General features: G+C 41.9%; 1 protein-coding gene across 1 annotated transcript; it reads right to left on the bottom strand.

Moving 5' to 3' along the window:
* Positions 1 to 12,196: 12,196 nt before the first annotated feature.
* INHBA (inhibin subunit beta A) lies at positions 12,197 to 24,368 on the bottom strand. Its single transcript, XM_083706377.1, has 2 exons — positions 23,519 to 24,368; positions 12,197 to 13,135 (listed from the first exon to the last, which is right to left on the bottom strand). The coding sequence occupies exons 1-2, from the start codon at positions 23,904 to 23,906 to the stop codon at positions 12,258 to 12,260; spliced, it is 1,266 nt and encodes a 421-aa protein (XP_083562503.1). The 5' UTR covers positions 23,907 to 24,368; the 3' UTR covers positions 12,197 to 12,257.
* Between the last annotated feature and the right edge of the window lie 47,721 nt (positions 24,369 to 72,089).

Genomic DNA, 72,089 nt, shown 5'->3' on the forward strand with positions numbered 1-72,089 from the left:
ACAAGTACTGTTGTTTCATTTTTGTTTGTTTTGTTTATATGATTGACTGGATTATTGACTGATTAGTTGCCTTATTCAAAAATACCCCACTAATCTAGGGACTGGAGAAACAGAATTAAATTCAGAATAAGATTAGCATAAAGGTAAAGGTAAAGGTACCCCTGCCCGTACGGGCCAGTCGTGTCCGACTCTAGGGTTGCGTGCTCATCTCGCTCTAGAGGCCGTGAGCCAGCGCCGTCTGAAGACACTTCCGGGTCACGTGGCCAGCGTGACGAAGCTGCAGCTGGCGAGCCAGCACCAGCGCAGCACACGGAAACGCCGTTTACCTTCCCGCTATAAAGCGGTCCCTATTTATCTACTTGCACTTAAGAGTGCTTTCGAACTGCTAGGTGGGCAGGAGCTGGGACTGAACGACGGGAGCTCACCCCGCCACGGGGATCAAAGATTAGCATAAAAGGTAAAGGTACCCCTGCCCGTACGGGCCAGTCTTGACAGACTCTGGGGTTGTGCGCCCATCTCACTCAAGAGGCCAGGGGCCAGCGCTGTCCGGAGACACTTCCGGGTCACGTGGCCAGCGTGACATCGCTGCTCTGGCGAGCCAGAGCCGCACACGGAAACGCCGTTTACCTTCCCGCTGGTAAGCGGTCCCTATTTATCTACTTGCACCCGGAGGTGCTTTCGAACTGCTAGGTTGGCAGGCGCTGGGACCGAGCAGCGGGAGCGCACCCCGCCGCAGGGATTCGAACCGCCGACCTTTCGATCGGCAAGTCCTAGGCGCTGAGGCTTTAACCCACAGCGCCACCTGCGTCCCGAAGATTAGCATAGCAATAGTTAATTATGCCATCAATGTACATGGCATTTTACAAAGTAACATAAAACAAGAAGACAAGATGTTACAACCTAAAGCTCCAAGTAGATTTGATAGTGAATGAGCCTTTGCATTTAACATGCATTCTTTTAAAAAGCAAATAGTGGCTGCTGTGGGGTCTGATAAGCATCAGGACTGCAGCAGGTAGAGAAGAGGCATATTTTCTCTGCTAGGATGGGCTTTATGAATTCACACTTCTGCAGTTGCTATTTGTACTGAGAACTCCTCACCATGCAAATGACAGCTTCAGAGAAAGAATCTTTATCAGTGCCACAGCAGAGGAGGTATGTTTAAACTTCCCTCTTTGACTGCTGCAGTCTCAATTATTACCAGCACCCTTTCCACACACAGCAGCTGCTACTTTTTTTAAAGTGCGCACTGAAAATGAAAAGACAAATGTATTCTGGTCCTCCATTTTCTACACAATGCAGTCACCAGAGAGGAAGAAGAAAGGGAAGAAAGAATGGCCAGAACTGTGCTTGGGTATGTATGTTTCTTCCTGCAGATGAAGCAGTAAACATCCATCTTTCTTTCTTTCTTTCTTTCTTTCTTTCTTTCTTTCTTTCTTTCTCTCTCTCTCTCTCTCTCTCTCTCTCTCTCTCTCTCTCTCTCTCTCTCCTTTCTTCCTTTCTCTGTGTTTTGAATGGCCATGGACCATGTACAGATCAAAGCAGACAGCTGTGTGTCCCCAGATCTACATACTTTTTAGGATGCTCCAAGTTTCATAAACCAAAATACCATGCAAAATGGAAGACAGCCCTGGGGTTGGGAAGAGCTGTGGTCAGTTTTCCATTTAGCAGTTCTCCTTTTATCTTTACTCAAAAGCAAAATAAAGTCTATTATGTTATTGCCAAGGTTAGTCTAGAAAGAGAAAATTAGTTGACCCTTTCACTATCTCATGTTGACAGAGTGTTCTTTCTTGACCATCCATTTAATGGACACTCATTTAGATCCTCTTCAGATGGCTTTTCAAACTCTGTCTGCATTTGCCGTATAAATGATGCAATCTCTGAATATTCTCTCTTTCTCACTTGCACTGAAGTCAGAGATGAAAATTCAAACTCTACTTTTGCCTACTAGATGACTCAGTGTCCTTGGTATAATATCAACATGTGGGGAGTTTCTTTTAGTACTGAATCAAAATTGAAATTGAGGCCCCAATCTGCACTGTACATTTAAAACAGTATCATACCAACTTGAACAACTTTCCCCAAAGAATCCTGGGAAGTGTTAAAGGTGTGGAAGGCTGTTTGAAGATCCCTATTTTCCGCAGAGAGAAACAATTCCTAGAGTTCCCTACAAGAAGGGTTTGATTGTTGAACCACTCTGGAGATTACAGTTCTGTGAGAGAAACCCATCTTTCCAATAATACATGTGGTGAAAGTTTCAACACACGTAGAAGCCAAGCACCATGCCTTCTCCCAATCCTCCCCATTCACAAAAAATAACTGCAAATGATTAAGCAAAAAATAGATAGTATGCAAAGAGAATCACACTATCTCTCCGCCACTGCTGTGTTTAACAAATATAAATGAAACAAAAGGCAAGCTTCTTAAACTAGCAACCACACCCTTCACCTGACTAGCTGCAAGGAATGTGCTCTGAAGTGTGGGCATGGCCTTAGGAAACATCTCTGAGCATCTCCAGACCACTCTTCAGGCAGCCCAACTAGGCTTATAGTGTGGCTGTTGGTTAATCGAAACAGCAAGAGATGGAACTGAAACCTTCCACATAAGGCTGAATTTCAGGCAGTCTGAACAAGCACATGCTTTTTCTGCTTTGAGACACATGGGAGGCAACTGTTTGCCATAGCTATGCTTTTGGCTGAGTGCTGCAGAGACATGAGCAGTAGATTGACAGACATGGTGCAGTGCTTCTCTGAGTTCAAATAGAGGTATAAAACATGGGGGAGGGCAGGGTAGAGTGAATGGCTTTGAGATTTGGTGGGGTTTATATTTTTAATTGCTTGACATTCTCCTTGGAAGAACTGTGCCCCAGTATCCCTAGAGGGCAAGCCTCCACTGTAGAAAAAATAAAATGCTACGGCTGTTGGGAGAAGGCAGTTTAGCTGCCCACCCAAAGCCCTCCTGCTCTTGCACTGGGATAGGAATGAGTTCAGAGGAGTGCTCTTGCAGGCCTTCATTCTTCTAATGCTCCTCCCTTTTAACAGATTATTTCCTATTTGTGAACCCTGGGAGGCAAATTGAAGAGTTTTAGATCAGCCCCATAGCCCTACCAGCATTGGAGTTCTTTGCAGTTGGGCGAAGTCATTAGATGTTTCCATAGCGGCAAGGAGTGAGGACACAACATCAGGACTCTTAATTCCAGAGCCCTGTCTTTCCTGGTATTGGAGGAGATTAGATATATCCTGTACCCCCTGGGACACAGGAGCTGAAGGATTGCACCCCTGGCTATATTTGTATGATTAACTTCAGGCTACATTTTAACATCAATTAATTGAGACTAATAGTCTCTTCAGGAAGAGGTTGAATGGCAATAGAGACTGGGCTACATTCTAATAATAAACAGATGTTCTTATCATCAAACAATCAACCAACCAACCGTCTTCCATTTATTTCTAGAAACATTGTAATATTAATTGGCATAAAAATACTTCGTTTTTTTCAGTATTTGTTTCCTTTAAGAACTCTGGGATCTTGTTTTATTTTAAAATGTTCTTGAGAATGCTGTGATGGGAATTCTTAGTGGATCTAAATTTAAACACTGTGTTCCCTTACTCTGCATTTCTTTATAATAGTTAAGACTACCCTATATTGCTGGGTGGGAGGAATATGTGATATACTGTATTGTGTTTTTAATATTTGATTGAGAGCCGTCCAGAGTGGTGGGGTATAAATAATTTATTATTATTATTATTATTCATTCTAAATTGTTATTACCCCTCTGAAGCGCTTCTTTCGTCACCCAACTATCGTTTTCTCCTTAAGCAGCCAAGGCTTAATCTATCTGCATTGTGCAAAGGAGTTAGACAAATATTTTGAGCATTAGACTTTTCCCTCTTCTTTCTTTTTTAATAAGAATGATGGATGCCTAACTCTTACACCTCTGTAATTTTCTGGGGAGCAATAAAGGAAGGTGAATGGACACCCCAGGTCTACGTGCAGCACCAGGGCATACCCGGAGGCAGACCTGGGGTCCCTTCTACCCTTGTATCCATGCCTCCCCCCAGTCACTTTGCCACAGTAGCCCCCAGCCAAGCAAGTCCCTCATGGGAGTGGTAAGCAGGGAGGGAGAGAAGCAGGGAGGGCCTAGCTGGGTCCCGCAGGGGTGGGGCCTTGGAGGGCCATGAATACACAGAGAAGCTGGGGAAAGTCCCTGCCTGTAGGGGTGTGAAGAAGGCAGCAACAGTGTCACCAGCCATCCCATCCCATCCCATTCCATCCCCCCACCCCCACCCCCCAATCTCAATTTCTTCTGAGGTGATTGTCATCCAAGCAATCTGCCTCTTGTGCCTCTTGCACCACACAACTAACTCTCTTTACTCAGTCAGAGCAATCTGGGTTTGTCTTTGTGCCCCCAACCCAGGGCCTTTGCCCCCACTGGGGATTTGTTTCGCCACCCCCTACATTGGCTGCACCATTAGGCAGAGTGTGGTGGCTGCCTCAGGCAGCAGCTGCTGGGATTGTGGAAAGTGGCAGCCAATTGCTGGGCGGGCGGGCAGCCTGCCCTTTGTGCCATGGGCCAGCCTTCTGACCTCAGGAAGACACTACTCTATTGCTAGTGTCAAAATAGGATTAAATATCCATGACTGGTTTGGACAAGAGCTAAGCAAAACTAAAAACAGCATGTTTACATACTTATTATTTATACACAATGTAAATGTGTGATGGGTCCTTGGGTTCTTAGGATTGAACAGAAAACCAACCAACCAATAACCATGGAATGAGCTGTGGGGCAGGGATGGCTGTGTGAATCCTGCCCAAATGTACTTATGGGTTGGTGGATAATTGTAAAGGAGAAGGCTCATGTTCTGATCTGTTTCGTAGATGTTCTAGTTCATACTCTCCCCAGTCTCTGCGGCAGAGATATACATGAAGGGACCATTACACAATGCTAGGTGGAACTCCCTTTATTAAATCCACTTGTGGGTTTTTTGATGTTGTTGCTTAGGAAGGAGCAATGTTTTTTTAAAAAAATGAAAAGAACAAGAACAAAGTTCAATCTTTGCTGGTCCAAACATATTGAACATATCAAATTTACTCAAAATGCAAAATGTATTATCATGGAGAAAACCCATCTCTGGTGTAGCTTTGCTTGGAAGGACAGCTATTTTGAACCAGATAGAAATTTGGTCTTTTTACTCATACAATACAACATGACTTTATCGGTCTGACAATAAGTGCATGGAGTTACTCCTGCCAAACCAATACAAAAACTAAAAATAAATAAAGTTTAAAAAACCTCTTTTTTCCAAACATGTCTTTTATTTATTTAAGAAACTACTGGGAGTTGATGAAAATGTCTTGCTAACTGTACAAAGTATAGATTGCATGCCTTCCAGGTATAAAATATCAGACGGAATGCTATGAAAATAAATAACTTCTAACACAAACAAGAAGGAGAACATATCAAACTGTTACTTCTTAAAACATACTGTAAATAATAAAAAAAATTACCAGTCCTTCTACACAATAAATATTAAGAAAACAATGACATAGTTGAAATGTACTCATATAAATTAACAACTTTAATTACATTAGCCAAATGGACATTGGTTAAAGCACTGCATGTAGTATGCCAGGGGCGGGGGAATGTAACCCAATAATAACAGCAACAAAACACTTTTTTAAAATCCCCAACAAAATGTAATAACATCTTGGTTTTCAATATATATATATCGTGGAATGATATATATATCTTGAATGATGTGTGCATGTGCTTCTCTGTATATACACATAGGCGTAAACCAATATAATAATTTCCTCGATTCAGAGGTCCCCGTGTGCAGAACTGCATATTTGGCTCCATGCCTCCTGTTAGTTGTGAGGGTTCCCCTTTGCCACCAAGCACATCATCACGTGATCACCTGTTTACGGGAGGGGAAGAGAAAAGCAGTAGTTTGACTCAGCCTGTATACACTGAGAGATCTGGGCTGGGCATGGCTGCTGCCATTCTCTACAGCACATCAAGGTATAGATTGAGAGGGGAAACCCCTGCAAGAGAAACCCATTCTCTCACACAGATAGCTTTCGATGGATCAGGGCAAATGTACACCTGTGTGTATATTTATGCACATGCGCACACAACATATATATCTTTATCATCAAAGTTTCGCCTTCAAAGAGTTTAAATACAAAACTAAATTGTTGCAAATAAACAAAAAAAAAAACCACTGAATCAAAAAAATAAATAATGAGATATGCTAGAAATGTAGATTGCTTCTGCTTAAGGAAATATGATGTTCACAAGGGCTTCTGGCCTCCCCCCTCTCATACTGATAGCGCATTAAAGAGATTGGCAATTTGTAGGCTGCAGATATTCAGTATACGTGAAGGTATCAGAATCTGGCTTGTGATCTAGGTGATAGACTTGCTGTAAAAGGTAACTCTGTTAAGCTGACTTCAGTGAAACAAGGGTCAAAATAAAATTATGGCTAATGGAGAGAGGGGAGGTAGCTCTCCCTCACTGATAAAATGTTCATTTTGTACAAAGATTTGGCAAGTATCATCAGCAACAATCTCCTATTAGTTCTGAAATTACATGTTTTTAATAATACAGTGAGGGAAATTTAGTTAGTATTTGCGTCTCAATACAATTAATATTGTGTTTCAATGCTGTAATGAGAGAATGCTATAGGACCATTCCTACTGAAGTCAAGAGCTAGGCATCCTTTCATTTGGAAAGGTTTAGGACTGAACCGCCCATTGAGCTAAGGTCGCAGACATTTTTTTCTGGGCATCTGCAGGGTTTTGACTTGGCTCCCTTTCGACTTGGCATAGGTGTAATGCTACCTAATCTCTAAACCATGATTTAGAGTTCAGGAGCACCCTACAGTTTCATGAAGGCGTTTGTCCCTCCCATTTTGCTACTATAACTAACCATGGTGTTTGCTCCAAAAACTGAAAGGGAGCGGGGAATGTCCACAAAGGAGCTGTAGTCTAAAACATTTGGGAGGTACTAGGTTAGAGAAGGCTGCTTTAGAAGATTCGACACCAAGCCTTTGTAATTCTTACAAACAGACGCATTCTTTCTTCCTAATCCAAAGGCCACTGACACACTTCTCATGCTATCAAGTTCTTAAGAAGTGTTATTATATCATATGTTCTCAACAGGTGGGGACGTGGTATTTATAATGACCTGCAGAAAACTTGAGCAAGGCTAACAATGGATAGCAAACAAATGCATTACTTTTTTATTCTAAAAAAATCAAAACCCTTCAAACTTTGTCTTATTGCTACCTAAAAAACGCTATTGTTGCCAAGGCTGTTTGGCCTTTAAGAACATGTCAAATGTGGTAGCAATTTAAAACTCTGAAGACATACCAATTTAATTAAAACAAATTATCTTCTTTTTGTTGTTGTTGTACTGGAACTACAGTCACTCTTGATTAATGTACCAATTTCATATTTTCTTTATCCTTGTACTTTTTCACCTCCCTCTGCTTTGAATAACTAAAAATCAAAAGCCTATGACTGACTGTAGCAAATGAAGGAGAGAGGAAGCCCTCAAAAGTTGGAAACGGGGTATGCATATGTATGAATGCTACTGGAAAGGGATGAGAAACAGTCGCTTGTTAATTTATATACCTCCCACTCTTTTCAATATGCTTACCATAAAACCATCCACCACATCTAAACTTTTATTTTCCTCCATCCATTAACAATCATGCATAAATAAATTAGACTGAAGAGCATAGAGAGATGTATCTCTGGTTTCCAAAGCCAGCTAATAATATCTATGGGAGATGGATGGAGGGATGCATTCATTTGGAGCAGAATTGGATTTTTTCCAAATACCTTTTAAACAAAATTAACATAAATACGGTTTTTGCTAGCATGAAATTGTCAATGCTGTTGTCCATGACAATGAGACAGTGAGAAACATGGGATTAACTAGTAAAGGTGTGGGCTGTTAGTACTAGGTGTGGCTTTATGGATGTTATTGATAATTACTTCTGTAACAACCATGGGTATGTCTTATTTCATTTGCAGCACAATCACATACATGTCTAATCAGAAATATGCCCCATTGAATTCAGTGGGATTTACTCCCATGTAAGTATGCATAAGACTGCAGCCTTAACCCCACAAGGATGTTGTGAGGTAGGTTAGTATTTGCCCGTGACAAGCTAGGGAGAGATCTGAACACTAGCTATTGCAAGCTGTACTACACTGACCAACTTCTTTCCCTCTGACCTGGGCTTCTTCCCATTCCAGATTTCCCTTATGTGAGAACCCACAAAACTGTATTTTAAAGATGCAATCCTGCAGCCAGGCACTTATTTTTGAGTTGATATGTACTGTTAGCCATATCTTTGGAGCTGCTCACATGAGTAAATAAAGGGAATGCTAAGGATGATGCAGTTAGTCCCTAAGAGGACTTATCTATGTGTTGAGCTTTGCTGAAGGAAAAATTCCACCAAATGCGTCTGCTTGAAGAGGAAAATATCTGATGGAATTTAACCTTCAGTGAAAATCTTGTAGCTATTCAACTTCACTCGGGGGGTTTAATTTCTGGCAACCTTGGATAATACACATACAACTAAAAGGCCAAATACAAATCTAGGGAAGACAATAGAGGGTTCCCAATTTGATTTACATTTATATCAGCTCAGTCACCTCATTTTCAATCTTCCTTTGCCTTCCAAAATAATTAGTAAATACTCTCACAGCAACATTCAAGAGCAAGCACTTCTTAAATTTCAGAGCACTCTTTGTGAACATTCCCCATTAATACTTTTTTTATCTACTTAATTATTTCTTTTAAAAAACATTCTGTGAATAATGTAAATTTTAAAGCCTTTTTATTTTACGGAATACATTTTTATGTAGTCTAATTAGATTAAAATTCTAATTCTTCTTTGCAAATTTTGAAAAGGGGAAAGAAAATGCTTTTTAATTTGTTTTTGTTTTTTAAACCTACATAATTGTGCAACCCGCTAGCTGAACTATGCAGGCTAAATATTGTGGAATAAATTAGACTTAACTATAAGCAAGTGCTTTGATATTTACTGGACAACGGAAAACTTTTCTTTTTCTTTTTCCCCTTTATTTTGCATCTCATTTGATACATGCAAGCACACAAATGTGCTTGCATGCACCCATGAACATACCACATTATGACCCTGTATGAAGGAACCTCAAATGCTTCTTAAAGCTGCACACTTGTTGCTGTATCCCTTCCTCACCCTCCATGATGGAAATACAGGTTCCTTACTAGTTCTATGAGGTTCAAAATGTGTATCATTTCTCACCCTCTCTTCCTCACTGTCCAACAGGCGATTCACAATGTTACGAGTGCTGGTGTCTATTGCATCTTAGGAAATGAGCACTACCTGTGATTGCCACATGCAGAATGCAGCATTCCAGCCCACTCTTTCTCCCACCCCCACTGGCAATGCAGTCAATTCATGTGCAGAAAAAGGCTCACACACTGCCTTCTTTGGATCATGGTAGCTCGAGTTTTGGCTGACAAAAAGGGTAGGGATGGGGGTGGGACTGCGACTGATTTATTGTCCTGCTTTTCTTGCCCTCAAGGTGCTAACATGCCACCCCTATCAATATAGACAGGGCCTAACTGTGCTAGAAAATTAATTAATTTGACTAGTGCCAGAAGTAGAAGAAACATTATAGCGCTTTGCTAGCCTAACGGCTCCCTTAAGATAATCTCAACAAAAACTGAAAGTGTGGCGGACGGCAGTGGCAAAGATTTATCTGCAGAAGCTAAATTTGCCGGCACAGAATTATTTCAAAGCAATGAGGTTTTACTTGCAGTGTTGCTTGTGAAAGAAAAGCTTTGTGGCCTTTGGCCCTTAGAGTAAAATCTTAACTACCACTGAAGTCAATTTGAGATCTGCCCTTGATGTCACTATGTTAGAGATTCCACAATGTCTCCTCAGACACATTCAGCACTGACCAAGGCTTTTGCTCTAAGAATTCTTTTAAATGTGACCATTTTTAAAATGTCATATGCTGGGGCTAGTATGAGTTGATTGGTGAATATGCATAAACACTAGTGATTATTCAACATTTATCAGAAGCCATGAAGAATATGCACACATTGAAAACACATGGAGATTTCACACACTGCCCAGTTAATCTGCGCAATCAACAACGGATTTTGGAAAATGTGTGTTGAACAGACACATTTTGCATATTGCCCAGTTAATATTCACAGCCACCATATATATAAATCTTGTACACTGCCTGTTCACTGTTTCCAAGTGGAGAACGTATCCATTGATAGGACAATGTGTACATTACCCAATTAACTTTGTCTCTTTGTGCACACCCATCTCTCGGAAACAAAGCATGTTGATCGGACAATGTGCAAAATTTCCGGTTCATGCTATCAGTTTGTGCGCATTCTTCACACCCTCAAATGAATGTGCCCAGTCCACAGTCGTCGTGCACAATCTCTATTCAGCTCCCTTTAGGTATAATGTGCATATGTTGGGAAGTTATCCAAGAGCTACTAGATACAGCAGTGATAAGGGCAGGAGAAAGGTGCAAAGGTGGAACCAAATTAGACCTTTCTATGTTTATACTGAGATCATATTCCTTTCATATAGAGTAGTGTGGTTTTAAATAAGTTTCCTCCACTGGGAAAAAGACATTTAATATACTGTGCTTGGCACACAAACATTCATTGTTTTTAAGAACATTAAAAGTGTAGCCTGAAGTGCTTAAACTGTATATATACATACATATACAAATATAGATTCCCCCTTACAGGACGTTGTTTTCCAACAGTGTACAGCTGCTGTACATACGAAGGATTCACAACTGAGCTATTGTTGGGCCTGAAATAGAACATGGATTCAAAGCACCCTGGATAGTTTAGGGGTGCTTGAATAGCACAGCCAAATCTAGCCTTCAGGTTTGTGTTCAGGGCACTGAACCGGCTCACCTAGAAACCATCTACACCCTTCCAAATGCAACCAGCCTTGCTGACGACCCTTGAAGCCAGATCCTAACCTATGAATGACACTAGCTAAGAACAGGCTGCTTAGAGACTCACATAAATGTCTTTGGTGTACACATCTATTCTCTTAAAGGTATAAAATAATAATAATTATAATAAAAATAACTATTTTGTGTGCTGTAGCAGTTCTTGTATAGCTCACAATAAGTGCAGCTCTTGACTCCCTTCCACCCCTAACCACATTCCCACCCCACCACCCACCCCATCCCAAAATTACTTGTTAAATAAGGATTAGACAGGTTGAACATTGTTTGTAGTGCAAATAGTAAACATTTTTTTAAAAAAAAACAAAACCTCTTTTTTTCTCTTTTTTACAAAATATAGAAATGTTTGGCTCCAGTAGCTGGACAAACATGTTCCTTTCAAGTATCTCTCATTGAAGAAAAAAAATATTAAACATGTTACTTCCATTTTTTTTTTAAAGTCTGGGTATTTTTTTCTTTCTTTCTTTCTCTCTCTCTCTCAGGTAAACAGTTTCAAACCAACTTGGTTGCATAGTTCTAATGTCATAAGCACCTTTACGAAATGTAACTTTGTATTTTCTTTCTTTCTTTCTTTATAATTTTTTTAAACTTTTTTTTGCAAAAATAGTGCAGAAGATAAAGGTGAGTACACCTGCGCATTATTGTCCCCTTTTACCAAAATATATACACAAGTGTGCTCTGTGCATGCATATGCCAGAAGAAACCTGCACACACACACGCACACACACACAAACGCACACTCACTGCGTCCTTGGTAAACGGATGGGAGCAAAAAGTGCCAGTGAATGTAGTGTTCATACACATGGCTTTTCTGGGCATTTTAATACCATTTTGGACTTAGCATCCAAATTGCTGCGTTTTTTAGGCGAGCTGCTGTCAGGGCTTGAATGCATAGGTAATATAGGGAAGGGAAACATACCTCCCCTTGTTGTTGATAAAGTGTGAAAATACTACGTAATAAAATATGGAGCATATAAGATAGGAAATGCCCTTGCCCGCACCATTTGAATGTTCCTCATCCAAGCCCTGGAGAACGACGCCATTCTTCTTTCCTTTGTCTGTCTCTCCTGTTGTTTTTTGAACACTGAATGCTTCTGTTTTAGAAATGTGATTGTTTTGTTTGGAAAGGCTAGGTCCACTTGGTCGTCCCTCGTACGTTTTTTAATGGTCTTCTTCAAAGTGGTAGAAAGGCAGTCCCAAACATGTATGTGAGCATGGGTGTGCCACTTGCGCACACACACCTATGAACACCCACACTCTTCCACAATCATGTTCTGGATGTCCTTTTTTATTATATTCTGCCCATCATCATAGTAGAGCATAGACATGGGCCGCAGCTTGGTGGGTACACAACAGGACTTGAGGTTGGAGAAAGGACTGTGTCCTCTCATGCGGTAGTGGTTGATAACAGTGGAGTGGAAAGAGAGCGTCGAACCAGAGGTTCCTGCAATATGACTGGGGCAGTCTCCTTCACAGTAGTTGGCGTGGTAGCCTGGTGGGGCGATGATCCAGTCATTCCAGCCAATGTCTTTGAAGCTAACAAAGAAGTGCTTCTTGCAGCAGATGTTGACTTTGCCATCGCACTCAAGACCCCGCCTCCGCCGTCTGTGCTGGCGATCCTCTGAATGTCTGGCAAGCATCATCAGGAAAGGCCTGTGTGATTGTTCCTTCTCCTCTTCTCCCGTGCTTTCACTACCTTCCCTCGCTTCTACATCTTCTTCCTTTTTTTTCCTCTTCCCCAACAGCACCAGGCTGGCTCCAGTTTCTTGGCACTGATCACAAGCGATCCGCACATCCAGGGAATTCTTTCCTTGATCCAGGAGGTGCTGGACGCTGCTGGAGACTGGGAAAATGTGCCAGGTACTTTTGCGAGTGTCCACTGCTTTTTCAGAGATGAGGATTTCACCTTTTTCTCCCTTCAAACCTCCATCCTCGTCCACCCCTTGGGAGTTGCGTTTTAGCAGCAGTCTCTGCTGCTGATATAGGCGGATGGTCACTTTTGTCCTGCTTCGATTTGCTTTAGAGACTTTGAGAAACAGCCACACATCAGCTTGAGCCACTACTGATAGCTCACTGCCTTCCTTGGAAATTTCAAAGTGCAGCATTTTCTTGGCAGGACCTACAATGGGAAAGATACAGAGATGGGAAAAACTAATTAGCAATGACAGAATAATTTCTATTCTGAAATTTAAATGACACTGTGATGCTCTAACATTGCCTAAGCTAAAACAGTAGGTTTGATTTTTCTGCCCACCCCCCCTTGATGTCATTGGTATTGGGTATATATATAGGGGGCCAGTAAGACACGACACTGAGCTTGGGAAAAGCACCTAGCTATGCATAATTCAACACACCATTTGCAAGCCCTTACATGTACAACATTGTATTTCACCCTTCCTTCTGGGTCATAGATTGATGTCATGCAGATCTTGGCCTAGGCCAAGGAAATCCTTAAATATGTAAGTGGATTTTTTCGCACACCTAGTACCTAAATCACGCAGTGACCAGCATTCTAAGAGTGCTTTCAGGTAAGAAGTGCACAGCTGAATGCACAGGAATTTTCATGTTCAGCTAAAACAATAGGATCATCACATTTAACTATATATTTATCAGTTTGCATGCACGGTTCCAGTTCCACTCGTAAATCTTTGCTTCACAAATTTATTTATGGGTGTGACAATCTTATATCATATGCATTTCTTTAACTGTTTGGTAATCTCACAAGTACTAAGTACAGTACTAAGATAAAAATTCAAGAGTAATGGAGCTAGAGGACACCATTGTTTCAACCTTCAGTTCATTGCAACTGTGTCACCTAGAGAACTGGAAATCCCCACTCTTATTCTGGAAGGCATGTTATTATGGACTTCTTGGGGCAAGCATAAAACACTCCTGACAATATTAGTATTGACTAATTTATGCCAAAACCAGTTTTGTCAACTGACTCAAAAGCTCCAGCCAAGTCAATAAAAGCAATATATAAATGTTTAGTAGTAGGCTTTCTAATGCAGCAGTGGGCAAGCTAATATGTTGGTCAGTTTACTTGGGGCAGAGAGCATGATTAAGACCTTGCCATTTCCCCAACTGTCTGTAGTCCAAAGGATCAGATACTGTACAGCCAAAGCCACAAATGTCATCATGCTGTAATGTGTGTCCCACACATTATATTTTGTATGAATCAGATCACTGCACACAAAATTCCCTACAACCCCTGACGCTAGTAGAAAATTTTATTGTTATTCATAATTTATTTATAGTTTTTATAGCCTGGTCTCCTCCCGCCCCCGCCCCCCATATACCTCTGAAATAGATCCAAGAGATATGCAGTTGGGTGGTAAAAAGAACAAGATAGAATCTAGAATCACAAGTACCAAATCAATGGCTTGAAAACATTGAAACAAATGAGTCTTCAAGGCATTTTTGAAGGCCTGCACTGACGGGGGGTTTTCATAGTTTCATAGGATGGGAGTTCCACAGCCATGGGGCCACCCCCACCCCCACCCTATCCATTGTGTGCACCAACCTCATAAACCAAACTTGTGGGCACTTGAGGAGGGTCTCGGTAGTTAATCTTAAAAAACAAACAGGAAGATGGCCCTTGAGATAAGCCAGCTACAAACCATTTAGGCTTTCCAAGTTTACACAAGCACCTAGACTTAAGCTCAGAAATACACTAGTAACCAGTGCAACTGGTGCAAATTGGTATCATGTGCTTGGAATTCCTGGCCCTCATTCATGCAGCTTCATTTTGCACCAACTGAGGTATCCAAACCATCTTCAAAGTCAATCCCATGCAGAGTAGTCAAGTTTAGGTGTAACTAGTCCATGGGTAACCACAACTAGGTTTGACTGATATAAGGTCACAGGTTCTATTCTAGGTTCAGGTGGTATAAAACTCTCCTTGGCATCAGCTCCACCTGCAATTCCCCATTAGTATCAGGTCCAGCAGACTACAAACTTGGTCTTTACTGGAGGAATGCAATCCAAGCCACAGTTGGCAATGTATTTCCAGCCCCATCAGAAGGCTTCCTAATTTGCAGCACCTCCATCTTATCAGGATTCAGTTTAAGCTTATTCAGCTGCATCCATCCCAAAACTGCTCCAACTCCCAGACACCTGTCCAGGATTTCCACTGCCTGCCTGGGAAGGCTGTTTGCCGGAGGAAAGAAATGACAGACCTGTGTTTTTTTATGTGCATATTAATGACAATGGAGCCCATATCTCCTGGTGACTTTTCTCGGCCACTTAAATGTAGAAGTATGAATTTACCTTCTCAGTTTGGTCTCAGTTGTTTAGAAAAATGAGGATGGAAATTATAAGGCAAAAAAATAGCATCTAATACACTTAAAAACAGTTCAAGGTTTCAAATTGTAACAGTCTTTTTTCCAAATAGAAGTAATTCTGTTTTCTACTGTGATGGTAGAGTTTTATGTATGTTTCTTAAATTTGCCAATGGAAAAACTATTCAGTGTAAAAACGCCTTGCTACTTAAATTTTGTAATTATTCACGTCTGTTTTAAGTTGTTCCATTTTGCACTGTAAGCAAATACCCCCCCCCCCAATGAGGTAAGCTGTTGGTTTTACAGTAGCTTGCTTTGGGGCTGTGTTTACAGGCGTTTTCTATCTTTGTGGGGAACCTTTGGCCTGCCAGATGTGTCTTAACTGCAGCTCCCACAAGGCCCAACAAGCATGGCCCATCGTTAGGACGATGTAAGTTTTAGTTCAGCAACATCTGGAGGGCCAAAGGTTCCCCACACTTGAACTATCTATATTTGTTTCTGAAATCTTTTTTTGTTTTAATCTATTATTGGATTATCTTGGTTTGCTTTTCTTAGTTGTATTGTAATGGACAATAATGGCAAACATTAAACATCAAACTGACTGGTTAATAAATACACACACACCTGCATGTGCATGCACTATGTAAATAGTGCAAATGCATTCAAAGGCACCCTCCTCTTCGCTCCTTATCTCATCCCGCAGGTGACAATGAAATGTGTGTGATTTATAATATAGTTTATATTATAGTGGGAGAAATTGCTTGCATTAATGTGTATATTAGCAAAAAAATGCATATAAAATGTATATATTTGCAGACATATGCACTAACATAATGATATTTTTGTGAAAATAATATAATGTAATAATGTCAGATTGATGTGATAATGGAGCAAACTGAACTTAAGAGTGGAAAAATGAGAAGCTGCAAGAAACTGAAATGGACAGTTGCCCACTTCTCATAAGTAAACCTTCCTCCTGCCCCGGATGACTCTGATTTTATTAGGGAATAAATTTTCACTTTCCCAACACTGTTGTCAACCGCAACCCATGGATCCCATTGGATTCAATGGGAGCAACTGATAGGCAGGTCCCATTCTCCATGTACAAGATCCCACTCTGAGTGGCATTCCTATTCATGCTAGAGTTTGACAAAGAAAAAAATAACATTGGAAACCCACTATGCACACTCGGTTTCCATGCCACAGGCTGCTCGATAATGCAAATAGGCCAGTGTTTGGTGTGACATAAACATTTCTGATCTTACACAGACATTTGACTTATCTCATAGTCCTGGGAGCTAAACTCCACTAGCATGCATGGTTCTGAAGATGCATGATATAAAAGTATGTATGGTAGATTCAAACAACTTCTAGGGATGATCAGTTAGTTAATATGTATAATTTCTTGTACGGGGTTATAGGAGTTATTATACACCCCAAAACATGAATGATTCTACCAACATTTAAACATCCTCTGCCCTAAAACTGATTAAACTATTAAGCAACAGCTCGCCAACGGGGAAGCTAAAAGCACAATGGCACAAAGTAAACCCGAGAAGAGGCTTCTGGATTAGGCCAAGGCCCATCTAGGCCAGCATCCTGTTCCCACGGTGGCCAACCAGATGCCTGTGAGAAAGCAGGGAGCAGAACATGAACACATGACCATCTCTCCCCTTAGTTGGGGTTCCAGCAGCTGATACAATGGTACCTCGGGTTACAGACGCTTCAGGTTACAGACTCCGCTAACCCAGAAATAGTACCTCGGGTTAAGAACTTTGCTTCAGGATGAGAACAGAAATTGCATGGCGGCGGCAGCAGGAGGCCCCATTAGCTAAAGTGGTACCTCAGGTTAAGAACAGTTTCAGGTTAAGAACGGACCTCCGGAACGAATTAAGTACTTAAGCCGAGGTACCACTGTATTTGGAAGGCAGAGCAGAGCCATCATTAAAGAACTTGAAACTAGGGCTGAAAGATAGTTTGTGCTTTTCGCGGTTTCTCATTAACCATAAATTCTGTCTTCAGAAAGCAGCTGCATAACAAAACTCCTCTTGCGGCCCATTCTCCCCATCTTGTCCTATCCTGAAGTGCCTAAGAGTTCTCTCATCCTTCCAGACAAGCTACCTAAATATTGTTCTTGTTCCTTCTTTTATCTTGCAAAAGAAAGGCAAACGCTTAAGTCTTGGTTGTGGTTCATTTTACAGGAGACAGGAGACTGCAGCAGGGAAGTGGAATGAGCATGCCACATAATTGCATCACAGCAGCAACAACAAAAGCTGTCGGCTGTGACCTTTTACGCTGCTTACACAAGAGATTCACATGACACTTCCATCACTACCAGAGATGGTTTTGGGGCCCAAGCTAAAAAAGTTCCTCTTATTTAAGTCTGTCTGGGATCTAGAGCAGTCCTTCTGCAAATGAAAGCATTATTTTCATTTGCAGGCAGACTAGTGAGTCAATGAAGGCTCTCACTCGTGGAAGCAGAAGGGGAGGGATTTTTGTCAATTTTCTCCTTCCTCCTGCAGCTTCCTGCACCCACCTTCCATAGTGTTCCTGGATGGGGGTCCTTCAACTGTCCACTGGCAAAACTCCACTCAACAAATCTCTAGTTCCAACCCACTGAAGTTAATGAGACTAACAGCACAGCTCTCTGCATGTTCACTTGGAAGCAAGGTTCCACTGGTCCCAGACTGTGAGTGCCCAGCGGCACTCGCGCAACGCTGGGCTCCAGGTTTGGCCTCCACCTGCTGCCTTGCCTCCATTGGTTCGCTGCCACCACCATGGCAACTGAGGTTTCCAGTAACGACAGCCTTATTGGAAGACTATCGTGAGCTCACTGTAGTGAATAAAAAGAGTTGAAATGGCTTTTAAACGGGTTGGAATTGCCCCCTTAGCACCACCCATCTCCACTTTGAATGTGTGGATCCAGAATATATGAATGTTTTAATAAATGAATGTTTTATCCAGAATAAAAACAATTACAAACTTGTGTGTGCACGTGCCAACTTCACACGGAGGCTGGTTTAACATTGTTGCACAGATAGATAGACGATGTGTGAGCCTTAATCCACAGTCACACACACAATGGTGCATACGCTAATGCATTTATTTGGAGCCCTATTTCTTCTCAAAGGTGGTCTGCTAGTCCCTGCCATACCTCTGTCTGTTTCCCAGTCTCTCATGCTGCCTTTGTCCACCCATTTTCCTTCAGTGGCTGCTGCTGCCGTCTCACCCTTGACACACATGCATTATAGCATCACAGTAATATCACGGGGTGATGATTACCCACAGTGAAATTTTCCCTTCTTAATGTGCTGGGGCTTTCTCAAGATCTGGAAGTTGAAGAGAGCAGCAGGGCCCAAGAAGCAGCAGTAGACACCTGAAGTTAACATCCTAGCACATCCAAATCTGCAATGCAACAAGGAAGGTGGTGTGACTCTGGGGCCAGGCCTCAGACACTTAGAAGCATAGGAGAAAGAGTGCGGGGTTAGGGTGGGCAGCAATAGCAGCAGCACTGGCTTTATCTCTGCTTCCTGCAGCTCCGGTGTTTGTTCTGCCTTCGGAGAAGCCAACTGAGGATGGTGGGAGAGGGCAACAGGACACAGAAGAATGACCTTGACCTCTAGCCTTGACCTCTAGTCAGAATCACAATTGCCCTGTCATAAGCTAACAGTTTAGATGAACTGAGTACGCCATGCTAGGGATGGCGGATGGTTGAAGGGATCACCTGGGATTAAAAACAAAAACATAGTCTTTGTTTTGGAGCTGCCAAGTTCACTAGGGGGAAACACCTCCCCAGTCTATATGCAGGCATTGAAGTAGATGTCAAGAGTGAGGCAAAACTCCTAAATGCTTCCCCGCCCGCCCCCGGAAGGAAAAAAAACGCTCTTGGCCTTTCAAGCGATTCCAAGCACCCACCATTTCCTATGTATCCCTGCAATGACATGCTCCCATCTATGTGGACTCAAAGACATGCACATAGGCTCTCGAGGGCATGCCCTGGCACATTCCTCCTAGGGGAACTTCGTACTTGCAGGCTACCCTCCCACGGCCCCATTCACCAATGTATTTCCTATCTCTCTCAGATTTAAAAAGTTTCAAAGGGGAAACAACTGGTTTCCAATTATATTTCAATTAAGTAGATTCACAACTGGGTGCCAATTAAATTTCTTTCAAGCAGATTCACTGGAAGTGGGTTTATTCCTTGCAGCAAAAGAAAATAAATTTGGTGTTCAATAGATTCCAGGTTGTAAAGCAAAGGAGGACCGTTTTAGAAACGTAATAATGACAGCAACCAGCCAGCCCAGCCTATAAATCATAAATGCATTTCTCAGTGTCTTGTCAAAAACACACTACTGTGACCTTAATAAATATCTTATATTTTAGTCTCTGGGCCTATCAGCTTTATCTTCTCTCTCTTTCTCTCTGCTCTGTTTCATTATATCACATTCTCCCTGAAGTTCACTATTCTGGTGCTTTTTAATGCTTTGTGCGGGAAATAAGATTGTCAGATGAGCTACAGAGAAGCACCAGAGTCTTTATGCTGCAGAGCCAATTGGGTAAAAGAAATTTATAGGTAGCATTAAGTTGATGGGGAAAAGCCTTTGGAGTATGCCCTCTAGTGGCTATTTGATTTTCTATTCAGAATTTTAAAAAATTGAACCCCCAGAAAAACAGATCATTTTAAAAATGAATGAAACCTTCGTTCTAAAGACTTAAATTAACTATTCTCTTTCTCCCACTTCCAGTACTTTTCATTTAATTCATTTAAAAGATGTATCTACTCCCCCCCTTTTGCTACCGAATCTTAAAAAAGCAAAAAAGATATGTAACACAGACTGTAGTCCTGTTTATTTTTACTGGGCTTCAGGTACTACTAAAATGAATGGAACTTATTTCTGAGAAACCCTGCTCAGCTTCAGGCTATAACTGATAAAAGCCTGGATCACAATTTCTATTAATTCTTGTCTAACCACTGATCACAGTCACTGGAATGTCAATGTCACCTATTCCTAGCAACCCCATTGGCAAATGTAGGTGGTGACTGGACTGCTAACATTGGCTAAACAGTGGCCAACAAAATAAATTTATAATTGGCTGCTGTATCAACAAGCTATTATTGATTATTTTCAGCAAATAATATTTATTCTTTTCCCCAAAATGCCAAAGTTATGCCTCTGATTTAGTTAACTTACTGCATAACTGATGCAGAAATGTTGTTTTGCCTTACTAATGAAAATTTATATTAAAAATTCAACTCTTTTTTGTTAACTGTGTTATTATAAACATTACAACTTGAATATCTCACTAGAACCCATTTTCCCTGGCACAGGGAGAAGTCTTGTCCACATTTGAAGGCATTCGTTTCCACAAAGGCCTGGAATGTGAGTGGCACCTTTTCACAATTATCTTGATCACCTGGAGCAGACAACACCTGTGTTTTGGGACGGAGTCAGTATATTCACCTTTGGCCCTCGTGTTCCCCGTATCTTCTAATCTAGAACGTTCTCCTGTTTAATCTGTGCTAGTCCAAAGAGGAAAACTGAAAGGTGTACACATGTGCCTGTCATTTGTCAGATTTGTATATGGCATCTTGGAAGATACCTAAATAGAAAAGATGAAATTATTCTTCTAATATCAGTAGTGCAACAGCTGCATATTTCCTGGGAGCGATGAGACAGTTAAATTAGAGCACTTTAGACTACTTCTATTTTCATCGGTTGACAAAACTTTAGAACATGTTGCCATTCACTTCCATTGATTCTCTACTGCCTCCCTTTCAGACAATGGTTGCTTGAGGAACCGCGACATGAGTAAAATGCTACTGAGGAATAGTATTTCCCACAGTATACCATTCAACTCAAACACAGTTGGAACACACCACAGATTTGGTTTTGACCCCTCATGATCCCCAACAGATCCCTGCCCTTGCAGACCTCTTTCTTGACATTAGGCAGACGGCTAGATTTTCCTGTCACTTCCACAGGAGTGATCAGAAGACACCAGCACTATTTTAGTATTGGACACCCACCCTCAGGAAGGGAAAGCATTTAAGAAGGTTAATACTTGTAAGGAATATAAGAACTGTGGATAGTGGCTGAGAAAAAGACTGAATAGTTGACCTAGTTATGGAATAATATGCAACCAGCAATCATGACCTCGAGATACTGGCTTAAGCCCATATGGGCCAGTGTATGACCAAATCACTGAATAGTAGTCTAGGTTTTATGTAAAATTCTTTTTTCCAGCAAGTCCCACAACATCTCCCTTGGCATTAATATCTCAGTGTTTCAAAGAAATTGGCAGGGAGAATGAGATGAGAAGGAAAAATATAATTTAGATATTTTGTGAAACATACACAGAAAAATGCTTCCGGGGGGGTGGAGCAGATATATAAATGGGGCAGAAACGCCCAAAATATACTGACCCGTGGTGTGCTCTACTGGCAGCAGGAAGAGTGTGAAATTAAGGTAGTTGCCAATACCAATGCTTCCTCAAAATACAAGCTGGAGTAGTTTGACTGTTTGGTAGCTTGCAGATGGGGGGAAAATGAGTAGCTGGACTATTGGACACTTTCTGGGCAATGGCACAGCTAATATTAATCATGTGACTCTGTAAGCCAATTGGAGTGGGTGTCGCTGTTAAAGCGTGTCACTGTTGCCTTTGGAGCCTGGTTTAAGCAGATACAGTGCAAACTACTGGAACTCACACAGTGCCTCAAAACCACAGTTCATTCCATGTGTCTTTCCCCCTCAGCCTGGTGCTGCGGTAAACTGGATGCAAAATCTGTCCATCAGATGGGCTAGCAATTTCTTTGCTTCTGAATGTTCACTCCTTAATTGAGTACCTCCATGTGATCACAGGCACTGAGACATTCTACTCATCTTTTGAAAAGGAGAGTGTGCTTTTCATCATCATCATCATCATCTTTATTCCCTACCAGACAAACAACTGGTATGATAACATTTACAAGGACACCAACCACCAGGGCTTCTTGTATAGTTGGAACTCATGCAGCTAGCAGCAGCAGGAATATCTGCTCTTAAAACCACGCATGATTCTCTGCATGTCTTTTTATGCAAACAGAACATCTGAGTCAACAGGTTTTCAGGACTGGAAACTCTGAGAGTTGTCTTAATTGTTTATATTGCTGCAGCAAACTTTTAAACAAAAATGCTCAGTGTGCCTGTGCATACTTTGCCTACCATATGCTGTACCAAGCAAAACAATGACATTCCTTGCAAGCTGTCTTGGCAACAGGGGGAAAATGCTTTAACTAGGCAATACAATTAATTTCTGGAAAGTTTTCAGTAGCCGTTTTAAACCTATGCGGATTAAATAACTATTGGCTTAGACAGGTAAATCTGAATATGCACACACACGCATGCAGAAACACACATACATGTTAAGTACCAGAGTTAACATTTAGCATAATACACATATAGAAAGCATCAGGTACATGCATACGCTTACTATTTAATGGGGAAGTAGGTAATTCTCTCTATACCCTGTCATAGGTATGATCAGAGAATCGATATGACAATGCCTTTTCTTTTAAAAATGCACCTTATCAATGTTGCATTCTTTGGCAAGGAGCTCTTAGAAATACCATATTTCCTCCCCTCCCCTTCCCCTCCCCCAGTGTGCAAATGTCAGCTTTACAATTTGGTTCGTCCACAACTATTTGTCCCAGTTACTATTGAGGTTTTCTGACAGTAGCTGTTAACACTGTTGCTGCCCTGAATATTTGCTGTTGATTGAGTACCATTAAACATACATATTCTCAAATTCACAGGTTTTACAGTGAGTGGGTTTGAAAACTGATTTTAGCTGTCTTCCTTTGCCCAGAGTATTTCACAGTGCCTGCCCTATTTGTCTGTTCCTGTCTCTGTTTTTCATTTTCAATCATCACCCTCAATAGTCTACTGTTTATCTGTTCTTTTCACAAATGTACCAGGGAGACAAACCCACTTACTCAAAATTTCAGCCTAGGAGTGGTATATAGTTCCCTCCTCGCTGGCTGGCTGCATTTATAAGTGTAATCAATGCATCTGAAACCAAGGTTAAATTCTAGAGACCCAAATCCCTTCCTGCTTTCACTCTCTCCCTTCTCTCAACCTGTAACCTCACAAAGAGTATTACTGTTGCAAAGAAAAGCAAAGTTAATTGCAATTCTGACTGAGACCTATTCAAGTGGAGTTCCCACCCCCTGCCACAGCACCCACCTGATTCTGCAAATGTTATGATCTCTGAAGTTTGCTCCACAAGTTCATTCATTTCTGTTTTTCTTCCAATGTCATCCTCTATTTCCACAAAGCCATCCTCTCTCACTTTCCCCACATGGAGTTTCTTGATAGCGTTAAAAAGTGCAGCTTTGGGCACCGACTGAGTGATGTTGGGTCTGTCCCTCAAATGCAGCATGTTCAGAATGTGCTTCTTCACTGCTTCCACCATCTCAGGCTGAGAGCTGGGCACATCCTTTGAGAGCGTGGCAAGGGCACATGATGGACAATCGGTGACTGAACTGTGCCCCTCAGATCCTGGGGTCGGGGAACTCCTCACTGTAATCCAGCAAAGCACCAACAAAAATCCTCTCTTCTGAAGCAAAGGCATCCTGGCAGCAAAAGTTGTTGTGATTCCTTTTTAAAAGGCACTGCTTTTCTTCTCCCACCACCACTTCACACACAGTTTGCTTGTCTCTGTCCCCCTCCCTTCCTTCTTCTTCTTCTTCTTCCTTTCTTCCTCTTCAGCAAATTCTCTGGAACAAGAACAAAAAGTTTTCTGTGAAGTTTTGTTTGCAGGTTCCCTCTCTGAATTCAGTAAGTGCTATAGATGTTTGTGACTGTCAGTGAGAGGAGTTCTGACTCTGTCTCAGAGTGGGAGAGAGAAACACTGAGAAAAGAGAGAGAGAGAGAGAATGAGAAAGAGAGAGGGAGAGAGAGAGGAGGACGGATTGGCCTAAAGTGAGTGAGTGAATGAGAGAGGGAGGGAGTTTTGTCTGTGAGTAAAAGCTATGATTAGGAAGGGGGAGGATCAGCACATATTCTGACAGGCTGCCTTCCTTATGCTCACTGCACTCTGGCACACACACCTCTCCCTTATATGTGTTTTCTGCCTGACCCACCTCTGCTTTTCAATCTCTTTTTCTTGTCTCACATTTGTCCTGTGCTTTCCCTTCCTCTTCTTTCCTTGCAGCCTCGACATATTTTGCTTTTCTTTCTGTTCTCATCTTCTTCAAAGTACCTCAGGTTAACAGAGCAGGGTGAGAATGGAAGGAAAAGGTGAAGGCAGAGACCTTTAAAACGCCTTCCGGGGAGTTATGGACTCTGCCAGAACAGGATTCCAAGGAAGTGCTAGGGAATTTGCGACCTGAGCAGCAGGAGAACGTTAGAGGAAAGATCTTACTGTATTCTGAATGGAGCAGATAACAGAACCCGCTTGTCCAGACCTTTTTAGATGCTGTTGAATTATCAACACTGGCAAGGAATCTGAAGAGGGCAAAATAAAACTTTTGTTGGGGTCCTTATAATATGCTCTGTCTTTCCAAGCTGCTGAAAACAGAGAGGCACTGAAAGGCCCAAGCAGAACCTATTTGTGTTCTGCTCTCAAGTTCTGTGTCACAGTTTTTTGCAAAGGTCGCCAGTGAATACATTGTGAATTAGGCAGCCCTGCCAAATCTATGCACTACTGCCAAACCTGAAAGTCCCTTTTCAGTTGTAGCAACCTGAGGCTAATCCATGATTGTTGCTGCAGAGAATTTTGACTCAGTAAAAGATGAATAAAAGGTTAGTAAGGTCCCAAACCTCAGCCTTCTGAAAGGCCCTTGATTTAGTGGAAGGTGCATTTTGCAGAAGCATTTACTGCAAGTCTGTGGTTTGTATTTTTTTAAAAGAAAATTGTTATACCCCCCTAAAGAAAACGGACTACCATTAATTTCTTTTGCTGTGTGTTTATTTAAAGAGGGTGATACTCTTGTCTGGTATTCCAAAATCGTCGTCATGCTTTGCTCAAATAAGAAACTGGATTTAGGGCCTCCAAGTTGTTTTTCTTCCATTCAATATGTGCTATCTTAATGTGAGTTTTAAGTTCATTCAGCCATAAACCACATTGTTCTACCCCAACACTTTAGAGTTTCTTATATGATACCTAAGCATCTCAGTTTATTGGTAGGAGGGTGATTACAATACACTAGGAGAAGCTATTCATGACTGTTTCAGCTAGAGGAGTTGGTGAAGAAATCGGAACAAAATATATTTTTCCCCTGTACAGTATGGAAATAATTTGAATAAGCCGGATAGGTTTTGCAAACGTTCCATCCTATACATTTATTTCCTTTTGCTTTTTGAAATATGGATGCTTTCTAGCAGTGAATGAAAGCAAAGGATGTTCCTTTGCATATCCTGCTTAGACCACCACCCCCACCAAAAAAGTTTTGATGCTCCTGAGTTTTGCTTCTGCTGTGCTTAATATGCTTCATTTGCTTTCGAAACCATAGCTGCATTTTATCTTAAGGAAATATATGTAAAACGCAAGCTGCGCAAGCTGTACCATCAATGAACGTCTAATAGTCCTAATTAGTTTTAATTCATATATATGTCAAAACCGAGCCCAACATAAGATTAAATTTCTGAGCATCTTTCAACAGATACTGAAGTAACATTGTAGTTAAAAGGTTGAATGAATATTTTATATACAGGTGTGCATGGCTATGCTGTTAACAGGAAGTGTGGGAGCTCGTACCATTTTTATACATATAGCAAATATTGCTTACATAATTCACCTAACAAAATCTTAACAAATGCTTGCATTTTAAAGTAGACTACTTCACACAACTTTAAATATAAGGTCATACTATATATGAACTGTGCAAAGAAAATGTATAAAGTTGCAAAAGAGAGAACATTTAGACTTTACCTTTCTGAGTCTAAATTTCCTCACAGATCTTTCTCATGGGAAGTTTAAGCAGACTTCAAGTTCTTCCACTGGAATTCAGGCCACAAAGCTTTATACTGTACTTCCCCTGTGTGCATTTACACATTCACACCAGTCAATACTGTGGGGCGGAGCATTGCTCTGCATTGGTTATTCCCTTATTACAGCAACATATGAGTGGTTTTTTCCTGTGTGAGGCATAACTTTTGACAATGATCTCATGGAAAGTCCTTTTCTCCTAGTATGACACAAAGCAAAGGTATATTCATCTAAGGCTGAAATCCTGGACACATTTACTTGGTACATATATGAAGAGATAGAATGTGTGTGTATGTCTTTCCAGAATCCTATTTAATACAGGTTTTTTTAAAAAAACAACAACAACAATCCAGCTCTCTGTCCATTCATATCTCCTTTTCATCTGACTTTATTTGGTAGTAGCATCAAACCAGTCACCAAAATGATTCAGGAAGAATTTTGCGCAATAACCTACAAGTAAAACGTATCTGGTGATTCTTTCTGGAAAATGTGAAATTAGGAAAAGTCAGGAAAAATTATTCACTCTGTTCAGGGTGATTCACTGTTGGGGCAGAGGCTCTTGTGAGCTACCACCACCCCCTGCTAGCCTAAAGAGAGAAAGAAAATGGAAGTGCTAAGAAGAATGGTGCCTTTGAAGAAGAACAAGTTGATGTTTTGCACCCATTGTCAGATTATGCTCGCAGTATCAATGTTTCAAAAAGTTGTTAAATAAACATTGAAACTGCATATTTCTAAAAAGGAATTGATTTGAAGTAGCAAGTCCTAGTCTCAAAAAAGTGGACACAGGAATGCAGCCCAAGTCAAGAGTTTTATTGTCTGTTGTTTCTGAGTTATTTTTAAGGATTTTTTGTTTTGTACACCACCTAAAGCAATGGGAGACGTGGTGTGTGTGTGTAAATTTATATTTGATTTGAATTGGGATGAGATATGCCCCAGCATATACTTTTGACAAAGGGCCAAACTCTGCCATCCATTTTCGTTTTCAGTTTGCCCATTGACTTCAAGGGGGTGAGGAAGACAATATGGTTCCCATCCTTTTATCCTTATCTCATTGTAGCTCACCAGTCTTCTAGTGGGTTTAATGTGGGAATGGGGTTTTTTCCCTCCCCTTGGGAACAAATTGAAAGAATATGAAAAGTCATCATATTGGATTAATGCTAAGGAATGCTTTAAAGTATCATAGTCTGCTTTCTGAAGAAGAACATGGTAGTGGTGAGTGAAGGCGGAGATGAATCATGAGACATGTTCACATGGCAATTTTGGTATAATGAGCAAAATTTGGGGGTTAATGGGAAACATATGACCAGATAGCTTGTTTTCAAGTTTTAACATGCATATAACAAGCGTCTCAGAAACCCACATGGTTTATACAGAAAAATTTAAGATCTTTTAGTAAGATTCAAAGGATTCTTTGCAAAATGATAATTTAAAAGTGAGGTTCTCACATTTTCACTCGAAGAGGACTGAAGAAGACAAGGGTCCCTTCACATATGAGAGCTCACCGCTGAAACAAATTTTTAACCTCTAAATAGAAAAAAGGAGTTATTCCATTGCAGTTTTCTTTTTCTTTTGGGAATGGATACAGGTTTTGAAGTTGTGCTTCCCAGATACCCGGTTTACAGATGTTTCTGCATCAGAGAGTCTTTCCCGCCCACTTGTCTTCAGAGGAATGACTGCATGTCTACCACAGAACCCCTCTGTTGCAGTGGATTTGGGGAAGCACAAAGGCCACGTAGGATAAGGTTACCAGACATCCCCATTTCCTGGGGACAGTCCCGAGATTTACAAATCAGTTCCCTGACAAAATCCATCTATTTAGTAGGAAGTTAAAAAGTGTCCCTGGATTCATTCAAAAAAATCTGGTAACCTTAATGTAGGACTCACACTTTGGGTGGCAAAATCCCAAGAGGCAGCACCTCTGCAAACACTCCCACTTGGAGCGCATGAGATCTCATGAGATTTAAGTGAGATCTCACAAGATCTCATTGTAACCCACCACTGCTTTCCAGGTGCTGCCACACAACCCAGATAAGGGAGGTGATGGTAGCACAGCACATTCCCATTTTGCTTCAGGCAGTGAAACGATGTGCATCACAACTGGTTAGAGGCCACATTCCCTCAAGAGTAATCAGCATAATGCGGGAGGGCAGAGTCCAGAGTCAGTGATGGGCAGAGCAAGAGACAAAATCAGATGTCAAGGAAATAATCAACCATCTGACTTTTATAAGACATCTGAAGGCAGCCCTGTTTAGGGAAACTTTTAATATTTGAAGTTTTATTCTGTTTTTAGTGTTCTGTTGGGAGCCGCCCAGAGTGGGTGGGGAAACCCAGCCAGATGGGTGGGGTACACAGGTGGCGCTGTGGTCTAAACCACTGAGCTTCTTGGGCTTGCTGATCAGAAGGTTGGCGGTTCGAATCCCCGCGACGGTGTGAGCTCCCGTTGCTCTGTCCTAGCTCCTGCCAACCTAGCAGTTCAAAAGCATGCCAGTGCAAGTAGATAAATAGGTACCACTGAAGTGGGAAGGTAAACAGCATTTCTGTGTGCTCTGGTTTCCGTCACGGTGTCCTGTTGCGCCAGAAGTGGTTTAGTCCTGCTGTCCACATGACCCGGAAAGCTGTCTGTGGGCAAACGCCAGCTCCCTCGGCCTGAAAGTACGATGAGTGCTTCAACCCCATGTCACCTTTGACTGGGCTTAACTGTCCAGAGTTCCTTTACCTTTTACCTTAGTAAAATTATTATTATTATTATTATTATTATTATTATTATTATTATTATTATTACTACTACTTGGGTGAAAACCCAGCATGTTTTTATTACAGTGGTACCTCTGGTTGCAAACGAGATCTGTTCCAGAGGCCTGTTCGCAACATTAAAAGCCCGCAACCTGAAGCGCCGTATCCGCGCAGGTGTGCGGTGCGATTTAGCATTTGTGCACATGCGCAAAGCGCGATTTAGCGCTTCTGCGCATGTGTGAGCAGCGAAACCAGGAAGTAACCCTTTCCGGTACCTCCAGGTCACCACGGGATGCAACCTGAAAAAACGTATCATGAAGCAAACGTAACATGAGGTATGAATGTGCATAAAATACTGCCCATCTGCAGGTTTCCCAATGGTGTCCTAAAGCACACCTAATACACCCCCATGCCTGTGCTGCTCACAGGAAGACCAGTTGTGACAGGCAAGGGTGTGTCTAGCAAGCTTGTCTGCTCTTGGTGATCTTTTCATTGAGGAGCCCCCATAGGTTTTCAATAAACTGAAGGCTTATTTGGAAACATAATCATTTCATATTTATAGTACTTACAAAGTTATTCACAGTTTTGCTTGTGGGAATGTAAGAAAATAAACCATCTACTTGCAGGATACTGCTTCATAAGCTGTAAAAAATTAAACTCAAAACAAGTGTGTAGTTGGTTAAGGGTGCCGAGAGTTATTAAGAGGACCCAATTCCCCTCACAGAGCTACCATTTCCCAAAGGGGTTTACCAGTTGCTCTCCCCAAGGAATTCTGAGAATTGCAGCTCTGTGAAAGGAACAGGGTTCTCCTAACAAGCATTATAATATGCCAGCAAGACAAAAAATTGTAATACCAGCTAAGGATTAAAAGTAATAATTTTTTGGGGGGGGTTACTTATAAACCTATGACAACCAATTTTCAGCTCATGACCCTGGTTGGGAAACACTGATCTAGAGCAATTTGCTATGCAAGCATGCTGTTGCTGGCAGATGATATGGCGAGCTATAGCAAGTATATTAAGTATAACTTAATGTAAAAACAGACAAAAATACCAACCGCTTGGGTGGGCAACCTCATCTTTACCTGGGGTCATCACACCTTCATAGACGTTTGTGCCGCTCGCACCTGAGAGGGTTGTCAGCATCAAGGTGTCATTGTTGAGAAGGCCCTGATCATTCGTGTTGTGCCCTTGCTCCTGAGGTCTGGATAGCAAAGGTCTGGCGTAGGCCTTGTACCAGCGGACGAGGCCAGCTGGCCTTGTGGCAGCTTTCAATACTGTAAGCCTTATCAGTGTTTGCAAGGCAATCTCAAGGACAAGATATAGAGAGAAGTAAATAGGAAAGAGGATTGCTACTTATTTCAGAGTATGCTCTTTCTTCCCTCGGGGAGCAGGAATGCAGGTTTTCCAAATGCCTAATGAGTGCTAAACCTGATGACTACTATTTTTTTTCGACATTCACATCTCTGCTCCCCACTCCACCCCCCTCATTCCCTCATCATCTTTCCCTCATGGATCTTATTGTCTTCTTCTCCTGTACCTACAGCAGCACCTGGTGGCAGGGAACCGGAAGGACCCATTTAAACAAGAACGCTTCTACTCCAGCTGCCATTAATCTCTGCCAAGCAAGGCAAACAGCTGCCAATTTTTACTTCTTCCCAACAGAAAAGGTGGTTGCTCCTTGGCCTGATCGATGATGGATATTGGCTTGGCAGACTGGGAATGCAGGGGATTGCTGCTCATTTAAGAGATTTTCAATCAAAACACCATTGTCTAAGCACTAACACCATACACACAGAGACACACACACACAACCCCAAACAGCCTTGTATCTCAATGGGACACCCACACCCACCCAGCACATCTCCATTCTTTACTAGAAATGAAAACAAATGCATTTATTCTGGAATTTCTATTGCTCCGTTTCTCCCCCAAAAGCCCAGGCCGGCAAATGGCCTCCCTTTCTGGAAAAGTCTGCTTAGCCCTTCGTGTCAACAGCAAAGTGATCCATTGCCGCTGCACTAATCACTCAGCAAGGGGTCTCATGATTGGCTGGGTTTGGGAGCCCTCAATCAAAAGGGACAAGGGCCGATGTGTGTGTGTGTGCCTCGTCTCTCTCTTTCTCTGTTTCTGCTTTGAAGAGCGGTCACTAGAAAATACATTGGCAGGACTCACGGTGCGAATCAGCTGGAATGTTGCACCATTGTACCTTATTTTATGACTGTAATTGCTGCGAAAAAGTTGAGCCAGGAACTTAATGTCAGAAGTTCTGTGTTTTCACTTTTATGTAAATTGACCAATTAGAGCTTGTCTTTCCGATCCTGTGGCAAGTGTGCTGCTTACATGGTGATTTCCAATGACCTCCCCCCCCCCCAGCCATAATTAGCAAAAAATAAAATAAAAAGTTCATCTGGGGATAAGACCTCATTTCAGGGGTTGGGGGGTAAAAAGTAGATTTCCTAAATGCTCCTTTTGGTTCATGGACCCGAAACCTAGAAACCAAGTTCGCTATTCATTTACTCATAGCACATTATTTAATTTATTTAGCAACATTTATATGCCACTTTTCTTCATATTTAACTTCTTACAACAAAAGGAATTGAATGGGCCACAATTTAGAATACAAGTTCCTTGAAGCGTGGGCTTATGTTTTTCCTTCTGTTACTATATAAATAATGATAACCTCCATCTTTATTTTCTGTAAACAAATGTCGTTATTTACAAAGGGATTTCTTTATTTTATATTTTTTAGTTCATAAAGCTGATGGAGTTGTATATGAATCATGGGCTGAATGCAAAGAACTTAAGGTGTTCACGTCAACTGTTTTATTCCTATAAAAGGAAAGCAAATCACAGTACTCTGCCTGTTCTGTCCCCTCAAAAACCCATCAGAGAATAGAAAATGATCAAATTAACATTTGTTTCAAAAATGCCAAAGACACCATGACTAAGGGTCACATTGAATCAGTGAAATTTGCTTACTTCCTGGGAGATGGTCACCCTACAGTTCATGATAGTTTCAACTTTAGAGGAAAGTGTATTATGAGGAATTGAAAAGTCCTTTTAGCTTTCATCTGTACAGTTAGGTTCCTGCTTTAAAACAAAAAAATACACACACACCCTGCCCCTGCTACCTTCTCCATGCCTGCTTGCCGCTGGTAGATACAGAGGAGGTGGCCATGCAGGAGGAGGAGGAGGAAGGAGCAAAAGGTGCATGGAGCAGGCAGCTCTGGAGATGGCTGGATCTGCCACCCGAGGCACCTGCCCCGCCTCACCTCATGGGCCCTACAGGTAACAGACACAGTGCCCTCCTTTCGTCATTGGACTCCCATGCCAATCAGCCCAGCTAATGCAGTCAAAGGCCAGCGATGACAGGAGTTGTTGTCCACCAACATCTGGAGAGCGCCATGTTGGGAACTCCTGCTTTAAGATTGCTATTTGCATGTGTTTATTAGCAGCACGCTTTAATGCAGGTATACTCAGAAGTAAGCCACGCTGTGTCTAATGGGACTTCTTTGTGTTTCACCGCCATAGGGTTGAAGTCTTAATAGATTTCTATCCTGCCTTTCAAGACAATGTGTTCTTGATTGGCCCAGATAGATGCTTCTCTCTGGATTTGCACTTGAACCATTAACCCCCTCCCAGAAATAAAGTCCTTTATAACATTTGCCCTGATCGCCAGATATTGGTGAGGGAGTGTAGGTGCTCTGGGGCAAATACTGGGGCTTCTCAGCTGCCAGCTTGCTCTTCACTTCATCATCAAGGGAGAAAATCCACACAAACGGTCTTCTGTAGGCAAGTCTGGAGCCCTTCACTGAAATGAGCGTGCTCTTACGTGAAAACAGCACACAGTTCCCAAGTACGATGTACATTGATGGTGCTGTATGAATTATCAATACTAATAAAGATATTCCAGGTGGGGGGGCGAGGGGGGCATATACACACAAGTCCTGCTTACTGAACACAATGCGTTCTGTGGAAATCATTCATTAGCTGGGTCCACAGTTTTCGTTATTCCCTATGGAAATATTTCTAATCTGGGATTTACCCAATTTCTCTTCCCCCTTAGCCAAACAGCAAAAGAGAGATTTGTCCAATCCCCCCTGCTCTCTGATTCAACTGATTTCTCTTCAGTGGCGTAGCGTGGGGGGTGCAGGGGGGGCCGGCCGCACCGGCCGCAACATCTGGGGGTTAGGGAAATCCGTGGGTTAGGGGGCGCAAATCCGTGGGTTAGGGGGCGCAAATTACTTGCCTTGCCCCGGGTGCTGAAACCTACGCTACGCCACTGTTTCTCTTGCTTGCGCTGCCTTTCTCCATCCCTGCGTGGTTTCTGCCCCAAAATGGCTGCCACTGACCAGCAAAGCAGGAACAAGTATGGAAGCAAGGAAGTGGGCAAACTCCCGATGTTTGGAATCTGGTGTTTATAGTGCATAATTCTTTACATGCAAATAAGTGAATTTTCACATAGCGAGTGGACGGATTGCAAGACCTATAATGAATTTGTTTGCAGTCTTTACTTGCTCCCCCCTCCAGCTGAGAACTCAGGGGGATTTCAATTTGTTAGCAATGGCTGGTGTCCATTGGGACTGGTAGGGTGGGAAGCAGCTGTAGGTGGAGCCACAGCCAAAGCCAGACAGCCAACTAGATATTTGCCCCCATCTTCTTCCTGCTGGCTTCTGCAAGAACGCAACTGAGACTGAAGAGAAGGAAGCAGACAAGCACTGCCACCCTCTGGACTAGTTGTAAACAAGAAGGTAAAGCAAGTGAGAGCAGACTGTAGCTGGTAAGGCAGTTCATTTATTTATTAAATTTAGATCTCACCTTTTACCCAAGGATCCCAGGGCACTTTACAGTATAAAAACCCAAAATCTATAACACAATAACAAACAAAACAAGAACACCTCACCCACAGTCTAAAAGGCCATGGCTAATTAGGCCTGGGAGAAGAGAAATGTTTTTGCCTGGCACCTAAAGAGGTGTAGTAAAGGTACCAGGTGAGCTTCTCTGGGGAGAACATCCCAGTAACCTTTCTTCCACAATCACCTTAGTGGACCAGCCTATTCTGCAATTTATACGAGGCAAAAGTTCATGCTTCTTCCCAAAGTAAAACCTCTGGCATTAAACTGCCGCTTGTTTTCAGGCCAACTCAAAAACAAATGTTGCATTTCCAGTTCTTGCCACAGTTTACAGTACCTAATATCGAGGCTGGACATTCAAAAAGAAATCTGAAAGCGCTGTCCATTGACCCGATAAATTTGCAAATTCACATTTGAAATTGTAGTGGACCTACGTGCAATATAATGAAGGGAAAGGGCTCAAATGGCCAGGATTGGAGGGGCAGAGGCAGTAGCCATAGCTCAGTGGGGAGAGCATGTGCTTTGAATGCAAAAGGTCTGCGGTTCAGTCTCTGGCGTCTCCTGCAAGAAGAAGGAAAGACTCCTCCCTAAAATCCTGGATAGCTTCTCAGTCAGTGTCAACAATCCTGAGCTCGATGAGCTAGTGGTCTGTGTCAGCATCACTCCGCTCCCTGTGTGGCTGACTCTTTCATGAGAGATTAAACACCAGAAGACAAAGCCTTTTGCATCTTTCTGCTGCTGAATTTTAAATACAGCCGTTAAGAGATGCCAGACGAAAAGCTGACAACCTCATCAAGACCCCAAACCTAATTAGCCTGGCAAAGTAGGCTTTTTGGGAATAATATGAAACCCTAAAATGTTCTTTGGAGAAACATCAGGGAGCATGTGATGAACAAATGTCCTCAACCAAAACTGAAGCTAGCCACCACCTAAACTTGAGCCATCCTCCCAAATGATGAGCAACGGGTCTTCCTCAGAGGGATTATCAAGTTCTGTGATAACTTCCTAGGTCAATTAAAATCAGGACATCCTCCCGATGTTCAAAGGCTCTCAACTCTTCCCATGCCAGGGCTGGCCTGAGGCAAATGATAAGAGCATCTGGAAGGGACTTGATGCATTAATTCCACAAGCAGGAATTAATTCTAGATTTAAAAAAAAAAATACACATACCACCAAACTAAAAAAATCATTACCAGAAGTAAAATAGAAACCAGTTAACTGTTACAGTTTCCAATCACCACTTCAAGAGGGTGGACCACAGGGCAGCTTCATCGAAGTCAGTAGATTTGCAGAATACTGGATTAGCAACTGGCCCTGGAATTCTCATTTTGACCCAAACAGGCCAATATTACTGAATGCACACAACGGAATTTGCTTAGCGAAGCAAGGAATGCTAAGAGGATTTCTAGGAGAGAGGAAAGGATCCGAAAATGTTAGTTAAAATGTATTTCTCTGCTGTGTGTCCCTGCAGCCTCATTAACAGGAACGAGAGAGGACTTGTGAGCTGCAGATCTGAATGTGGAACCAAATTCCTGTAGAGTTCAGGAATGTTTCGACCCAGGTGTTCTGCACTGCCCATTACAGATATAGGGGACAGCTGCAAAGTTCATATCCAGATCTACATATGAACTTTCCCAAAGTCCAAAGGCGTTTGGCTATGGGACTTGGCTTGTGTCCATTTCTGCTGTGATTTTCTGAAGGAACTGCATATTGTGGGTGTCATTTCACTCCGGCTTATCACTGCTGCTGAAAATGCTACCATGCTCTAGGTGAAGAACCTGATCTAAAACCTGTGAGGTTGTTGGAAGTGAATACCACAGACCTTTGGCACCAGGGCACAGCTTTGGAACAGGCAGACCTATTTGCACTTTAAACATTTAGTTAGTTATTTCCAAATGAGCATTTGCAATCAACAACAAACAGCTATTCTTTATTCATTGTCTGCTTATTGGTGTCATGCCCTCATGATGACTCCTATGGTGGCCTGCTAAGAGGGGTGATATAAGGTAGCTTAGAATAAAGTTTTTGTGTGCAAACAGGGCTCATCAGTGTGTCCCTACACATATTATCTTTTAATTGCTCCTTTGAAACTGCCCATGCAGGGACAGTGACCAAGAATCTAGGAACCCAAGTATCTCTTGCATGGAATAAAATCAACAAAGCTGTGTTCAGAGGTTCTTCACAGAGCAGATTTCCCTGGATTAATTTTGCTTGGGGCTTCTGCCCCCGCAATCTTATCAGAATATCCCATGTATGGTTGGTGACAAAGTCAATCATTTTGAGTACAAATGTTACCCACCAATCCACAAATAAGTCAAAGTTAAATGGACATCAGATTAGCTGCCTTTCCCCATTTTTTTGTGTAATGAAGAGGTTAACCTTTTCTCACACTCCACTGATTCATTTTTCTGAGACAACCAACGGAACTGCCAATTATGGGTTCATGCTTTGGATACCTGCTCACTGCTAGCTGAACAGTGACTCAGTTCGCAAAACGGTCACTAATAAATTCTCATGGATGTATCATTTTAGTCATTCTTGACCCTAGTTGGATTTGAACTGCTGATCTAGATGTGGCAAAGGTTCATAGCACAGTACCTCATTACTAATCTTCTCAGCCAGCCAGTCACTCTTGCTTAATGCTTTGAAGATTAAAGAGCTTTGTTAAGTACTGAGTATTAATATTGTTATTATTATTGGTTAGCTTTGATCACAGACAATTGGAAACATTTCCTCAACCATTAAGGTTTCTTTTTTTAAAAGAGAAAAAGAATAAAATTGCACATTAAGCTCTGGTTATGATGAAAAGTTAAGAAAACATTTTCTCCCTTGTATTTGAGACTGTTTTCTCATAGCGTTGGGAAAGTGGTTCATCCTGCAGGGCAGTTTCCGACTTCTGAAGGCTGGATACACGAGGGAGCGTAGTAGTTCTCTTCTGTGAAGAGGGGGCATTATAGCCCAGTGTTCAGGGTAGCAGCTGGAGCTCAAGGAAAAAAGCAGGAAGGGCCCCAAGTTCAGTTCTCTCTCCACGGCCATCAATGCACAAGATGGTCATACAAAATACCACTAACTCTCCCCCATAGCCAAATTTTGCAAAATGGATGGCACAATGCTGGCCTACCTTACAGGATGGTTGTAAAGGAGGCTTCTCTGACCTGGTGCTTTCTGGGTGTTTTGAACTACAATTCCCATCTATTCCCACCACCCCTGACCACTGGACATGCAAGCAGGTTCTGACGGGTGTCGTCGTCACCTGGCAGCTATCAGGTGCAGGAACCTTGCTTTAAAGACTGCCTTTCTGGTTGTCCAGTGTGCTTTTGCCGTCAGATGAATGTCTGAGTGAAGTTAGGCTGGCAAACAGAGTTTCAGGGCTCATTCCATAGGGATGCCCACTCAGTGGAATTTAATGTAGAAGATGCTTTACCAGATGCGTTCTGTCATGGTTTTTTGAAAGGTGTTTTCCTTGATTTGTTTGTTTTAAAGCTGTCTGTCCTTTTACCCCTTTTTGTGTGCACATTTATTTGTTTAGCCTTGTTTCTATTAGGGGTTTTTTATTGTCAGTTGCCCAGAGAGCCCACTAGGGAGCAGAGCAGCAGGATATAATGTATATTTTGAAAATGAAGAAAGGTTAAATAAAATTATATGGAGTCTTGCAACAAAAGGTTGCACCTCTTTTCTGCTCAATTACCACCCTAATTTCCCTTTTTACTCTCTCTTTCTCCATTACCACTCAGCATGATACAACAGTTGACTGGGGAGTTTGCTTCCAATTTGAGTTTTTTGAGGGTGTGGGTGTGGTGCCCACTCTCAGCTACATTAAAATAATGTACTTTTCCATTGACTTCTGTGGGTAGCAATCCCTTCCATCCCTGGGGACATTTTAAAATGGCATCTCAGTGTGAACCAGAAAATGGACCTCTCCAGACAATTAGATGGTTCACTGAACTCTTTTAACATCTGTATGTCTCATTCTCTGGCATCCTTTTGCAGCTACTCCCCTCCCTGCCCTCCAACATAAAACTCAGAATTTCATGGCCATTGAGTTTTGATTAAACTATTTCTGGGTTTCTCCTTTCACATTTTTTCCTAAAGATTTTGTACCCCTACCAACTTCACGGTTACCTTGAGTCTGCTGATACTGTTTTCTTGTGCAGGGATGCTGCCATTTTAGCCACATTTGTGAGAGCGCATTAAGACTTGAATCAGAAATAGATGGAATTATGGGATGGGATGAGTGTCTGTTTCAGTCACATGCAAAGCTCAAATAATATTCCATTAGTGGGTGGGGGATATGTATCATGCAGCCTTACTAGTACAGAATTAATACTGCAGTCAGGTAACCATTAACATCAGTGGACAGACAAAAAATTGCGCTGCCTTTTTATTGCCTTTGTACTGGTGACAGGAGGCACGACTATTAGAGGGAAATCAATAGATTTTTTTGAACTTGAGGCTGGCATTTTACCCACCGTGTTCTTCTTGAGCTCTTTTGTTTTATACCTTGGTGTGTTTTTCCAAAGAAAATGGTGCCCACTCAATGCCCCACCAGCTGACTCTTTGTGCATTGAATTAGCAACTAGTGCACATATAGTTACTTAAAACAGGCATGAGGGATTTAAAAACAGAAAGCATATTGTTGACACTTCTCAAATAAATGTAGCTACTTGCATGCTTTTAGATGAAAGTTCATTTATCAAAACCTCCAATAATCCTGGGACACTGGAGAGGAGATGAGTAGAAATAAAACCTATAACAGTCAGTGGCCCCCTAGAGCTAACATGACATTCCCGAGGGCCAGCCAGCATCAAGAAGCCCATGGCAGTAACTTTTCCAAACCTTATTGATCAATCTGTAAAGCATGTTATACAAATGCATTAAATCAAACAAATGTGACTGGTCATTATTGTTGGCTTCCTACTCCTGTCAGAGTTTCCAGTGGTCGGGGCAACTCTTGTTTTGGTGCTGGGACCTGTACACTATGTCCCAGTTTTAACTGAGGTATGCTGCATTTATTTAAGCTCTCAGTACGTTGAGGGTTCAGCATGCAAGCGCCTTATTTGGTTGTTCATGCTACTGACGAGAAATTCCTGTAAAATTGTGCTTGGCCTGGGAACCACTTCCTAATACACTGTCGCATTCTCACAACTGCCTGGAAGAATTATGCCTAATTGACCGCCTCACAGCAAGATGGAAGCGAGGAGAAGTTTGCAGTTGGAGGCAGAGTCTGGGTGTCTTTATCACTGTAGCTGCTGCCTGAACCTGATAGCAAGAGTCCAAAGACCTGTCAGACACCTCACGGTTAAGTTCAGGGCTACAATGGAAGTCCTGTTTCTCAGCAGGGCAAAAAATCCAATTCGCGTTGGCAGAGCTTCCATAAGTGCATTTTAGTTCAATTGGTAAATATTTCCAGGTGGCCAACTCTCATTTTTGGGAGGTCAAGTTTGCAAAGGTTAAATAGCAGGCAGGATTTCTATAAGGCGCTATCAGTTTGTGGGGTGGGGGGGTGGGAATAAAATGTAATTAAAACCAGCATTCTTCTGGAGATTAGCTTGGAGTCATTCTGCACTCTTGTGTCGAGCTTCCCCCACATACACACTTTCTAAAAGCGTTGTTATAATAATCCACGCTCCAAAGATACATTCAGTTCCTCTAGTAAAGACAAGCGGGAATTAGTAATGGAGAGGGGGGAAAAACATAAGCAAATGAGAAGGGATTAAGAGGAAAGCCCAATGTTCGGTCAGAAGAGGATTCAGGATAATTTTTGAGCTGTATTTTTAATGAATGACAGAGGGGAGGGGGAGGCAGGAGCATCTTGGGGCCAACCCAAACACCATTTGACTGTAAAACCTTTTTTTTAAAAAAAAAAACACACCTTCAAAATAATTTTTAAAAGCCTCCCCATTTCCAAGGGCCCTTTGTTTCATCAAATGCCCTTAGTGTCTTATTAGTCATCGATCAAGGGGGGGGGGGGAGGAATCACACAAACCTATACGCAACGCTACTCAGCCAGTTTGCTCAGCTGCTGTTGACGACACTCTTGCCCATGAAGGGTAAATTCCTGCAATAATCCCCTATTTTATTAATAATCATTTGAAGGGAGCGGAAATGGCTGACATCATTATTGAAGAGGATTGGCTAATTTTGGCTTTAGTCAGCTTTGTGAAAACATTTCTCATATGCCATGTGAAAGCGATTACTACTTCTCACTTGAACTCTCTGACCATCCATAGACCTTCCAGTTGTCCCTGGGGTCAAGTTCACACTGGAGGGCTGTTCTGCTCAAGACAGAGGCCCTTTAACTGGCAGCAAGGACATGGCCTGCTTATGGAGAAGCATTTATTTCCAGGCAACCTTGGGAGATTCAGATTGTGCACAAGACCATCTAATTTAAGCATTTGAGCTAACCGGAAGTCATAGAATCCTAGAGTTGGAAGAGACCACAAGGGCCATCGAGTCCAACCCCCTGCCAAGCAGGAAACACCATCAGAGCACACCATCAAGTGTTTGAGTACAGTGGTAGCTCGGGTTACAGACGCTTCAGGTTACAGACTCCGCTAACCCAGAAATAGTACCTCAGGTTAAGAACTTTGCTTCAGGATGAGAACAGAAATCATGTGGCATCAGCAGGAGGCTCCATTAGCTAAAGTGGTACCTCAGGTTAAGAACAGTTTCGGGTTAAGAACAGACCTCCGGAACGAATTAAGTATGTAACCCGAGGTACCACTGCATCTCTGAGCTTGTCATGAAGGAGTTTGGTCACTTGTACGCAGTTGAAGGGAGGACACACAGAACACTCTCTCACACACAAAATGGCTGCCTTCCTCAGTAGAAATTTATGTAAATAGTATTACATTTCTGCCAGGGACACTCGCAGTCCCAGTCCAAGTGGGAAAGGATCTCTGCCAACATAATTTCAGTGGATATTTGAAGGGCAAAGGGAGATGGAAGTGGCAGCAAAAAACAGTAGTGGTCACTTAAAGTATGACTTGTTCAGGCCCTGCTTATGCCAGGATAGAAGCAGAGCCCTGCTCAACCCCCACCTACTCATGAGTAATTGAATAGGGGTGCCCACTCCTATTCAGCTTCTTGTGACATCTCTAAAGTTATTTTAACTGAGTTTTTCCTCCCTCCTTCCCAATTTGGGTCCCATTTTTGTACTGCGTATCTCTTAATTACATGAAATATGGGGTTACAGTTCCAAAATGATTTATGAAATAACTATCCTTTTGAAGCGGAGGACTTAATAACTTGTAGCCAACCAAACTAAACCATTGGAGTTTGGCTCCTTGCTTTCAGCAGAATTTTAGCTACCTAGCTGTGTGTCATACTGTTAGCAAAATTTATTATTTGGACCAAGTTATTAAGGCTCAAGGTCTTTTAAGCTTCTCTGATATCCCTTTCCTCTTCCCTTGGGAAGGAATATGGCAACAGTACAGAAAAATAATCAGTCTAATTTTTCAGCAAAGCTCCAATGTTTTTAGATTTTATTTGATATTGTGTTTGAATGTGTTTGTGATGTGTAAACAGAAAACATGGGCAAACTATGCAGCCAAGCCTTAGCTTGCAGTATCCTTAGTGGGCAAGAGATGAAGATAAGCTGTTTCGGACAAAAGGGTTAAGAACATGAGATGTGAGGGAAGTGATTCATCAGCAGTGAGAGAAAAAGAGCGGTGGAGAGGCTTACAGGTAGACAGGATGTCACAAATGATCTAGCAATCAGCACACGGAAACACAGGAAAGGAGGAACAGGAGGCCATGAATGGTTAAGTGGAATGGAGTGGGTGAATCCACTGAAACAGGCAATTCAGAAAAGCCTTTGGTTTGAAGCTGATTTAATAATTCTTCTTTGAATTAATTGAATCTGAATTCCACTCTTCTTAGAAATGTAAATAAAATCCTTCCAAGGAACTCAGAGCAGTGTTTTGCCCTTCCAGTGACCCTGTGAAGTAGGCTGAGCTGACAGATAATGGCTTGTCTAACACCAACAATATGCTCAAGTTCCCCACACTGAAACCCAACACTAGTCAGTGCTCAGCAGTGGCTGATAAACTTGTTTTAATAAGAAGTATAAGAAAAGTGTCCTAGATGTCTAGAAGACATGAATTGCAAAACTGGATGACACTTCCATGATGAGGCAGACGACGATAACAACAACAACAACGACAACAACAACGATTGTTTATTTGTACCCCACCCAGCCACTCTATGTCAAACTATAGTCATTGTTCTCAAAATGTAAACCCATTCAGAATGACCATTCTTCCAGGTTGACCTTCCAGATGGGTCATTCTTGATTAACTACCTGCCCAATCTACTACCACTTGTTAGAATTATCCTCGATTTCACTGTAGCCCCTTCATTTTACTCAATCTCCTGTCATTCCCTTGCTTTACCTGCTTTCACTGGTCATCATCCAACACCACTTTTCGGTCCTCTACAATGCTATTTAAGACCCAGCTTAGGGGCAGGCACATCTCCCTGTGAACAACCTCTCTGCATATACCCCAGTCGACCACTGGACCTCAGGCTTAGTAAAGGGTCTGTGCTTGTAATCCCATTTTAATAAATATCTGAAATATTTTTGGGCATAGATTATTCAGCTCAATGCCTGAGTTCTAGCTGTTCTGCCATGCACACTAGTTCAGAGGCATATTCTGAGTCTATTTCATGAGAAAATTAACCTGTAAATCTTACTCAGATACATTAGTATGCAAGCAGAGCCTAACTTCTAAAATAAAGGGCATGCATCCAGGGATTGCTAAGAAGTATTTAGCTATTCCTGAGACTGAATAAAAGAGAAAAGAGACCTAAGCATATTAAAAGATCAAAAGGCAGAGGAATCACTCAATAGCCATGAAGGAATAAAATTCAGTTTTAGACTATTTGGCAGGTTGTATTTCCTTATCCCAGAAAGAATAGGGAAGGCTGGAGTTGTATATCTGATTTTGGTCAACCCTAGACACATTTTCTTGGGAGTAAGCTCCATTGAATAGGACTGCTGAAAATTACTTCTGAGTAGACATGAAGAGGGTTGCACTAGAATTGTGCTCTCTCTCTCCCTCTGTGTGTGTGTGTGTGTATTTTTTGCTATCTAGTACTTCATCCTTTGTTTAATCTGTCCAGAAGCTTGGGTCTTTCTGTTCTTTTTTCCTGATTTATTTCTTGATATACTTCATTGTCATTATAATATTAAATGGGTGAGATTTTCCAAAGGAGAATAAGGGAGTTTGGGACTGTTTATCTGATTTTGTCCAAGCTATGAATTCATATCAATGGTATGCCATATGAACAAGATTCCCCAGAGTGATCAAAGGACTTTAGAACCAATCTTAGGAGCTTAAAAGAGCTGACTGGGCCCATTTGGGCTAACCCTGAAAATATATCAAAGGAATCACGATCAGGCTTAAATCTCAGTACAGAGAAGACGGGAAGAAGAATGTAAAGATCCAAGTGCATTCATAAATTTAGATAAATGAGATTAATGATCAGAACTACGTTTTCAACACATGTAAGAGGGATTTTATTCTGATGCCTCACTTAAATCAGCAGCATTTCAGAGCTGTCCAAGTAGAGATAAGAACTATTATCATACATTAACTCAGTGGCCTGGTTCACACATAACACTAAGCAAACCACGATTTATGCACAAGTTCCCCACAGATGATCAAACAAACCATGGCTTGCTTCTCCAGAGTTTAATTTGTTTTCCAGCTATTCTTATTTCATGCCTCGATTTTGTGAGCATTTGCAGTAGACTGGTCAAACAAACCATAGTTAAGGAAGGAAACACTAAGTCAAATGCCCTCCACTCCACAATCTTGTCCCATCACTATAGCCTAAATACATGATGTATTGCAGCTTTCTGCTCAAAGGTTATCAATCTGTCCCCATCTTTCTTTTTAATGGCTTCATTATTTACTGCTACATCATCTAGAAATCTCTGCTCATAAACCAAAAATATTCTGGGCAATTATGTTGCATAATTTCCAGTCCTTTGATAAAGTGATTCAATACTAGAGCAGAGTTGAACTTTTGTGAGTTCCAAGTTACGTATAAAAATTAACATGATCACTAAGGGATAATCTTAAATCAAACAGTTAAAAGTTGAAAGTGATTCCTTGCTTTTGTCCTAGATATTAATCACATCTCAGGGAAAATAAACAGTGGAAATACTCCCCAAGAGTGGTTATTAAGGCTCCAAGGAACTGCTGAAACCCTGAATTAGCACACAGCACACAAGTCAGGTGCAGTCTATGCTAGATTCCCAAGAATGCAATGCAAGAGATACTTTTTTATTAATTTGGGCGAAGCCACTTTCTTTTTTTTACCATGCTGAATCTGAAAATCAGCTTGACTCTGAAAATCAGTGTTTTTATCCAGTATAACATTTAACTTATAAATTACTTGGAATAATTTAAAATATTGTTATATGTCTCTAAAATGTCAAATGTCAGACTGGAGGTGGAGTCAGGCTGGAGCTGTTAGCAGTCTCATCGGCCTGGAGAAAAACAAATTGTGTTTTGAATGCAAACCAGAAGCTAGGCCTGGGCTAACCTTTCAAAGGGCTGAAAGTCTGACCCAAATTTGGGGGCAGTCAGCAAGAAAAGAGGGTGTGAACTCCACCCTCCTTGGGGATTGGGGCATGAAGTTGGCAGCCAGCATTTTAGATTTCACAGAATGCCTCATCTGAAGGAAAATGTGGAGTGATCCAAAAATACCAGCCACCATTCTGGTAGACCTCAAAAGAACCTTGTTTAGTTTCAAACGTACTTTGAAATGCACCCCCAAATGGGAGAGGGGCATCTTGCCTAGCCCTACTCCCTCCAAAATGAAATATTTTTCAGCCACAATGAAAGCAAAAAACAAAACAAAACACCGAACAGGTTCTTTCAGCTTAGTTCTATTAAATATTGACCATGCACCCAATTCAGCTAATAGCTTATGTGACTTCTGTCTAACCCACTGTTTAGTGCCGTGGGAGGTATTTGCACAAATTGTCCTCCCAAGAAATTGCATGGTGATTAGAGTCAAGAATTTCAGGTATAACTGTGGTTCCAACTCAATATATTTTAATGCTGTTGAAGCTTGGCACTTAGACCTTCTGGATCTCCTCTCTTGGCCAGTTGCTTCTTTCATCCACCAAGATGAACTAGCAGTATAGTTTTTCAGTTTAATTAACACTAAAATGCCAGCATGTTGATGGCATCACTGCCAGAACTAAATAAAAAAACTAAAATGGCCATCTAATATGATGATTTTTACAGCAAAACAGGAGCACACATAGAGGAATTTCACCTGATGGCTTATTTAATGCTAGTATGTTTTTAGCTTTACACTTACAATGTTTGCAATTCTACCATAAGGAATCCTCATCCTTGCAACTGAAGCCTGAGCATCAGTCCTGTACAACTTAATAGGAACCAAAATCCCAAGATTTCTTGCCATTCTACTGTGAATTAGCCTCAATCCTTTTTTTCCAGCTGGATACCCACATTTTGAGCACTTGTCTGTTTAGTTTCTTCCCTCATGTTGTAGCAGCACTAATCTGTTTAATTTCTCCTCATGTGCTAAAGAGGCAAGGCTTGCTTATGTGAAGCTCAGATTGACATTTAAAATGTTCTTGTTTTATTGCAGGTACCATAACTACCCGTATGACATTGTACAGAAGCTCAACTGTGCTAAGTGTTTGGTGTACTTAAAGTCACTAATTGTATATTGTTTACACAGCGCAGTAAATCAAAGCATCCCCCCAGACCTTGTGGAAAATACATCTGCTGCACCAGGATCCTCAGAAGAAATGCTCGTCATTTGCGTTTCAGACCTAATGACCTAGCCCATCCTGCACTGGCTGCTGCTTCTCGGTTAAATAACACCTTTGCCTCTATTCAAATACTAACCAGCAATTTGAAAATGAACAAAATGCTGCCTTAGTGCACAATGGTCTCTGATCAGGAAGGACCAAGGGAGCTCAACTTGTAACCCTTCAAGTCAGAGACTCTTTTGTGTTAGGAAGAGGACAGTGCAAAGATTTCAGGTTAGGCAGATTGCTTCATACACTGGCACCTCCATATGAGTGCCACTAAACAGCTCGTCCCAGTGATGGCATTGCACACAGCGGTGGTAATACCCAAGGGCTATTTCAGACACAGACAGAAATACAAGTCCATTATGGCTCCTTGGAAATGGGCCTGTCTGATAATATGCAAAGAAAATAATAATAATAATAATAATAATAATAATAATAATAATAATAATAATAATAATAGAGCAGCTGCAAAATTAACTCACTGGTGGAGTCTCTCAGTCTCATAGGCATTGTGAAATAAGCTGGCACCTTGGCATTTGGCAAATACTGTTAAGTGGGCAGCAGGAGTAGTTTCCTAGGGCAAGGAGTGCCATACTTTGAGTGCCACGACCAAACAACTGCTATCTGAATGTTCACCAAATATTTGAACACTCAGAGAATATCTGATGACTCTTTGTCATAACTCATGAAAGGAACATTTACTTTCAGCTGTCATCTACCAAAGTCATCTACCCACAGGGAAATGTTATTGTGGCTCAACTCCATCTGACATATTTTATTTAATTGTTCCACTCTCAAAGTGCAAAAAGCCAAGATAAAGGGAAGGGAGAAAACCTTTCCTGATTTTCAATGAGAAAAATAACAGCAGATCAGAAGAACATGTTTTCTGTCAACGTATCTTCATAGAGTTACCCTGATATTGATTAACTCTCACTCACTCTCTCTTTTTAAAAAGAAGTTCATACTGTAAAGAATATAAACTGATGACTTAACCTTCCCCTGAACACTTGCTGAAATCGGAATTCTTAGATAAGTGGATTGTCTTGAAAAAATAATCAGTAAAAGCCTTCATGTGTATATCCCTGTCAGGTTTGATAAATGGCTCCCTTGAGATGCTGGATATTTATGGAAGGCCTTCCATTTGCAATGGCTGCTTTTGTTTTACTCTGTTTTGGTCTTTTAACTAACACATTAAGATCACAGGGAAACAGACTATTGGCGGCAGATTCCTTTCTCCCTTCCACTTGCATCTCGTTGTTTTGGCTTCTTATTTGGTGTCTGCTGAAGTTAAGACTGGTAGAAGTGCATTATGGCACAGGCCCTGAAATACACTATTGAGACACTGCATAAATTTTCCATCAACAAAGTGTCTTCTGCACTTAGTCTCTGTTCCAAGTATCTATCTGAATGGCTGGGTTCAGAAGAAAGGAAACCAATGTTCTCATGAGTACATGAATAAGAGTACTTGCAAAAGCTCGTAACCTGACCGAACATGGGTGGTGGTGCATTACCATGCCCCCTGTGGGTATTGGTGGCATGGAAGAGAGCCTCCTTTGCCACCACCATTGTATCTGCAGATAGCTGTCCAGCAGAGCTTTTCCATGTGGTGAAGGGGATTTTCTCATCTGGACAATTTGAGTGCTGTTCTGACTCCCTCGGGAAATGCAAATTTTGCATTGCACAAAATCACCCAGTTAGAGCAAGTCTAAGGGAAGTAAACCGATCACTGTCCATCTCATCTGTATTGGATAACTTTTGATTGTTATGGCCTGAACGTATGGGCATTCTGGGAAAATAAAATGAAATTGAAATTAATCATAGAGTTGGAAGGGACCACAAAAAGTGATGTAGTCCAAACCCCTGCAATGCAGGAATTCTCTGCCCAATGTGCCGCTCGCACCCAAGACCCTAGGATTAAGTGTCTCATGCTCTACCAACTGAGCTATTAACCTAATGGTGGCTGCCCAAATTAGTGCTGCTGTGGTCAACAAACAAACAAAACAAAAGGAAAAGAAAAGAAAAGAAAGAAAATGGACTTCAGAAGTGAAAATGAACATATTTTAAAGGAATGAATAATTAAACAAATGTAATTTAATTTAAAGAAAGACTAGTGAAACAAATAGTATCTTAATAATAAAAGCTTAGGGAATAATATAACTCTTTGCTGGATTGCATAGGATTGTATCCTCAGTATGTTGAAAGTGCTTTATAGACTCGGACTACCTAACAGCAGAGCTAGGAAGCCTTCGGCCCTCCTGATGTCCCACGGTATGGTCTGCACGATCAGAAGGCACACACCAGGCCCTCCAAGTGCCCCTGTTTTTCAGAGACATCCCAGATTTAGAGAAGCCATCCCACTTTTCCTTAGGATGTCCCTATTTTCATTGGAGAAATGTTGGCGGATATGGAGTTATCCAATCCTGTATAGGGAAGGTTTTTTTTTTAATGTTTAATGTTTCTTATGTTTTTATGTATGTTGGAAGCCAACCAGAGTAGCTGGGCAACCCAGTAAGATGTGTGGGGTATAAATAGTAAAATTATCATTATGGAATGGGACGTCTCTATTTTCATCAGAGAAATGTGGGAGGGTATGCACACACACACACACACACACACACACACACAGAATCCTCCCCCTGCCGCCACTGTACCCCTCCAGACAATAATGTGATAGCATTTGTGGAAGCATCACAGAACAAACTAAAGCAGAATATGTAAATCCACCATTAATGCACTACTGGTATGTCAAGAAAAGGTTGCAGAATACATCCACAATAAAACACCAATTTGGAGGGGCCTTTCCGCAGGATCTTGTGGGATATGCGCTGAATGGGAATGAAACAGTGTGACCACCCCAACACTTTTTCAGGCACAAATGGTGTCGAAATTGGGGTCACTTGTGGCAATCTGATACCATAATGAGCACAAATCATCATGAACTAAAGGGATGTCTGAAGGGGCCCATAGAGATAAAGTATGGGGGAGTAACTTGTCCTGCTTAATTTTTGTGTACAGTGGTACCTCGGGTTAAGTACTTAATTCGTTCCGAAGGTCCGTTCTTAACCTGAAACTGTTCTTAACCTGAAGCACCACTTTAGCTAATAGGGCCTGCCGCTGCTGCCACGCGATTTCTGTTCTCATCCTGAAGCAAAGTTCTTAACCTGAAGCACTATTTCTGGGTTAGCAGAGTGTGTAACCTGAAGCATATGTAACCTTAGGTACCACTGTATTTATCTGCTATGTTAAAGGCACATGAGCAGGGATACAGTTCTTGCTAGATACAGGCGCCCTTTCAGTGTGAAGAGTTGCTGTTAGGATGGCATTCAGAAACACAAAATTCTGCTTGCTATGCTTCAATGAAGACAAATTTCTCGCAAAAGTGACCCTATCAGGTGTAGCTGCAAATCAGGCCAAGGCTGGAAGCTAAAGGGAGGCAGGAGGTAAACAGGGAGGGCATTTTCCTCTAACACTTCATCAGTACAAGAAGCAACTGCACTTATTGAGACAAATACGACTTGAATAATTAACATACTGGACCCTGACTCATCTCTCAAGTTCAAAATGGCATGAATTTACTTCAGCTATTTAGAATCCATGTTTTACTTCCTCTGTCAGAGTTTGGGACTTCAAGGTGTGTTTTTTATTACAGATGAATCAAGATATGATTTCACTGAAGGGTTGCTCTGGGAAATTGGCATCTTGCAGCTTTCTTTTGTACACTGTTTCACATATTTTTATCCCAGTTCCCTTGGCATAACTTCCTACCCTCAAACAGTTAGGTGACTAAAGTGACCCTGGCAAATGTGTGGCCCCCACACTTCTGCACTTGGCTTATTCTGAATGTGAGCATACATTATTTGAGGGTGCAGGTGGTGACATGTTTGTATTTTCATGGATTTTCTTGTTACCACAGCATTTGAAAAGCATCACTTATCTTGTAGATCGAAAACTTACATCTGTTTAAAGTGGAATGCACGACCACATGTGCAGCCCTGCAAGATGTCACAACACCAAGATGATGGTTGTTAGTTTCGATGGTCAGTGCATGTTCCGTTGGTGGCACATATTATGTGCCGCAATGTGCACAAGATGAATTCTCAGGAAGATTGTGGCTTTTAATGGGGAATGATATGCAGTTTAATCAATTGTGCATGCCACGTGCCAAAATTCTGGAAATTGTAAAAAGCACGTCATTGCAAAAGCTGCACATCTGTTTTGACCAAAATGTGTCCTTAATGCACCATGCCAGAGTTCAGGAGGATGAAAATACCATATGCTCTTTGTGCCATAATATTTTAAAAGTTTAAAAATAAGCTTCATGTTCATATAAGTAGAAGATCCATAACCTTTTTTTTTTTTTAGCACTGGTGTGACCAGTTTAAGCCTTGATATGCCCTTGTATAAAATAAATAATATAATGCCATATGCCATGGAATGCACACAAATATTTCCTTTCTTTCTTACAATGTATCTAAGAAATCTATCTAGGGCCCAATCCGCCCAATGTGCAGCATCTTAAACTGTGCAATCCTATCTATTCAGAACCCAGCCTCACAGAGTTTAGTGGGACTTACTCTTAGGTAAATAGGTATAGGATATGTTTGCAGCCTACACCCCACTGGGTTTAATGGGGAGAATTTCACAGTGCATTCAACTGTCCCATTGAAACCATGGCAAAATCTTTTCTATTCTCCCAGAATTTTAGAATGCAATCCTATATTCACTTATCTGGTAGCAAGTCCAATGGGACTTAGGTGGGGCCTACTTCTGAGTAGACATGCATAGGATTGCAGTGCACAAATATTTCAGACATTTTGCTCGCTGTTTCTGTTTTTATCTACCAATTATTTTTAGCATGCAATTTATTTTTCATTCTGGTATCTTTTAATTTGGTGAAGCACAGAATATTTTAAATAAATAAATGTGTCTGCAATCCTGTACAAACTTACCTGGTAGTATATCCCATTGAAATCAATGAGCATTACTTCTGAGTAGACATGCATAGGATTTTACTGCAAAAGTATTCAGCTTTGGCTGGATTACACCCCTTAGCTTATGCTCCTTTAAAACAACAACACAGACGTCAAGGTCAGGGTCCTTGCTTATCCTGGCATCTTTATTTGGGGACGAGGCACAGCTCCCCCTTCATGGATCACTGCCTTGCCGTGGCGAACGGGCTTGAAGAACTCAGAGAAGCTATGAACTATGCCGAGCAGGGCACCCAAGATGAACAGGTCATAGTGGAGAGTTTTGACCATGTGATCCACCTGGAGGAGGAACCGGCAAGCCACTCCAGTATCCCTGCCAAGAAAACTCCATGGACAAAGACAACAGGCATATAAAAGATATGACGCTGGAAGATGAGCCCCTCAGGTCAGAAGGTGTCCAACATGCTACTGGGGAAGAGCGGAGGGCAAGTACAAGTAGATCCAGAGCTGATGAAGCGGCTGGGCCAAAGCCGAAAGGACGCTCAGTTGCGGATATGCCTGGAAGCAAAAGGAAAGTCCAATGCTGTAAAGAAAAATATTGCATAGGAACCTGGAATGTAAGAACCATGAACCTGGGTAAGTTGGAGGTGGTCAAAAATGAGATGGCAAGAATAAATATTGACATCCTGGGCATCAGTGAACTAAAATGGACGGGAATGGGTGAATTCAGTTCGGATGACCATCATATCTACTACTGTGGGCAAGAAACCCATAAAAGAAATGGAGTGGCCCTCATAGTCAACAAAAGAGTGGCGAAAGCTGTACTGGGATGCAATCTCAAAAATGATAGAATGATCTCGATACGAATCCAAGGCAGACCTTTTAACATCACAGTAATCCAAGTTTATGCACCAACTACTTGTGCTGAAGAAACTGAAACTGACCAGTTCTATGAAGACTTACAAGACCTTATAGAAGTGACACCAAAGAAGGATGTTCTTCTCATTATAGGGGATTGGAATGCTAAAGTAGGGAGTCAAGAGATAAAAGGAACAACTGGCAAGTTTGGCCTTGGAGATCAAAACGAAGCAGGGCAAAGGCTAATAGAGTTCTGTCAAGTGAACAAGCTGGTCATCACAAACACGCTTTTCCAACAACACAAGAGACGACTCTACACATGGACATCACCAGATGGGCAGCATCGAAATCAGATTGATTATATTCTCTGCAGCCAAAGATGGAGAAGCTCTATACAGTCAGCAAAAACAAGACCTGGAGCTGACTGTGGCTCAGATCATCAGCTTCTTATAGCAAAATTCAAGCTTAAACTGAAGAAAGTAGGAAAAACCACTGGGCCGGTAAGATACAATCTAAGTCAAATCCCTTATGAATACACAGTGGAAGTGAGGAACAGGTTTAAGGATTTAGATTTGGTGGACAGAATGCCTGAAGAACTATGGATGGAGGCTCGTAACATTATACAGGAGGCAGCAACGAAAACCATCCCAATGAAAAGGAAATGCAAGAAAGCAAAGTGGCTGTCCAATGAGGCCTTACAAATAGCGGGGGAGAGAAGGCAAGCAAAATGCGAGGGAGATGGTGAAAGATACAGGAAATTGAATGCAGATTTCCAAAGAATAGCAAGGAGAGACAAGAAGACCTTCTTAAACGAGCAATGCAAAGAAATAGAGGAAAGCAATAGAATGGGAAGAACCAGAGATCTGTTCAAGAAAATTGGAGATATGAAAGGAACATTTCGTACAAAGATTTCCATAATAAAGGACAAAAGTGGAAAGGACCTAACAGAAGACATCAAGAAGAGGTGGCAAGAATACACAGAGGAATTATACCAGAAAGAAATGGATGTCTCGTATACCCCAGGTAGTGTGGTTGCTGACCTTGAGCCAGACATCCTGGAAAGTGAAGTCAAATGGGCCTTAGAAAGCACTGCTAATAACAAGGCCAGTGGAAGTGATGGTATTCCAGCTGAACTATTTAAAATTTTAAAAGATGATGCTGTTAAGGTGCTACACTCAATATGCCAGCAAGTTTGGAAAACTCAGCAGTGGCCAGAAGATTGGAGAAGATCAGTCTACATCCCAATCCCAAAGAAGGGCAGTGCCAAAGAATGCTCCAACTACCGCACAATTGCACTCATTTCACACGCTAGCAAGGTTATGCTTAAAATTCTACAAGGAAGGCTCAAGCAGTATGTGGACCGAGAACTCCCAGAAGTGCAAGCTGGATTTAGAAGAGGCAGAGGAACCAGAGACCAAATTGCAAACATGCGCTGGATTATGGAGAAAGCTAGAGAGTTCCAGAAAGACATCTACTTCTGCTTCATTGACTATGCAAAAGCCTTTGACTGTGTCGACCACGGCAAACTATGGCAAGTTCTTAAAGAAATGGGAGTGCCAGATCACCTCATCTGTCTCCTGAGAAATCTCTATGTGGGACAAGAAGCTACAGTTAGAACTGGATATGGAAGAACTGATTGGTTCAAAATTGGGAAAGGAGTACGACAAGGCTGTATTTTGTCTCCCTGCTTATTTAACTTATATGCAGAATTCATCATGCGAAAGGCTGGGCTGGATGAATCCCTAGCCGGAATTAAGATTGCCGGAAGAAATATCAACAACCTCAGATATGCAGATGACACAACCTTGATGGCAGAAAGTGAGGAGGAATTAAAGAAACTTTTAATGAGGGTGAAAGAGGAGAGCGCAAAATATGGTCTGAAGCTCAACATCAAAAAAACGAAGATCATGGCCACTGGTCCCATCACCTCCTGGCAAATAGAAGGGGAATAAATGGAGGTAGTGAGAGATTTTACTTTCTTGGGCTCAGTGATGGTTGGATAGTGTTTTCGAGGTTACCAGCATGAGTTTGACCAAACTGCAGGAGGCAGTGGAGGACAGAGGTGCCTGGCGTTCTCTGGTCCATGGGGTCACGAAGAGTCGGACACGACTAAACGACTAAACAACAACAACAACAAGGCACAGCTCTGAATAACCATTTCTGATCTCTTAATTGCACTCTTAAAACTTTTCTTGAGAAATGGAGAGTTGTCTGAAGTGTAGTGAGTGTATTTGTGGGGGTGGGGAGGAATTTTAAATTTCATTATTCCTGAAATCTATGCTTCGTTTTTTACTTTTCATGTTGGGTAAAAGGTAGTCTCAACAAAATGATGAAGTTACACACACACACACACACACACACACACACACTCAAACACACACAACTTTAATTAAAAGGAAATGCTGATTAATAAAACAGCTTATTTAACTTGATGTTTGAGCTCCCTCTACTGGATGAGACAGAAAGACCTTGGTTGTCTGAAGTTCCCATGCAATGTTCACCTCCTATCCCGTGTGACTTTTGTTCTGCTGTGATTTCAAAGTGAATTGGTAAAATAACATTCAAGATTAAGGCAATGGCCATTTGGGCTAGACGTTATTGCCATTTAGGGGGAAATAAATACTCTGTCATTTGTGAAGCTCAGCACAAGCATATCTTTTGCTGCAAATGTAAGAAAGTGTGACTAAGTCCTTTGTGATAGAAACAGGCAATATTTTAGTTGCTCCCTTGAGGATTGAAATGACATCATAAGGCTAGTTCAGATAAATGGCAGCCGTCTTTGGACTGTTCCTGACATTCCTGCAGCCACTCCTTGAACCACACTGATATGGGATGTGTCTACCAGCATGGAATTTAGAGTGCTTACGTGTGAACAAGTTGCATGGCAATTCTGGTTCCCACAAATGGCACGTTCACATGAGCCTGCCCTCATCACTGTGAGACTGACCATGCCCCCCCAATGGTCTCCTTCCGTGAACCCAGAGCCAGCCACATGGATGTGGCACGAGAGCAGTGGTTTTCAAAGGGTGTAGCAAGCCACTCTGGTGCGGCAGGAGAGGATGGGCAGTGTGGCAGGAAGATTCAAGGACAAGCAAAGAAATATTTAAACATTTCAATGTAGTATAGTATCAATTTTTAAATGTGTGTGGGGTTTTATCTTTTCTTCTCAGAATATGGATAGGTATCTTTTCAAAATGAGAGCAAGAGCATCAAATGATACTGAGGACATTCCTAGTTGTGTTTTCCAGTGTATTTCTTATCAATTAAAAATTCAGTCTGGTGTGAACAATTTTTTAATTTTATTTTTTGTGGCACAGAGAAAAAAGTTTGAGAACCACTGCACTAGAGCAAAACTTTAAGTCATCACAGGATGGGTGGACATTGTCTAAACACGGTCTGTAAAATGGAGTACTCACTTGTGCTCTTTAGGTGTTGTGGCAATCTGAGATATGTCTTTTTAAGTTTTACAAGTTTTACAAGTTGTTGTAAAAAAAAAAATGCCGCTTCATAGCAAAAGTTTTGCAGTTTGACTTCTCACAATACGAAACTCGTTTATTTTAAGGCCATTTTTAAAATGGGCCTCTCACAGGCTACATATGTTTACTCAAAATTAAATTCTACTAAGCTGAATAGGATTTACTACTTAGTAGGTGTGCTTAGGAATAGAGTGGCTCAGTCTTATCAAAGTCTACTTGGAAGAAAATCTCACTGTGTTCAATAGGGCTTACTCCTGTGCAACTGCAGCCTTAACATTTGTTTCTTTTATTTATTCAGAATATTTATAAACCACTGAACATTTAAAAATATAGAACGATAAAGAAGCTCTCAAAAAAGAATCAGATACTGCCTACAAGTCAACTCATCCTTCTGTGAACATTTGCAAAATAAATTTTAAAAATGTGTAGAATGTAGATGCCAGCCTAACTTAGGTGTGCTACACAGGGCAGGTGCTGAACTGCTTTAACATTAAGGTTTGCAGTTGGGCAAACTAATTTTGCATGAGATGAGGCCTTGACTATCCTCATCCTGACCCACCAACCAACCCCTCTTTGGTATTGAAGCACATGGGATGGGGTCATCCAGAGCTGAAGGAGGCACAGAAAAGCTCAGGATTCAGCAGGAGTTTATAGATCACCATAACAAAGGGGAGTTGCTTCATTAACTGCAAACCCCAACATTTTGGCTCCCTTCCAAACCAGTTTTGTAGCCGTTGTGTAGGGGTTTTGTAGTGAATCAGACTATGTTGGATTCCTGGGTGATGCCTATGACCCTTAGTTTGAGGATCAGTTACTCAGTTTGGGCGGGGAGTGCTACAAAATGTGGGGTTCACACTACAAAACGCAACAAAACTTTGTCATCAGTTTGGAGTGAATTGGATAATGTTGGATTTCTCTGTGTTAATTCAAACCCTCCAAAAAAACAAAACCCACAAAAAGTGTCTCTATTTTCTAGGGACATCCCTAATTTAGAGAAGCTGTCCTGGTTTCTGATTTGATTTCAGAATGTCCCACTTTTCCTTAGGATGTCCCTATTTTCATTGCAGAAATGTTGGAGGGTATGGCGACTGTGGTGCCTTTATGAGAAGGGCAATATTGTTTAGGGATTTTAATTTTTTAAAATGTTTTATGTTTTTTATATATGTTGGAAGCCACTCAGAGTGGCTGGAGCAAACCAGTAAGATGTGTGGGGTATAAACAGTAAAATTATCATTATGGAATGGGACACCTCTATTTTCATCGGAGAAATGTTGGAGGGTATGGCGACTGTGGTGCCTTTATGATATATGGTTTATTTACACATATATACAACCTGAACTTATGATGGAGGGATTCACAGCATTAACACCACAGACGGCCACAGCCTTGGATCCCAGCAGAAATCAGGAATGGCTTTGTCTGTCAGCTTCTTCTAGCTCTCTCTCTGGCATACACACAGAGGCATTTGTTTTTCTAACCAACAGCCAGTTGAGAGAGGGGTCCCTACCCATTTGTCCTCTGGCACACAGCCACTTCCTTTGTTACCCTAATGACCCATACTTAGAGGGCCGTTACCAAGAAGCTGGCCTGGCCACTTCAACAGTTGCATCCCCCATTGGATTTAAACTCTTGCTGGATCCAGGAATTGGAAGAGACTCAGGCCTGCAGCCCACTACGTGGCATAGGCTAACTGCACGTAAGCCCATTTTCTCCCTTCATTTCATTTTTAGCACATGGAAGTTGCTGTGGCCTCAGGCAAGATCTCACTGGAAGCCACTTCTGTGTCTCCTCACTTTTCCAGAGGCGGCAGGGGTTGGTGGGGCTCCTCAGTCTGCCTCATGGGTAGGTCAGCCCTTACAAATTATCTCTGCTGCTCATTTAAATAAGTCAGGGCTGGCCTAGCCATGAGGCAGACTGAGGAGCCCCACCAAATTTCCCTTCAACTCTCTGATTCTACAAATCAGCATATTTAAATGAGTAGCAGAGATAAGGTTCCTTTGAACAATATTTGTCAGCTCAGTTTAGGAAATTCACTCCTTCAAAGGCTATGCACATGCCTTTAAAGCACATTCGAAGCGCATCATATCCCTCACAGAATTCTGGGCACTCACAGAGCTAATATTTCCAGCAACCCTTAACAAACTACAGTGCCCATAATTCTTTGAGAGCAAGAATATGTTCTGAATGTGTTTAAAAGGTACAGAGTCTACAAAGCCTTCGCACACCATGTATAGGATGGGAATAGCAGTGATTCATAAGTGACAATGTACCCGTATTTTTTGCTCTATAACACGCACCAGACCATAACACGCATGTAGTTTTTAGAGGAGGAAACCAAGAAAAAAAATATTCTAAACGAAATAGTGGATATATGATTTTTGTGGTGCATGCTGTGGCCACAGACATGTGATCTGACAGTGAGTTTGGAGTAGCCCAATGCAAAAATCCTGAGGATCCATGTGGATCCATGCTTTGTAACCACGGAGGAGGGAAGGGGAACCATGGATCCTCTGCTCACGACTGCAGCAGATTCCCCCCGCCACCCGCAGGCATTCACTCCATAACACGCACAGACATTTCCCCTTACTTTCTAGGAGGAAAAAAGTGAGTGTTATGGTGCAAAAAATACGGTAAACATTATAAAACACCCTGCTTATTAAAAGTGTTTTATCACTGGGTAAAGCCTCCATTAGCTGTCCCCCCCCCCCCCCGAGCCAAAGGGCCAGGGCCAGGAGTGAGAAGCAGTCTTCTTCCCCAGAGCAGCATCTTTTCCAGCCATGGCCAGCAGCAGATTCTCAACACCCCCGATTCTGCACTATTTGGCAAAACCTGTTTTCCTGCTGCAATGTCAGAATACTGGCGGTGTGTTTTATGGAAGCTCAGACATCTGCTTCATTTAAAAGAAGGAAAAAGCAAACCCAGCAGGTTTATGGCAAGAGGAACACACAAAATTTCTGACTGCAACAAACGGGCAAGGCTGTTGTGAGAGAAGTTGTGACAGGAATCCTTTGAAGATTTGGAGTCAGAATCCCACAGATGGTAGCTTTGCCCCACTGGCTCCTCAGCCAAGCATAGAGACCAAATGTTCTGTTTTATTATACTACTCTTTTATAGGAGTTTTCAATGGAGCGTGGGCCTATTAGAAGTGTAGGGTTGAAGTTGGAAGGGCTGGGTGGTTTTGAAAGCCTAGAAAATTAGCAGCACATATCACATAAGCTGGTTCGCTCTCTGTCGTATCCAAGGCCACTTGCAGTTAGATACTTTGCTTCTTGATTTTATTTTCGAGGTTTTTAGAACTCGTTATGAACTGCTTTGGGAATCCTGAATTGAAGAATGGGTGATCATACATCTACAATCAACGCACTCTAATCTAATAAGCACTTATAGGTAGCTTAGAATAAGTCATTTTGCTGCCTGGGACAGGACAGTATCGCCAACGTCTCCTCTCCACTACTCTCACCTTGCTGCCCACTGGGACACTGCAAAGACCCCACTGCAAGTCTCACTAAGCTCTCAGAAGTCTCATGAGACTTCACCAAGCCAGTTAGATCAGCTGAGGAGGCCCAACTTTGTATGAGCCTGCAGTCTGAAACCCAATGACTGAGGAAGGCTTTTGCAATCATGGAATCAGAACTGTAGAATTGTAGAGTTGGAAGGGACCCAACTCTAGTCCAACCCCCTGCAATGCAGGAATCTTAGCTAAAGCATCCACGACAGATGGCCATCCAACCTCTGCTTAAAAACCTCCAAGGAGGGAGAGCCCGAGGGAGATGGTTCCACTGTCAAACAGCTCTTAGCATCAGAAAGTTTTTTTCCGTATATTTAGTCGGAATCTCCTTTCTTGTAACTTGAAGACATTGGCCTGAGTCCTACCCTCCATTGCAGGAGAAAACAGACTTGTTCCCTCTTCCATGTGACAGCCCTTGAGATATCTGAAGATGGTTATCAGTCTCCTCTTTTCCAGGCAATGTGTACCCATCTCCTACCCACCGAAACTCCCTTATCAGACAGGTATAGCAGGTCAGCCCTTGGCCAGCCTTCAGGCAGGTGTTTAAAATCTTCCACGTTAAGAGCAGCTGGACCATGAGGAGCCTCTGGAGTCTTGTCCAGGATTTGGTATTTCAGCTGGTCTTGGGGGCTACAGTCCTACTGAATAAGCCCTAGTGAGCACAGCAAAACCAAGTGCTTAGTAAATACACATAACACTGCACATCACTGACTTGCCTCTGTTGCAGTTGCTTTAATGGCGTTAGAATAGTACAATAATAGAATTGTATGAATGATGAAATTGTACTTCCATGATGATAATTTTATTATTTATACCCCACAAATCTTACTGGGTTGCCCCAGCCTCTGTAGGCAGCTTCCAACATATATAAAAACATAATAAAACATTAAACTTTTTTTTTAAAAAAAACTTCCCTATACAGGATTACCTTCAGATGGCTTGGGAGTCAGATAACTTCATACCCTCCAACATTTCTCCAGTGAAAATCGGTACATTCTAAGGAAAAGTGGGACATCCCGGGATCAAATCATAAACTGGGATGGCTTCTCTAAATTAGGGACATCCCAGACCCACTTGGAGGGTCTGCGTCTCTGCTGCGGCTCATTCCAGAGAAACCAAACCCTGGGCATCCTCTGGGATCTTGTGCTGCTTGGAGCCTGGAGTGACGTGCAACAATACACAAGGGCCATTTAACATTCTGGCTATCTAGGAATGCAGCAAAACAACCCTTTCTTGCAGATGTGCAAGACTGCAGAGTGGTCATTTATCCATGTTATAATTACAAACCTGCTCTGTGGGTTAATAGTGACAACTAAATAGCCTTTTCACATAAGCTACTCGGAAAGAACACTGCAGCTCAGTAGTTTTCTAACCGTGTGCCTATTGTATTTTATTTTTAATCTGACCTTTCAGCTTTTTAAAATTTCCTAACTATGCATTTAACACAGTATTTATTTACTAGGTTTTTTTTATTACATTTGTATATTTCCCTATGGATTTTCAAATGAAAAAGTTGTTTCATAATATTTAAGAGTAGCTATACTAGCTAATAAATGTATATGTTATCTCAGAGCTCAGTTATTAAACCTCTTCACATTTTTCAAGATGCTCCATATTAAAAAAAAAAAAAAATTCCCTACACACAGAAAATTAGCTCTAAATAGGATGCCAAGGTAAGAAGTGTCAGAAGTACTGCACCACTTGTTCTGGTTTTGCATACTTTTTATTGCAATTATATTTTTTTACAATTTACATGCACAGTTTATCCTGCCATTTAGTACCACAATACCTTAAACATGGCATTTGTTGAATGAACACGAACACAAAGTAACACGCTGGCCAACACAGCCCCATTGCCAGCTTAACAAGTGAAGTTGAACTGTATGTTAAATTTGTTTCTGCTGTTAACATGGATAGTTAAGTGGATAGCCCATGACAGACTAGTACGACCAGCATCCCAAGTGGTCATCTGGATCATGACCACTAAAGCCAGCTCTGAAGCTGCCTTCTCCCAGACTTAGTAGGTGCTCATGAGCAGGGAGGTGTTATAAACATAGGAGAGCATTCAGATAAGCAGCCCCCCTCCACGCGGCCTGAAGTGCTACAGTCCCCATCATGGGAGGTTAGCAGGATCTGGGCAGGCTACAGACTACAGCTGAAACTGATAGTATAAATTAGGCTTTTGACTTTGAGAAAGATTGGGGAAATTATGCTGAGTCCCAGGCAGGGCGAGCTATAAAAAGGAGTTTCTGGGATCTACATATGCCAAATATACAATCCTGTTTCAAAGAAAACACACTTATGGCCAAGGCTAGAGGTGTCTGAGAGTAATGGAAGCTTCTTAGCATATTCAAGATTCCCCGACAGCATCTGGGAGAGCGAGATTGTGACCCAGTCCAAGTACTGCTTCTACCAAAAATAAGCTCAGCATTTATTTAGCATACTCTTTTATTTTTGGAGCTAATTCTTTTAGCCCTCCAAGCATTTAGCAGATACTTTGCATGAGACTAACATGGGAACTAAATCACCATATCTGAGTTGACTATGTGGATCCCCCCCCCCCCCAATTTTCTCTGGAGTTTATTTTCCTGCATTAGTCACCTGGATATCTTCTACACTGCACCTGTGGAAGAAAAGAAAGTGCCTTCTCTGTAGTAGCAATCCAGAGGAACTCTCTGAAACATGAGATTCATCTTGCCTCATCTCCTCTGATTTATTGCTGCTATGTTAAGACGGTTTTCACAAGCATTTCGCCAGCTTTCTGTTAATATCCAGGGTCTCCAAGTTCCTTGGGGCTGTAAGCACATTGGCAAACCAGGAAAAAGAATGTTCTGGGCACCATGCAGACACTGCAATCACACAGACTCATCCTCCCCTCACTAACAATTGGGTTTGAAATCAGCCTTCCTATTCAGGCTACCTGTCCAGAGGGGGGAAGGCAGGGAGATGTGAGCCCATGGGGGCCAGGGTAGGTCTCTGCATTGGTGACCCATGTGCTAGAGGTTTAGCTTCTCAGGAGAATTGTTCTTACTATGCCGTGATTTAGTTTTAATCACATTTTTTTGCGGGGGGGGGGGCATTCCTTTTGTTATACTGTGTGCTGCCTTCCATGATGTGTTCAGAATGGAAGAATCAAAAGAGAAGGCATAAATCTTGTGCAGAAATGATACAGAAATAAATCTGTTTGTAGCTTGTGGCACTCTTGGGTCTAGAGCACTCGAGTTGTTGGCGGAGGCTGGGGGAGGGTCAGAGCTGAACAACACACAGCCAAGCATGCAGGGAGCAGAAGAACAAGTCCCAGTACAAGTGGGAATGGAGAGGAATGGATCCCTAGAGCAGTTCCACAAGAGATTTAATCCAGACACAAAGCCAGCTGCAGACCAGCATCTGAGAAGAGGAGTCCACCAGAAAGTGGAGCTGGAATGACAGAAGGAGCCTTCAGGGTGGCAAAGGAATATCCCACCTAATGCAACAGAGATTGACACATTCTCAATAGCACCATGGTCAATGCTCTTTTGAATGCCACTGCACAGAGATATAGGAACTGGCCCTTTCTCTGTGCACCAAAGATGCTGAACACCCAAATCAAACTGGGAAACACATGGTCTGGCCATGTCATACCCACAGTGCCAGGTTTAGGGCCGTGCAGGCAGTGCCTCTGCACAAGTAATAACAACAACAACAAACAACAGCAACAAATGTATATTTATATGGGCACACCTACTCAAAGTTGGGGAATGGGCACCAAATTTCGTTCTCGCTCAGGGCGTCATATTACCAAAGTCCCCCGCTGACATTCACCCTACTTCTCACTGTATTCCTACAAGCAAGCCATAACAATACCAATGCAGCCATAACAATACCAGTGCAGATAGATAATAAGCCTCTGAACAGATTCTGCTCTCTCTTTATTGCTCATGTTTTAAAGCTTCATCAGTGCAATGCAATGATTAGTGCTATTTAGCAAAAGGAGCTGAGGGAGGCAGGTATTAATCTAACCCTGTTCTTTTAGTCCCATTTCATCATTATCGCCATCATTGTCTTCCATTTCCCCTTTTCTTCTTTTTCTGCGTACCTGATTGGGCTTGAAATGGCCACATCTGCTCTCCATCACACTATATACTTAAGAGAATCACCAGCTCCCAGGTATCCTGACACCCAACACCCCGCTGTAGTCACCAAACAACATAATGAAATGAACATCTTGATATGTGGCGTAATGACTAGGCTTTATTAAACATCATTGCATGAGGGAATACACAAGAAATATTCCAGTGGACAAAGGTCATCTAGTAAGCCTAGTAATAATGTAAAAATAGTTAAGACCCCTATTAAATCTCACGGAACAGTGCTAAGCAAATAACACCTGTACACTTTAGGGAAAGACGGAGGGTTTTCAAACTTTTATAAACAGATGCAAATGCCATTGAGTCAAAAAGATGCATTCAGATAACACAATCTTCCACAAACACTCCAATTCAAAGAAAGACTTATACAAATCCTTAATTTTCCTAAAGTTTAAAGAAATTGATACATCTCCTTTGGAAAACCATGGATGCATATACATAAATTCATTGCTAAGCTCCAGCTAAGAACACGCATGAACTTGGGAAACTTGCCAGGTGAATCATCCATCATATTGGAAACAGATTTTGCATGATTTAAATGATACAATTTGAAACTGGGCTGTGTGTGTGGAATAATGGAACTAGCAGTTTTTAACAGGGCGTGTTGTAGAAAGGTGACAACACTAATCATGAGGCTACTGTAAAGTTGACTGCCCATTCCAGTGCCTTGGGGTCAAGGGGTCAGTAGATGGTTCCCCCCAGACACATATATTTCTTTTTTGAGGGATGCAGCACAAGCCTTGCAGAGGTAGCAGTATCAAGGTTTCACTGAATTGTTGCAGAGGGGAAAAGCAATATTGGGGCACACTTAGTAAGAGGGGGCGGGAGTCTAGAGAAGCAGCCCTTTCCATGCAAAGTGTAAAGAATTGATTTTCCTTTTTCCATCTTTCAGTATATCTGTCCATACCATTTTATGAAGTTTTTAGTAGTAAATGTTACAAGTCCCTTTGGTTTTTTGGGTCTTTTTAATGACTTGTTTGACATCATGCAGGGAAAGTGGCTGTCTCCAGGTCTTTTCTGGCTGTCTCCAGGTCTGTCGATGTAAGACACTTGCTAGGAAAGCTGAACTCTGGGTATAGAAGGACCACTGATTTTCTTCCCATGTTCTTGTACTGAAATCACATATGGCCAAAGCAAACCCCGGCAGTGCAACTGTTTTTTCCTATTTACACGTGTTACTAAGAAACATCAGCGGAAGATATGTTATTACAAGTTTGGGAATGACCCCATTCTTGGCTGGGTCCCAAGGCAAACATTTTATTTCACTTTAAAAAAGTAAAATGTGATACAGTCAGTAGTTGTAATTATGATTGGCAAGCAGATGAGCCAAAGTGCTACTATTCAATCTAAAGAAGAAAAATCCATATACAGGTTAACGGCAGTAATTGCTAAGTGCCAACATTAATTCCACCAGGAAAACTGAAGGCAAAGGAACGAACACTGCTCTGTCTTCTAAGTAGATTGACACCAGAGGGGTAGAGAATAAGGAGAGGAAGAGTTATTAAAACAGGAGTAGCTGTTGATTAAACAAAACAACCTGGTGTGATAACATATCAGTTCCCTTTGCAACTACTATGGAAAGAGTAAACCAGTCCAATCTGAGCAACATTTAGAAAGGAAAACATGCAGTTTTGGGATTTGAGGGTGAAATAAATGTGATAAATATGTCTGATGAGCCATAGCTGCATATAGAAATTATTCCAGCCGTTTTACCCAATTTCTTCCCAACACCAAGCATCTATGGTTTTCCATATTCAGATTACTATGTCAGCATCCAGCTGTCCATGTACCTAATTCATTTGGCATTCAGGGCTTCCATCTGAAAACTATTAAACCAGACAGACTGTGGGATTTTGCCACACAGCTTAAATGGTAAGAAATGGGAAATTTCACAATTGAGAAGACTCAGAGCAGGCAACAGAGTAGTAGCTTGGTTTTGGAGAGATTTCATCCCTGTGGAAGGAGGTGGGAACTCTGGCTTGCACATGTGAGAGAAACTAAAATCCTCAAACCACTCCACAACCTTCGTTCTCAGTGGTGCTCATGCCAGGACACCGTGTGCTGAGGATCGTACTAAACATGCTGTTTTCTCTTTGGCAGTATCTTCACGGACACATGCAAACTGCAATGTTCTAGCAGCAAAACCTGTGTTGTGGCTCAGGCTTCTGAAGGGGACAGTGACTCCAAAATGACCGCTCTCCATTCCCAGCGGTGGTTCCATTGGGATGCTGAGTATATTGGCATTGCCTCTGGCCAGCCTGGTGGGGGTGGATTTGCTCCTGGCCTGCCCACTCACTCTACTTTAAGGGCTGTCACAGTTTCAAGTGCAAACTGCTTTTTGCAGAGATTTATAACTTGGCCATAAAAGTTCCCTCCTGGCTAAAATTTGCACTTCTTTCATGTTTTATGACACACATGCATAAAAATAGAAGTTACATTTTTCGAGGCGTATATTTCATTGCAGGACATGAAGATTTATGCTCGCAACTCTCATGAATGCCTGGGAGTGTTAAATGTCTAAGTCTGCCTACAAACAGCAAGATAGGATCATAGACAATCAGCTGGTAATAGTTACTGTCCCTCAGACTCAAGTGATATGACATTGAGTAACAAAATAAAACAATGGAATTATTCCTGTCAGCTGTGGCCCCTGTGCAGTGGAGGCTGGTCCACCCACTTCAGTTGGCCATCAGCCAACTCCCATCCTGCCTGTCTTCTTCTTTTTCCCCCCAAACATATTTATTGAACTTTTCAAACAATTACAAAAGTATAAAAAGAAAAAGGAAAAAAAACACAAAAAACACAAAAAGCAAAATACAAAAATAAAACAATGATTAAAAACAATTCCACCTTCTTTCACTTAACTTTCATTTACTTATTTCCCAGACTTCCTTGCCTCTCCCTTTTTTGTATTCCAATTCAATTTGTTGATTCAGCAAATCCTTTCCCCCTTTCCTTATCTTTCATTGTCTTAATCTATTTTCATCATTATCTTATACCATAAAGAAGGGAAAAAAACCCCTTAAAATTCAAAACTTTAAACTTATTTTTACTAATTTCTCATATCCATCATATTCTTACCTAATCCTATAAACATTTATGCTAAAGCCAAGCCATTTCCTTTCAAACATCCTTCTAACATTCATCAAATATATAAAACAGTCCTAATAGTCCAATAAAGAGAGTGAAACAATCCAATCTTCATCCAGCATCCCTTCCCCCTGGTTCCAGATTGGTCAGTCCATTTTATCTCATAAAACTAGCACATTAACCTGGTAACCTTATATCCTGCCTGTCTTCTTAGGTACAACCAATCTGCAAAGAATGTAAGTAGTGCATTTCACTGCATACTGGTTGCTCTTCTTAGGTACAACCAATCTGCAAAGAATGTAAGTAGTGCATTTCACTGCATACTGGTTGCCACCGTGTAATAGTTGACCCCCCCCCCTTTATGGACCCTGAAATGGGTCCCAGAGCATTGCCTGAATAATAGTTGCAGGGGTAATTTTGAGACGAGCCGTGGGTTGGCCCGGGGGGCTCCTGAGCCAGCGAGGGCCAGAGTCTGGCCAGAGTTGGCTTAGGCCCAAGCAGAGGTAGCTGGAGAGGTGAGGTGAAACCAGGCCTGGTCTGCCACTGCTGTTGCAGTTGCAGCTGTGTGGAGGCAAGAGGAAAGGCAGCTTGGCCGTGGCATCCTTGGCTCTTGCCACACACTCAAGGCAAGGCAAACCCAGACCCAGGCTTCTGCTGGTGCCAACCCTGCCACTCACCTCAGGCTCCCTTAGGGACACACAGCCAAGAAGGGGAAGCAGTGGGTGAGCAACCACCTCCATCACCTGTCTGTGACCCCTTCCTCTGCCTCCAGCCTGTAATTCACTGCATAATGGTTGCACCCCCCCCCCCCGTTTGAAAAGGAAAAATTAACACAAGAAATGCAACCATTATGCGGTGAAATATGGTAATATGCATGTAACAGTAGTTCATATTAAACTTATCGTCTGGAAGGAAGAGATATTTTGCTTTTAAATTACTGTTTCTCCTATGAACTTTGCTGTGATGTCCAATTAATGAGTGCTTTGCACAACTTGAGAGCCACCAGGGTGAATACATGCAAACAGCCATGTCTTGTAACTCGGAAGTTGCTTTAAAAGCCCCTTGCTGTTTTTCAGTTCCCAGGTTGGTGGCTGTTACAGGGGTTTATTGAGCCTTTGTTACCGTTCATGGCTAGTAGAATGCATTCATTTTTGTTGTCAAAAGCTGGACAGGCCTGTTATGCATAGCTCTCGAGGTGTTTTATTAGCTTCTGTCACAGACAATACAGAGTAATGTCAGATATTAGTGTTGAGCTGGTTTGCCAGGGACCCAGTGCCAAGTCGCTTAATACAACCAGGCTATCATTTTGCTTTTGAGCTACTGATCCACTAGTGATATATGCGAGAAGAGGTGCAGCGAGCAAACAGAAAACTGCCAGTAATTCCCCCCCCCCAAAAAAATGCACTTGCAGCACAATCAGCCCTAGTTCCTCCTAAGTGTCAGATCAAGAGATCAGGAGAGTGAAATTGACATGGCACTAGGAGGCCAAAAAGCCTCCCAAGGTGGGAAACAGATAAGCAGACTCCTGGAGGACAGGGGAAAAAATTTGGCATCCATTTGTCTCAAGAGACAGTAGAGCGTGCCTCTGGAGATGAAGTGAAACTGCTGCATTAGCAGCACTGAAGTGACCTCCTTGGGGCACAATGCTGGGCAGTGTGTATGGAGGTCTTGGGCTGCCCAGATGACAAACCTCACTACATGGTGACACAATGTGGTCTCAAGTGAGAACACCCCTCAGGGACTCCCTTCACTCCAGTGGGAAAATGAAGCACAGCACTTCCCTGAGATGAGAGCAAAACTTTGGCATTTTTTAATTTTTAAAAGGAGGGTGTAAATTCAAACAAAACAAAGCCTCTCCTCCACACTGGTCCTCATTAGGAAGGATTCCACAAGAAGTGGGGTGCAATTTGTCCCTGTGCACAGAATGGCGAGAGACACGTTTCAGGCGTCCTTGCCTTATACAAGCCCTCATTCCACACATGCACACCATCCAACGTAATGACAGGCGTGAACAGTTTATAAAAAACATCTTTCACATTTAAGCTATTATGGATTCAGTGTGGTCTGAAGACGGGGACTTAAGGGTGTTCCTCTACTCCAACTTGTCAGTGGTTTCATTCATTCTCTTATAGTTGCAGCTTTGAAATTAACAATTTCAAGACTTCTTCCTAAGTGTTGTGTGAAATATTTTCAGTGAAGTCCCAAACCACTAGAGTCTGGTTTGGTTTTCATGTTAATTGCACATCACAACAAGCTCAGTGGACTATTGAAGTCGTGTCCACCTTATGATTTTCAGTAGCATGTTAGCAAGTGCCTTCCCAGCTCTTCCAAGTTAGTCTGCAAACCTCTGAGAGGAGGCCTAGTTCTTCCATCAAGGAAGCAGCTCCAACATCCCCACGCACAGCCACATTTCAGACTAGACTGAACAGTTAGCAATCATGTGGTATCTTCCCCAATTTCATGTGTACTGTACATCCATTTAGTAAATCAGTTTTCTCTTTTTGTTTTCCCTTTCTTTAGCAATGCAAATCTTCTTTTTTGACAATGGTGACCATTTTACTTAGAAACTAAAAGAAAGCTGCACCAATCCATGAGGACAATATCCAAAAAGTACTGGAGAAAGTAGTCTTATTTTTCAGGAAATGACTTGACTTGTTATGAGATTTGCAACTGTTTTTATAGGGGGTATTTTCTTTTTGCAACTCTTTTCAGGCAGGTTCTCCTTCTTATAAAAAATCCAATGCATATGCTTAGATATGCAAAATAAACATATTACATATAAACAAACTGACCAGGACTATATTCTGTCTTTTTTTGCCAGTATCTAATGGGTGGAATCAGGGAAAAGTTTGTAGTCTAGGGAGACTGAAGCTACCTTGGGACCTTTGGAGTTGCAGCCAGGCCTGAGCCATGCAGGGTCTGCTGTTTGGTTCTCATATGGATTTCCTGAATAGATTGTCTATTTCTGTTGGGGGAAAGGCCCCAAGGAACATATATCAACCTAGGAAGGATGTTCATTTTAATTATATTTACTTTTACACCACAGGGGAAAGTAATTTGCTTCTGCAAATCATTCTTAAATATATTCAGCCTTACTATGAATCTTCCTTCCATCCACTGAAATCTGAAGTGATGTCTCCGGAAAGAGCAGGAGAAAATATCTGTGATGGCCGTGAAGAGAGCAGCATGTGTGTAACATAGAAAATAAGTATGTGTTTGGTGGGAGTCACGAGGACAGAGGGGAGATTTGCAGGAAAGAGCTAATTTGTGTACTTTTGGCTTCTCTGAGAGTAAGTAATGCTCAGTCATTCCTAAAGAGAAAAAGGAAGGGGACTGTAGCAAAGTAAAACTAAATGGAGATAAATGAGCCATTCCTTCCAGACTCCCTCTGCTCAGCTGCAAAGCCCCCTGGCACGTTTAGAATTCCCAAGCAATTAAGTAAAAAATGGGCTACTTAGGCTTTTTTGCTTATTTAGTTAAATTCTGCACCCCTGGACCCATCTGCAACTGCTGGGCTCCATCTCAGACCTGACTCCCACCCCAGAGAACTCTACCGCCAAACTCTACCTGGTTACCAGATTCAATAGTATTATTTAAAGAGCGGGTAACCTAAAGCACGGCTCAGGATGCAGGGCCCAAACAGATGCTTTTATGACTATACACCCTGGTAGGGTGTGGGGGTGATAGCAAGGGAGAAAAATCTGAATTTTGCTGTTTGAGAACCTTGCTCTTACCTGCTCCACTGCAGAACTGGAAGGGAAAGCACAAAAGGCAGCCAGAATGGGAAAGGATCAGGTCAGCACCAGGAGAAGAAGGCACAACTCTTCCCCCTCTCCCTGAGCCAGAGGTGAATTGTAATCTTAAGGGCGGTGTCAGGCCTGGTTGACATTTAAAGGACCCTTCAGAGGAGGCGGAGATCATAGGAGAGGTTGAGCTTCTTCCGTGAACCCCTCCAGACACACAGCTAAGGTAACTCTGAGCAGCTAAGGTTAGTCAGTTACTGTGAGCAAGAAAGAGATCATTCCCGCTTCTGGTGAACTCACTCCACATTCAGAATTCTTTATGAATTTCAAAGAATGCAAGGTTAGAGATGTATGTGTTTATGTAGGATGCATGTTTATAAAATACTCTTCCTGTATTTTATAGGCAAGGAATCACTGGTGTCTCCAGCAACTTCTGTGGCTAATAGTGCTTATGTTCACCTGATGCTGGTTTGCCACCTACAGCTGTTCCTGATCAGCATCACCTGGTCTCAGTTGTCTATGCTCTACTGCAATATGCCCTGTGTGGGGCTGCCCTTGAAGACAGTCCAGAGTTTGCAGCCAGTTCAAAACATGGTTGGTAAGTGGGGCAGCCCAATGGGACCATGCTCCTAAAAGAACTGCATGGGCTCCCAGGGAGCTACTGGGCCCAATTCAATGTGTTTGTGCTGCCATATAAAACCCTAAATGGCTTGGACCCAAGTACCTAAAAGAGCACCTGCTGCAATATCTATGATCTTAGGCCCTGTTGTTCCTTCCACCACCGAAGGCTGCTTCTTTGACTGACCCATGACAGCGTATTTTCAGTGGTGGCTGCCCATTTGTGGAATGCCCTTTGTGGTGAAATGCATATGATTCCATTATCATTTACTTTCAGGGGGAATTTGAAAACATTCCTCTTGACTCAAGTATTTGATGGCCGAACAATACTGCATAAAATGTTTTTAATTGCAACTGCTTTTAGAATATTTTTAACTGAAACTGTTTTTGACATGTTTAAGTGTTGCTGTTTTTAGAACGTTTTAACTGTTTTAGAATACTTTTAAAAAACTGGGATGTGTTTGCAGTCCTGGGCTTCTTTGGGTGGAAGGGCGGTGTATAAATTCAACAAATAAATATATAGTTGAGAGTAGCAAGGTCCAAGCAGAACCAATGGAGAAGGCAAATGGGCAGGTTTTCTTCTGAGGACTTTTTTCAGGCTTGTGCAATGAGAGAAGAACAACAGGAGTTCCACTTATTTACTTACTTACTTTCAGTTGCACTTATTTACTTTCTCTAATTGGTTGCATTGTGGATTGGTTCAGGAGAGACAGAGACCGAGACAGAGAGAGGGAGGGAATGTGTTGGGCCCAATTCCTTCCTTCCTTCATCCTGGAAGATCAGTTCAGACATTCCTCACTACGGTATATTAGAGAAGGGGAAGAAGTGTGTGGGTGGCGTAGCGGTCACAGTGCTGGACCTGGGAGACCAGGGTACAAATCCTCACTCATCCCCAAAGCTCTCTAGGTGACCCTGGGCCAACTATTCATTCTCAACCTAACCTACCTCACAGGCTTGTTGTGAGGATGAAAAGAGAGGAGAAGGAGAACTATGGATGCTGTCTTGAACTCTATGGAGGAAAGGTGGGCTAGAAATGCAAGAAATAAATAAGTGCCTTTGAGGTTGATGCTTCTTTTGCCACAGCCCATCCTTGCATGCAGGGGCGTAGTTAAAAAGGAGAAATTTTACCCCACTCTTCCAAGCAGAAAGAAGAGCACCACAGTAATGGCCAAAATCATACCAAGGTATGGTCCAAACTCAACATTTCTTCCTTTCTTTCTTCCTATTACAAATAAAAAGAAATGCAACTGAACATATATAGTATAGAAAGGGAAATGGATAGCAACATTTCTCCCTGAAACCCTTAGTTTCAAGGAGGAATGTAGTCATCCATTTTTCTTTTCCAGAAATTTATGAACAAGGCCCATCTCTCTACAAAGGATTACATATACCTCTTTTTTTTTTAAGATAGGTCAGTTCGGTCAGCTGTGCAATTTCCCCCAAAAAATTCAGCTGCTCAGTTATAGGAAGAGGTTTATTATTTTTCCAACATTGGCCAATGCACAGTTGTGTGCCAGTCATAAGCTTTGCACCCAGCTGAATGTCTACTTTTCTTACTTCCATTCATGCTATGCAAATGAGAGAAGTCATGGGATTTCTTGTTACACCATATTCTGGAAATCCCGGCACAGTATTCCAAAAAGGTTTTACTTTAGCACATGATCTGCATATATGTACAAAAACTGCTTTAATTTTCCTGCATCTCCAACAGTTCAAACTGAGTTTATAAATTTTGCTTACTTTATAAGGAGTAGGATACTTTTGGTATGCATATCTGACTTTTTCTTTTCTTTAAGATTAACACTTATCAGCAGTTAGTATTGTTTTAAACAGCCAGGGCCATTCATCCTGTTCCATGCAGGGCTAAAGACTGTAGCTTGCCAAGCCTTTCCCCCCATTTTCTTTTGAAAGTTTATTTTAATATCTGATAGTGTTAAATAGATTTTGCTGATAATCCTTTTTTAAGTTTGTGTTAATCAAAAGATTCCCAAAAGAAATATATGCATGTGGAAGTCCATATTTCATTCTTAATTGCTCAACAATACGTCTTAATTGGAAGTACCAGAAAAGCAGAGACCACATT

The sequence above is a fragment of the Podarcis gaigeae genome, assembly GCF_964106915.1.
Source record: "Podarcis gaigeae genome assembly, chromosome: 12".
NCBI classification, from domain to species: Eukaryota; Metazoa; Chordata; class Lepidosauria; order Squamata; family Lacertidae; genus Podarcis; species Podarcis gaigeae.

Bases quoted from the DNA above. Each gene is read 5' to 3' on its own strand.
- INHBA (XM_083706377.1), bottom strand. From the start codon at position 23,906: ATGCCTTTGCTTCAGAAGAGAGGATTTTTGTTGGTGCTTTGCTGGATT. The intron at 13,136-23,518 runs GTGGGTGCTGTG...TTCCCATTGTAG, and splicing joins CATAACATTTGCAGAATCAG to GTCCTGCCAAGAAAATGCTG.